Here is a 72,089-nt window from a genome sequence, read left to right on the forward strand (position 1 = left end):
TCCATTTAAAATTAACTCTGAAGGAGGGAATGAGCTTCTTGAATTTGTTGTAATACTTTGAATTATTCCATAAATTAACTTTCTTTAAAGCATTCGCTCGTTATATAATTCTGCACATCTCCCCAGAAACAAATAGGGATCATAGGTGTATAATCATTTTGTTCCGCCTTTTCAGCAAAGAGTCTTCTGTTTTGTTATCCGGGATTCCTTTATGCCTGAGCACCCAAATTACGAAATCTCTTGGTTTCCCGCCATTTCCTTTAGATGCATCCAAGTATTTCTTACCAGAAGATCATCTTGACTGTTTTCATTTTGGAAGGCCTTAACTAGACTCTGTGAGCAGAATAACAGGATTATTTCTTTAAAAAATTTTTTTTGCGAAGTATCCACTTGTTTATGAGCGTGTTTTGTTGTTCTTCTTCTTCGCGGGTTTAATACCCATAACATATAATGATGAGGGTTGCGTACGTACCGCTTTGCCTCCATTACATACATTAATAAAATTTCATTAAAATATAGTGAGATTAGGAAACATTTTGAAATATTGATGCAAATTTTTTTGTTGTAATATAAAAATCCAAATAAATTCATTTTGATTCAAGTAATGTAAAATCTCAGAAATGAAGGAAAGGAAACTATGTAAAGTAGGAGACTCTTCTGTCATGGTTAAAAGGAGCTCCCAGACAAGATAACATCAGAACTAGGCCAATATGCCTCTCCTAAGGTTTGGGATTTTGAGGGCACATTCGCTAAATATCAGAAAAATTAAAGCTGTTAGTAGATAATAGATTTAGAATAACGGTTCTTTGGTTCTTGTTTTTATCGCAATTCCAATGATCAGAATTTTCGATTTTTTGGCAAGTATCACAAAGGGGGGGGGGGGGGGGGAGTTTGATTTCCGGGGATATTTCGATAATTGGGAATCTGGCGCGGTCGTCTCATTTTTGGCATAAATAATTTTATTTTGGTAACCCTGCTGATTTATAGTAACCCTATGTGAATGGATGTGTCCGATCTCTTCGTTTTGATTTGCAAAAAAAAAAAACCCTCTCGCGCAGGCGCTGAAGCCAAAGACTGAAGCCAATGAAGAAAGATCGCCAGATTCCCAATTATCGAAATATCCCCTGATTTCCTTATTTTGAAAAGCTTCTCTTTCTTTAGGGAGGAATCTGTTAAAATTCTATTAAAGCGTGTTTTGTTTACAATTGGTAACCATGGCCCCATGGTATATTGAGTTACAGTTAATACAATTTGTGTGTAAATTTTTAAAAACGCATCGATAATGTTATTTTAAAAGCAACGAAAGCAAACTTTAATCTTCAGAAAAGTTTATAAATTACTGTGAAAAAGTTTTTTTTTTAAAATAATTTCAGTGCAATTTCACTTCGCTTGCGTTCGTGTAGCTACCGGTCAAGGTCGACGAACGTAGCCATAATTTGCATTTCACCAAAAAGTGAAATGAAGTGACTTATGTATGTTTAGTTTCGGATTTCTGAGGAAATCAAATGAAAAATCTTTTCGCTTTCCGTTATCTTGTTATATTATTGTTTTACAGTTGAATTACGTGATTTGGTTCTGAATTTGCATGGTTGACTTTAATCTCAGGAGGTATTTTGAACCTAGGTTTTTTTATTTTACCTTAATAGTTTTTGTAGCTAAAATTATTTTCCATTTACTTCATTCCCAAGTGATGGAAGATTACACACCTGCAGATACTATTACTCTCTCTAAAGGGAACAGTACTGTTACTGTTCATTTATTTGGTAGGTAACATTATGTGTTTTTCTATTGTTTCAATTTTGAACATGTGTTTTTTGCTCCGTGTGAGTCATGACTAAAACGAGCATTAAATCTTGCACCATATCATTTGCTTTTTTTAAGAGTTACACAATCATACTATTGGTTTTAAAATAAAGTAATGTCGATGCATTGCAGTACAAACTGTTGGAAACTTTAAAAATAATGGCGAGAAACAACTTTTTTTGTTTAGTTGAAATTGACTGTCTTTTTTTTTATTTATTTAATCGTTTAGAATATTTTCACAAATGTCTTTTATTTTGGGGACAAAGGTGAAAAAAAATGTAGTACATATCGTCCATACCATTCTAAACTAATGATTATTGGCACTTTTCAGGAGAGCCAAAACACTGAATATAAATTTATTTCCACTTGAAGCATATAGTTATTTTCAATGTTTTATTTTGAAAAATAACTTAAAAGTAAAAAAAAAAGAAAGTTGATCAAAGTAGTTAACCAGTAGCCCTTTTGAGTACTACAGCAAATATCAAATTTGAAAAATGCAGTTTTTCACATTCGTTAGTTTAGCATGGTGAAAGTGCTATACGAGCTGTTTTTTCAAACATTGTTTTCATCTTTCAATTACTGCAAGGTGGTGAGATGGGCATTTCGCATTTTTCAACCCTAATTGAGTTGCTTTTTGCATAAGCTTGTCAGATTTCTATTGACCGGAACGCTAAAGTGCCCCCCCCCCCCCACACCGAGTATTCAAAAGTTAAAACATTCCTATCTGGTTTTTAAAGTGTTTTTGAGAGTATAGTGATCTCTTGCTTATACATGACTTCTGTTATACACATTTTTCACGTATGCGCATTTTTCTCGCTGGCCCGGTCAGCATTCAAGTATAAAGTTTCAAGTCGAAGGCCAGAGTTTCAAGTATAAATGATTATTTTATTTTATTTTCAGTAATATTTATTTTTTGGTTTAAGTATTAGTAATTTTTTTATCCTAAAACTAAGTCTCTCAAAGTTTTAAGATTTTTGTTCATTATTTAATAAATGTGTTCACGAAATTCAAATAATTTTTTTTAATACAAAATTTACAGAAAGACTCTTTCAGAGAAAAAAAACTAAAAGTTTTAAATCTCTTACATATCGGGACTTAAGAGTAATGTTTTAAAGAAATTTTTTTGTATTTTACTTTGATTTATGTTGTGTATATTATTTTTTAGGAGGAACTATATTATCTTGGACACCACAGGGCAAAGAAGCACTTTTTGTCAGGTTTGTAAATTTATTGTTTCCTACGGTTTGTTATCAGTATGTGTTTCATTTTTCGCAAATTACTTGATCATTAAATTTCTATTTAGCCAGAAGTCGGTTTTTGATGGAAAGAAAGCCATAAGAGGAGGTGTTCCAATAGTATTTCGTAAGAAACTTTATTTTAGAAATCAAACTTATATAAAGTTATGAAAATGTATATTTTTTTTTGCTTTTATACAGTCAGACCTCAATGTAAGGTCAACCGCATGTGAGGTTGCTGCTATAAAGCCTTCCTTAGGAAATAAGCGATGTTACATCACAGTCAGGATGTATAAAAACCGATACATCGTCATAATTGCATTGAAAATTTTTCAATGTCAAAAAAAAAAAAAAAAAACTGAAAATATTTGAAATGTGAACGACAAAAATAGAAGTCGAAGCAGTGTAATAATTGATGATTTCAGATGCCTATTTTTATTAATGAACTGGGTGAAAATGGTTTTAATTTTTTTAATGATGAAAATTTCAACTTTTTGAAAATTTCATAGCCTAAATATTCTTATATTTGTAGTTGTAAAACTGCTCCTCAATTTTACAGAACTGCTCCTTAATATCAGAATTTAAGGAGCAGTTGTGCTCCTCAAAATGAAATACTTATTTCTTACACCATTTGAAGCCCCTACTTTACTGTATGGGAATTATGTTATGAGTTATTGGATGTATGGTCGGGTCTAGAGGTGCGACATCGATAGCAAAATATCGATGTTTCAGAACATTGATGTTGGAAATTAAAACATTGATGGTATTGATACATCGACCAAAAAAGATCGATGTTTTAAAACATCGATCTTTTTGTCAATATTTAACATACATTTTTTAATATACTACACTACAAACTTACATAGGTGATAATCTCTAACAAATGTTTCTTAATGGATCAGGGAATTCTTTTGGCATTGCGTCTAATTTAAGCAATACAAAAGAATATGAACCTATTGAAACTACTGAACTTGCAACTATCATGAATGCAATTTAATAGGAATAATTTCGTAACATCTTAGTACTATAATAAGACAAAAAATGATAAGACATGCAACAATTAATACAAACTAGTTAAATCTGCGAAAAAGTATATCATAGCACTTACAGTCAGTTGTATGATGAGAAAGAGTTGTGCGAATTATATTAAAAGTACAAAATTAATTCTGACAATTATTATTAAAAGCAAGAAATATGTTTTGTACTGTTAGTGCTATATAATTAAACACAAATTGTGAGTAATTGAAAGATGGCTTGTTTAGGGGTAGACGCAGTGGCAGATACAAGTGAGGGGCAGTGGCGGATACAGCCGGCGGGCAACCGGGCATTTGCCCGGTGGGCCGGTCATGCTTGGATTGCTTGGGGCCGATCAACTATCAGCAAAGTCTTTCGGGCCTGTCTACTAACAGCAAAATGTAAATTTTGTGCGCATGTGTTTAGAATAACGCAAATTCGCACAACACAGTCTCTGCTCCTCTTTAGGTATGGGCTAAAGCTGGCGGGTGGAGGGAGGTAGGGCCGTCCCCACAAGAGGGGGAGGGAGGGGGAATTTCTGAAATGGGGCTGCCCAGGGCCTGATTACCACACAGGCTGATTAGGCCTAGGCCTAGGCCTGGGGCCCCCCAAATTTTTTAAAGAATTATGCATAGCATTGCAACGATATGAAAATCACATGTATTTTTAAAAAGATAAAAAAATATGACTTATTAATTGGAAAAAACTTCTTTAAAAGGAAATTTTTAATCATTCTGCCAGTAACGAATTTACTTGATCACGATTATGAGGGGGCCCAAATGGGATTCATAAATGCACATAAGTGATTTATACATAGTTGTGTGATTAGACAAAGAGGCCTCCAAAGGTCGAGCTCTGGGGATGCCAATATATTTTTAGCGGTGTAATAAAAATAAATGAATAAATTAAAAACAGGTAAACTTTAGCGGTCGTAAAAAGTTAAAATACCTTTGGTTTCTTTGACGCTTTTATTTATAAATGACAATTCACAATTGCTATAAAATGCAACTTACAACAAGGGCCGACGTGAGGTCATGTCAGCTTAGTTGGAGAATAGGGGCCCGGCTCGCAATTGAACTCGTGCAGAAGGTAAAATATCCTAATAGTGAAAGGTGTAGAAGGAGGCTTGTGAAAAAATTGACCTTTGTCATTTTTTCCCCAGAGCCGCTTTTGCTCTCGGCGACCCTCTTTTTAACGATTGGAATAAAAGTGACAAAATATTTTTTCCGTAAAATTATTTAAAAATATGCAGTTTTAAAATACTATTGAGGAGCATCCAGTTTCGAAAATTTGCTGGAAGAAAGATGGTTTAAAACTGTTTTTAAATTAACAGTACCAAAAATTTTCTGGGAAAGTGCCCCGTCTCCTCCTCTCTCTCGACATCATCAATGAAGAACGTTTTAAATCTCGTTTTTAGTGCTTCAATTTCGAAAATTTTCCGGGGTGAGCCTCCTGAAAACTCCTTTTCCTAACATCACTGAAGGTCAGCAAAAATTTCGTTTTTGGAACTTAATTTTCGAGTAACTGCCGGTGTCCTAATCTTTACCAAAAAAGGCTTTTAAGACTTCAATTTGAAAGTATTCTGGTGGATGGCCTTGGAATCTATCTCGACTTAAAATCACCAAGGATCGTCTAAAACTGCGTTTTCAGCGCTAATATATTTTTAAAAATTTCAGAGAGCCCTCGGAACCGCTCGTCGTACCATATACTCGAAGATAATTTAAAATTCTGTTTTTGGATTTCCACTTCTGAAAAACTGCAGCAGGAGAAATTCTGAACCTACGCTCCCCTAACATCACCAAATATTGTCTAATATTGAGTTTTTAAGACTACAATTTCGAAAATTTTCCGGGAGAGAGGCCCCCGGACCCCCTTATTTCAGGCTCAATGTTAATCTTTCCATTAAGTTTACATTGCTAATACTTTAATGACTACCAGAAGCCAGAAAACTAAGTCCACACTCTCTCTCTCTTTATGTCGGTACATGCGTTTGAAAAAATATTAAGGGCCAACACCTTCCACCAGGTTTTTGACCTCGCATCGAGTCTGGGTGTCGTCAGGATATTGCAGTATAAAACAGGGAATGTTTATGACAGGCCCAGTAATTAACAGGGCAATCAAGTTACTTCTGTTATGACTGCAGAAAAGGACATACTAGTCAAGCAGTGTTATCATTAAGGAAATATTCAATCAAGTTCCGGGCATTATAAAACTACTTAAATGAACAATTACAATCACAATTTCCCCACAAAAAAAGGTTTAGCTAATATTGTATCAATTTGTTCACCATTAAAGCGCAGAAGTGTTCCTATCTGTTAAATTTTGTTTAAATAAAACATATTTAGTTGTTAAGAATAATTTCCTCATGTTTAAGTAATATCCCAATCGTTAGGTAAAATTTAATATCCATAAGAGCTCTGAGGCCGCTACACCTCCTAATGCCAGGGCCGATTTTTTCAACCAATCCGCCGCTGGTGAGGGGGTCATAACACCCCCCCCCCAACCCGCAACAGTATTTGAGCGTTTGCTCAAAAAAATAAAAAACTTGATCAAAACCGTAAGAAGTGTATACATGGAGGGGGTGAGCGGGTCATGACCCCTCCTCCCATCAAAATCTGCGGAAAAAAAAACTTTGTAATCTGTTTCAAGGCTCATTGCATTTGAGAAGTGAAAATGACTGCTTGAAAAAAAAAAAAAAAAAAGGAGGACCGAAGCCATAATAAGAAACAGTAAATAGTTCTCGATTTTTTTTTTTTTTGGGGGGGGGGGGGGGTGTATTATCTCCCACTTTTCTGTTTATAGCATATGTATTTAAAATATGTAGACAGTAAAAATAGCTTTTCTTGAGACAGTTAGTCTGCGGCGCTGGGTTCATGAGCCAGTATGATGAAAAGTAATAAAAAAGTGTAAATGATTTCAGTTTTTGAATTATTTTTAGAAGTAAATACTTGAAATACTACTTCTTTAAATTGTTTATAAAATTTATTCGTGAGGTTTTTGTCCTATTAGGTGCCATATTCTTGACCGATGTGGTATTTTTTTAAACACCTAAGCAGTTTCAGAAATTTTTCATACCAAAAACCATAAGTTTATTCACGGATGAGGGGATGGTTCACTCTTTAGCACGAACCCCCTAAAATGTTAGTCTGTATCTGCTCCTAGGTAGACGATAAGTAACCTCCAATATTTGGTGTTTAAGCACTTCTCTTTTGGCTGACTATTCAACCAGGCAGAGAAAACTCTTTCCGATGAAACAAAAGTCGCCATCACTATCAAATGCTTTGACACAACTTTTAATAGTTCTGAATTTTTACAGTAATAATATTCACAGTAGTAATAGATAGGATTTTTCTTTAGTTTAAGAATTAGAGCCTTAGAATCGACTATAAGTCCTGGCAACAGACTACCAGGGTCAAGTTCTTCCAATAGCTTTGACTTCTTCCTCACCCTCCAGTTATTTTTTACCATCTTGTAGTGATCTTCCCAAAAAGCATCCTTTACACAGAAAAATCAATCTTTTTAAATGTATGCAAATAAATGAAATTTTTCGAGCAATACCATAAGTAAACTTAATTACCTAGTGGGAAAATTGGATTAAATTTTACTATAATTTTCAATTATAATACAAAAACATCAACATCGAAACCAAAACATCGATGTTCCGAAAACATCGATGTTTTGACAAAAACATAGATGTTTCCAAAACATCGACATCGATGTTGCATCCCTAGTCGGGTCTTAGATACTGAAATCTTTTTAAGATCACTTTTGTCTGATATTCTTTAGAAGATTTCAATATCACACTTATTTGAATTCAAGAAGGTTCTGTGTGTGTGGGGTATGCGATCTTTTATTGACAGAGAGTCGCTTATCCTTACATAGGCTGAGAGATTTCTTTACCAAGCTTTTCATTAAAATCAGTAGAAAGTGAAGAGAATAACAGTGATGCTGAAAATTTAGCAGTGACACAAGGAGCATGGGCCGTTGATGCACCAAAAAAGTAGAGGGTTAGGTGGGCAACACACCTAAAGCTGACTTTTTTTAAAAAAACTGGCAATTGTATTTGAAGGTCATTGATGATTAATTGACCTTTTCTAAAAAGTTTGGGATACAGTCTCAAAAGTCGGGACAGATAACCATAGTAGACTACCCTCTTCCCCAATTCAAAGCTCCATTTTAATTTAAATGAAATAATAACCTAAGAATAGTATAAAGCTCACACTTATAAAGTCAACTCTTCGTTCTTTGAACACGTGAATCAATCAATTTTATTATTTTTCAATCAATCCTTTATTTTGAACTTAGAAAAGTGGACGGGTAGACTACGTTAAAAATACTAAACAGTAGGATCTGTTTTTTTTTAAACACTGATACTACTAATATTTTTAACGTTATTTAAAAAAAATTCATAAAATTAAAATATCAACTTTATTAAAAAGCAGAGGATATTTGCTATTGTTTGAAACAAATCAAAAAGCATATATGCCATATACTACCTTTACACCCTCTACTAAAGTGTAGACCTCTTATTCTGTTCGTGGTGAACTTTTCACCCTTAATTGATTGTACATCAATGGGCTTATAAGACTTAATTTTGTAAATTGTAGTTTTGTATTCTTCTTATAGCTTTGAAAAAATCAATTTTCTACTTCATATTAAAACTTTTAGGCAGAAAAGTTTTTTTTTAAATCGTTTATTTTTACTTTTAGCTAACTTTGGGCCCTGGACCTCTGGTCCGCAGCATGGATTTGCAAGAATAACTCCATGGTTAGTAAAGGAAGGTTTTGATAAAGTAAGTTTTCATAATATGTAAACTTACACAATCTGTATTTGTGACATTTTAACATTTCTTTAAGAAACACTAACATTTCAACAGAATCATTACTGTCTTCTTTATTCTGGTGTAACATTGGAAAAATCTGAATTGCGTCACCTTGGAATAATATTTGATTTTTTGCGGAAGGTACCATGTTATTTGCTCATTATAACCGAGTACTGGTAAAAAACGGGTCTGTGAAAAAAATCATTAAAGTTATTACGCAGTTGCTTTGCTTGTTTTCAATTGCTCTACAGTGCAAGAAATGTTGTAAATTCCTTTGAACTGTCTTTCTGTCTTTTTCTTGTGTTTGGATGTCTTTCAAGGAAGATTCATTGGCCATAACATCTTCATTTTCACTCCTGGATTCGAAAAATGGTTGAAGCTTTTGTGCATATCAAAAGACATTGAGTATGTTGATGGTAATTCAATTTAAAACTCTTCATAATTTTTGCTATCGTCATCTCTTTCTGTTATTTATTTATTTATTTACTTTTGTGAATTAGCTTGAGTTTGAGCTACAATGTAATCGGAAACAAGTACTGGAAGTGATGACACTGACGTCCTCAAATTATGTAATGTTTCATAAAACATCTCTAACTGCAAATAATAATAATTTTTAAAAAATGCTGTCATCACTTGTTTTAAAGATTTAATACTTATCATTTTGCTCAAACTCAATAGAAGTTTTATAAATCACAAAAATATTGCTCACTTTAAGCGGGGTTTGCTCGTTAAAAGCGAGTTCAGGGTGGCGACAGATCAGGGAAATCAGGGAAAAGTCAGGGAACTTTATCACTCAGGGAAAAATCAGGGAAATATCAGGGAATTTTGAAAAAATAACAAAAATTCAGGGAAAATTGATCAAATGAAGAAACAAATTTTTTTCCTTGCAAAATGAAGTACTTCGATTCCCTACGAATTTTACGCCAATTATTTGTTTTAAAAAAGTAAAATTAATGAGGTGCGATTATGCAGTACCACATATTTGTGCATCTTTTTTCCTCAAGATCAAAGTATTCAATCTTAGAATGAGCTTCCTAAGATTGCTTCTGTGTCTGTAAAGTTGTTTATTTTACCGTACTTGAATTTTCCTTCCAAGCATTCCAAGCTACGTAAAATAAACAACCCTACAGGCAAAGATGAAGCTGTCATTAATGACTTGCTCCCTTACCTTTATTTATTGTCTTGAAGTAATTAGCATACTGTTATCACGATTTCAAGAAAAAATCTTTGTTTTATAATTAATGCTGAAAAAGTCTTAAAAGTTATCACTTGGCATTTTAATTAGTTTTCTATTATTTTTTAATAGTTAAAATGCTGTATTCATTCATTAAAACCTATGTTCTTGATTAGAGAATAGTTCAATATGACTGGTTGTTGAAAGATTTCAAATTTTTTGTACATAAATATGTTTATTCTGCCGTGTACAAGTAAAGGGCAGTAACTGCACTTTTTTTTTTTTGCGTTTTTATCATCTATTGTACGTTATCTTTATTGTACATACTCGCTTATTTGGTTTCACTGAAAAATAGGCGCGAAGAAAACGTCTAATTCGAACATTTTCCTATTGTTAATACTGAGTCCACCACATTTTTTTCAAATATCTCAAACTTATTTCCGCAGATATTGCCGTTTATCCATGGCAGTATTATTTACGGAAGTAAAACTACATTACTTCTATACTTTAACTGTCACTTGTTATTCTTGCAGCTACAATTATACTGAAAATTCAGTTCAAGATTATTTCCATTTAAATTTTTTAGTTTTATCATGGTTAGATATGTCTTTAAGAGTGATTTTAATAATTTCTTAGAATTCTTATGTTAACTGGTTCCTGGAAGTAAAGTATTTGTTTTAGATTTCCTACAATATTTCTCTGTCAATAATTTAATATACTATTTTTACCAAAGAAAAAATTAGCATCTTTTCAAAATATGTTTTTAATTAACAGCTTAAACTGTTCTCACTGCATTTCATTTAATATGCATTGCTATTTAAGGGTAGAGCAAAGAAAGGAAACCATTATCATTGGTAACGTAAATCAGGGAAATTTAGTGAACTTAATCAGGGAAATCAGGGAAAAGTCAGGGAACTTTTTTTTCCAGTTCCTGACGCCACCCTGGAGTTTATTTCACATCAACTTAACATTGTGACAACCAAATATTTCTAATTTCCTAGTTAATTCCAAGTTCTCGTTAAATCAGGGCTGGTTATAAATGAGTTCGACTGTATAGATTTTTCTAATTTTAGAAGAAGTAAAACTAATGTGACCAGACGTCCCACTTTTTGTCTTACTGTCCCGCTGCGGAAATGTCCCGCTTTGTCGAAAAAGTCCCGCTTTTTTGTTTAAATTCCATCACACAAGAAATATAACATACAAGCTAGATTTTTTAAACGCTTTTCCGATTTTTTGCTGTCAGTAAACGTAAGAACGCCATGTAAAATGTTATTCTTTAATGTTTAATACGCTGCAAGTACAACTGAAAATAATAATTTTGATTAATAAATTTGTTGTGTGATTATAATATTCTTTACATCAGTATTATTAAAATATTTTCAACTTGAGTTCTTTATTGGTACATTTGAGTTATTTCTTGGCATTTTTTTGATACGTAAAATATTAAGCCTATGGAAAAAAAACTACTCTACCCCCCCCCCCCCCCGGTCATGTGTCCTGATTTTTAGCTTGAAAAATCTGGTCACATTAAGTAAAACGAGAAAAAGTATTGATAGGGAAGTTGTATGTACCAAGGCAATACAGGTTGATTTTACTACCGCTTTTCGGTGCTTTCACAAAAAATTTATTTTAAAATCGGTACTTTCACAAAAATCAAGTTATAAAATCCAGCAGCTTCACAAAATTTACTTTGAAAATTGACACATATATAAAAGTTAATGTAATGGTAACCTTTTGTGTATGCACATTAAATGCATTAGACAGCATTGAGATATGTTCATACATTTATTATGACATCATTAATTACTATAAAATTATTAAGAGTTATTTTTAAGCTTTATTTTCTCTTTCAGAATGCAGATTCAATCACACTTGTTCTGCATGATAATGATGAAATGCGGAAGACATGGAATTATAAGTAAGATTTTCTTTAAGATAAATATCTTTGTGCTCCCAGTAGCAGAAACTTTCTAGCCAGTCTGCGACACTGTTTTGGGCAGTTGAAAAAAATCTGCAGCATTATTATTAGTTTTATTTTAAGTTTTCATAAAATACACAAGTCCCTTGAAAGGTCAAGATTCAGATATGTTCAAACTGGCCAGTGGCAACTAGACCCAAAAAGTCGCTGATCAAAACTAGATCTAATTCTTTTTTTTGGGAACTTCGGCAAGTAATAGTCTTGTCTATTTACATCTTGCGAAAGACCAATCATAGCGTCTACACTTAAAATTCAATGATTATAAATAGATTTTTTTAATTTGTAAAGTAGTAATAGAGATTCAAAATCATTGAAATAGTCAGTTTTTAGCACTAGCCGCTAAATCAATGAATATAGGATAATATTGTAAAGATAGTTTTGCATTTTTCAGGACAACAATTAAAAATTATCCGAAAAAAATGGCACATTTTGCACAATTTTCAACAGCATGAATTGCAATAAACATCCAATTCCGTTTATGAAAACGTAGGCACTTTAAGAGTCTTGCGTACCAACATCTTGGGAATGACCAAACATGGCGACTACGCCAAAAATTAAGATCTTAATTTCTAAATTTGTTGCTAAAAAAATAATTTAAAAATAAAAATCCTCTTAATACTACACTTAAGTTTAAACGTTTTTAGCGCTTTTGCATCCAAAGCAATGAGGATAAGGTGAAATTTTAAATATAAAATTTTTCATTTCTCAAGAAAACTATTTTAAAAAATCCAAAAAAAAAAAAGAGTTGCTGCACATTTTAAGTCATTTTATTAGATTGCAGTTAAATGAAACATCCAATTCTCCTTTGTTTTGGAAATTGTAGGCACTTAAGCATCTTATCTACTTCGATCTTATGAATGACCAAATATGGCGACTATGTTTCTAGCTGAAATGCTGAAGCATCCATCGCTTTTCCGGTGAAAAAACGAACTTCGAACGATCTTTTTGCCAAGTTGTATTTCTTTTTCTTTCTTTTATTTATTAATTTTTTCTTTCTTTTTGTTTTTTGGTAAAATTATCTGCAGGCTGCTGAAAAATCTGCGACGCGCGTCTCGCAATTTCTGCTACAGGGTTTGTGCTGAACAGTAAAGTAAGACAAACAACGTTAGAAAAAGCACAAATTTGCCAATTACAGCAGACACGTGTTTCGGCGTTACAGGGAATGCCTTTTTCAATAAAAAGTAATGAGCTTATGGTTGAAAAGACATGATGTCTTTTCATCCATAAGCTCGTTATTTTTTGCATTGAAAAAGGCGTTCCCTGTAACGCCGAAACACGTGTCTGCTGTAATTGGCAAATTTGTGCTTTTTCTAACGTTTTTTGTCTTACTTTAAGATTTTCTTTGTTCCTTTTATGGACAAGCTGATTTTAACTCTAAATGTTATGTTTTCTTCTTTATTTTTAAAGCGAAGTTTATCTATTTAACTTATTTGTGTTATTAAGCATGCATATGACACGAAGGATCAAAAATTTTAACGGGTGGAAAATTTTAGTGTGCTGGCATGTATGCAAGAATTTTCTATGGGGTATCATGCATTTTAAAAAACAATTTGGCTTTGTTTAGAATCAATAACTGAATAACTATTTAAATGATTTTATTTTTTCTGTATTTTCTTTCCTTTCTACTGGCTTGAACAGTTTATTTGTGAATGAAATTGTTAATCAGTTTCTCAAGAACCTTTCGTGTGTTTCTTTATGGTATTGTGAGAATAAATGGAAATATAGGAGAGGAGTTTTTGTTAAAAATTTGTGTAAAAATTGTGTGTGGTATAGATAAATAGACAGTGCTGCCAACTTTTGAAAATTTAAAATAGTAAAAAGAGGAATAGCAACGTAAAATTGCAGATCACTACATTCACGTGGTTTGAAGTTACGAGAAACCCCTTTTTCAATGCGAAATAAGTGAGCTTATGGATGAAAAGACTCTTAACTAACTGTTGGTGAAAACTACGATTTTTTCGCTGCAGTAGGCAGTGGCAGCTCTGTGGATAGATGTGTCTGAAAGCATTGTTTACATGCCGCATCCCCAATGAGCCTAGGTAGTTAGCTATGCAAACTACTAAAAATCATACCAGAAAGTCTTTCTTTAAAAAAGATTTGACCCAAGTCTGGAAAATCTTTTCTGAATCTGGCGACTATTTAGAGACAATTTTTCATATTACAGGCTGCTAAATGCAACTATTTTTAGTAGCAGAACTCAGTTGCAACCCTGACAGTAGGACAAGCAGCAGTTTATTTTGAATTTGAAAAATGATTCATTTCTTTTTTTTAGTCATTTGTTGTAATAAATTCAATTTCTTTAGTTGAAACAAAAAGTTTTAACATTACTAAGCGTAAAAGCAATATCTTGTAAATTAATTCAGTATTTATATTATCTTTAATGCTTTAATTTTTTGGGGGGGGGACTGCAAAATTTTTAAAAAATAAATCCTATGTTTTGAAACAATTTTTTAGCATCGTAGTTCAAGGCTGTAGTTTGTGGAAACTATGATTTTGTTCGTAGCAGTTGGCAGCTCTGTTTGTATGCTATGATTCAATCGCAGAAATCTTGAAAATGAGAAATTTGCAAGAAATTAGAACCCCCTCAAGGGATTCAGTGCCCTCAATACATATAAGAACCATATTTCATTGAAAATCTGGAAAAACAAGTTCATGCCCTCTTGTAAGATTGAGTGGACACTACAGGTATTTCGTTGCTGATAACAACATGCGAAAAATTCAGATCTCTTTTGCTCAGAGTTCGCCGATATATATCAGTCGACTAGAGGACCCGACAGACGTTGTTCTGTTCAAACTTTGTAAATTGAAAAGTTGAATAATTTCAATAAACTATCAAGTGTTTCAACCGTTTTCTTGAAAAAAATAAGTAAATAGAAAATGTTTTAAGCTGTGTGCTTGGTGTCAGAATGCGTACATTTATTACAACTTGATTTATCTAGTGCCCACTGAGCAGTTGTTTTATTAACTATTTTTTCTCGCGTACTTGAAAGATCTTCAGAGATTGTATGGTTTGTTCCTTTAGCCATACTCAAAGGATAAAAATCATCCTCAGATATTAAGTATAAAAAAATAACTACCCATCTAGAAAAAACGGGAAATTCCGCTGCAACGTCCCCCATATGAAAAAGAATAAAACAATCGAATGGATATCGTTTAGAAAATGATAAATGTAAAAACAGTTCCTTGAATAAGCGAAAATCACTCCCCCCCCCTCCCGATGTAAAATAAACACGTAATTCAATTAAAATGACTAAAAACTCTTTAAAAACCAAAAACTTCTTTGCAATTTAAGATATTTCACCAAATGAACAAAAAATACAATAAATTACATTAACAGTAGTAAACAAATAATCATGCAATGTTGTAATTAATCTGGACGAAAATAAAATTTGTTTCGTCTTCAAATTCCACCATCAGTTCCTTTAATAATGTACTGGTTACTTTGATAATCCTTAAAGTATTGTTGCCATTGGTGCCAAAACTCAGATGGATTTGAACCGAGAAACAAATGTTGTTATGTACAATACTATCCGATCATTTGGTTAGGAAAACCTAAAGCACCGACCCGGTCACATGTTTTAACTACGACGAAAAATCCGCGTTTTGCGTGAACCTAGTGAAAGAAATCCGATTTCTTCCAGTACTTTACTTTAAAATATATCACTGGACCTAAAATCGTTGCTTTCAAGAAATGAAGGCTTCACTCTCTCTCTCTCTACGTTTTATCCATCTTACCAGGAAACATCACGATCAAGGAAATTAAAAAAAATTCCAAATTGGTGGCATTCGAAAGAGCATTGGAAAACATGTTTATGGCACTGAAACTACGTGCCCTCGTGACCACGTTATCGAAATATGATGTCTTAAAAATTGCCGAAATTTTTAGTAAAGTCGCCAAATTTAGCGAGTTTTGTTCAGAAATGGAAGGTACGGCGCGAATTCAACATCTGCATCTGACAAGACATTTCACTTCCATATTTGGTCACCACCAAAGCGGGTGAGAAATATCGCATTAATTCTTTACTCGGGGTGACTACCATGGCGCGGGGTGTCGTGGCACAGACTGCGGCATTGAAATTTTTAGGGGCTTGTGTTCCGGGATATTAACGTGCAACTGTATAGGGGAAAACGCCACAGCCCCAAATATTTGTTTTATTTTATTGTAAAAACAATGGAATTTTTTGTTATTCTTAAGACTGTTAAAAAACTGATGTTTAAAACTTTTATGCTTCTGCGGGTGAAATATTTCCACTGAAAGAGTTTTTTCGATGATGAAACTGTTTTGAAAAAAATATGATAATCGTAGAGAAACGGTAAACATACTTTAAAGTCTCTTTTTTTTTTTTTTTTTGAAAAGTCGTAAATCTGAAGTCTTCAACAGTATCTAAATACGAAGAAAACGACATTTTTAAAGATTTCAAACCATGTTCTCAAATTAAAAAAAAAACGATTTCTGTCAGTTATTTCCAGTGTGTTTTTCGTTATGTGTATCGTTTTCAAGTTATGTGTAAACCCTCTAACAAGTCAAATAAAAAAAATAACTGTATTAATTTTTATTTTGCTCGTATTTGAATTCCCTTTTAACGTGAAACATAATTGGTAAAAGTGACTTCAGTATTTTTAAAAATAACTAAATAACATGCAATATGATGTGCATTTACGTTATAGCGACTTTCAGTTGCAGTGACAGACTTTTTCGAACTACAGGGGTTGTTGTAATGAACGTCGACTATAAAATTTTTGATAAGAATCTGTTATGAAGTAATTTCCGACATCGTTAGTTTTGCTGTGCAAATTTTTGACATTTACTATCCGTTGTTTTCTTTTTTTTAATTATTATTTTTTTCGATTTTAATCTAAACATTTTCGCTAGCAGTGGTCAGACAATAAAACTTCATGAATGATAATAACTTTTGAAAAAATAAATAAGAGCTGGGATACTACAATCCATGATCATGTTCTTTCAACATCAAAAACTATCCATTTTATTTTCAATATATAAGCTTTAATAAGCATGTTTTTTTTACTTATTCATAAAAATTCTCGTACATAATTATTAATTACTTACAACACATTTCATTACAAGAGTACAAACTTAAATTAGTTAAGTAAAACACACTTGAAATGCACTTAAATTCTGAAATGCATTATTATCACGATTACAAAGTTAAATCCTACGTTCGATTTCGTTATAAAGTTGTAGCTCCTCTGGATAAAGCTCTCTAGTTTCCATTTCACAGGCTTCATAGTTACTTTTTAATTTTACCCACACAAGTAAAGGGTTAATTCGAAACATCGTTTATGCGCTTTGCAGATGACCAGAAATGGAAATGAGAATCTTGCTACACGCAGGCGATGAAATCACGTGGTATTTTCCATTTCTTGCCAAGTCTTTAAATTTGGCGAATTTTCGTAAGATTTCGACAGTCTTTGACCCCCCATATCTCAAAAACAAAAGGACGAGGGCACACAATATTTGGGTCAAATTTTTTTCTAAAGATACTCTTTCGAATGCGACCATTTTTAACTTTTTTCATGATTACTGAACTCGTGATGTTTCCTGGTTAGCTTACGTTCAACGAGCACGACCGTGAGCGACCGGTTAGTTAAATCACGTGACAACTAATGATCACGTGCTCAAATCCACCAATCAACAGCTTAAAATGGTAACCGGTGAGGTAACCGATAGATGATAGAATGCTGCGGTTTGTAACCGGTTACTTACCGGTCGACCGGTGAGGTTCGTCGAACGCAACCTTAATATATAAATATCTTCTGTGCGGACGTTTGTCACCATAAGGCTTTTAAACGGCTGGACCGATTTTGATAAAATTTTTTGCGTGTAATTAAATTGTGGCAAGCATGTTTTCGAAGTGCGATGGATCAAATCGGAAACGTTTTTGTTAATTGATTAATTAATTTAAACATTGGATGGCTATATCTCCCAAATGATTAATATTTATTTTAATCTATTGTTGAGCGAGAACTGAAATAAATATTTAACCCGTTGCCAAAGGACAATAAGAAAACCAGTTCTGCTTTTTGCAATGAAATTTCCTACTGTGATAGTCAATTGAGAATAGATAAAACATAGAAAGAGAGAGAGAGTGAAGCCTTCATTTCTTGAAAGCAACGATTTTAGGTCCCGAGATATATTTTAAAGTAAAGTACTGGTAAAGTAAAGTTCACACAAAACGTGTGTTCTGACGCCGTAGTTGAACCATGTGACCGGATCGGTGCTTTAGGTTTTCCCAACTCCAAATGATCAGAAAGTGCCGTCCCCAGCAACATTTGTTTCTCGGCTCAAATTCATCTGAGTTTTGGCACCAATGTCAAGAATACTTTAATAATAAACTGATTAATTTGATAATCCTTAAAGGAAAAGATGATGGAATTTAAAGATGAAACAAATTTTATTTTCGTTCAGATAAATTACAACAGGGTAGTTCTGTACACAAAAGATCAGTGCACTGGAAGATCTTTATCTTTAGTGGAAAGAACAAATTAGGCAATATTTGAAGTTTTAAACGTTTTCGTTCAAAAGATAGGCCTGCTAATCGGTCGGAGTTGACTTCGTTCATTGATTGGCTGGATTACAGTAACGTCGTGGCTTGGCAACTTTGGCTATAAACAGTAGAGTTGCGTGATCATTTGTTTACATTTTAAAGCTACTGTTAATGTACTGTTTGTTTTCTTTAGCCGAGACCTAGCGCCGATTTACGCATGCGTTAGGTCTACTCTAATTTTATCAAAACAGGGAGGGAAACCCGGAAGTAACAGGTGTAAAAAAAACATGTTCAGCAGTTCTTCCAATGTAGCGTCGAAAAAGACGCTAAAGGCAGAAAAAAGATAGCAAGGGCGAGCGGAAAGTGCCCATCTTCAACCTATCGCCCCTTTTTGAAATGCAATCTGTCCTGAGTGGTGGTCTGCTTTCGAGAATGGACAGTAATTTATTATATTTTTTGTTTATTTAGCGAAATATTTCAAATTTCAAAGAATTTTTTTTCGTTTTTAAGGAGTGTTTAGTCATTTTATTTGAAGAATGTATTTATTTTACATCGGGAGGGAGGAATGAGTGATTTTTCCTTACTCAGAGAACTGTTTTTTTACCTTTATCATTTTTCTAAATGATATTCTTTTCGATTGCTTTATTCTTTTTCATATGGGGGACGTTGCAGCGGGCTTTCCCGTTTGTTCTAGATGGGTAGTTAGATTTTTACACTTAATATCTGAGGACGCTTTTTATCCTTTGATTATGGCTGAAGGAACAAGCCATCAAGTTCTGGAGAAAAAAGTTAATAAATCAACTGCTCAGTGGGCATTTGATAAATCAAATTGTAATAAATATACGCATTCTGACATCATAACAGCTTAAAACATTTTTTTTTCCTTTTTTTTTTCAACAGAACGGTTCAAACACTTGATAGTTTATTGAAATTTTTTAACTTTTCAATTTACAAAGTTTGAACAGACAGAACAATGTCTGTCGGGTCCTGTAGTAGACTAATAATAAGAGTAGACCGAGCTTTCCCAGACTTGCTGATGAAAAAAATTGGTTCATGGATACATCATGTGACTGGTGGAAGGCTTGGCAAAAACTTTGGCAGCATGGTTGCTAGATGTCAACATTATCTATAGTTTGGCACTCGACATGTATTTTAAGACGTAATGTATTTTCATTGTAATTTTTTTTTCCAGCTGCAGAGATTAAACTGTTTTTCTTTCAGTTATGCATTATTTTAGCATTAGTTTTTGATCACAGTTTTCAGTAACTTTTATTTCATTTGGAACTGCTACCTCAGCGTTGGCGTGAACGTAATAGCGTAAACATTTTGCGTTAACGCAAAAATGTACTAATCGGTATCTTAAACTGAAATTTTAGGTAAAAATCTTACTGTTTGCCGATTTGTTTTGGGCGCTTGCATCTTTAATTGCTAATAGAGTTATTGAAATTGACTAAATAAAATGCACAATACGATCTAAACGAAAAACTCTCTATATTAACAAAATATTTACAACTTAGAATAACAAATTTACAAATCGGACTCCATAAAAGATCATTCTCCCGTGTTCCATCAATTCTATTCATTTTATTTCTCGTGGGCGTTGATCGTGTGCTACGATCAACGCCCGCTGTTGCTAGGATATCCACCAGTCACATGGTTTGGTTTATGTGCAGCAAAAAGGTTTCCATAGCTCGGTCTACTCTTATTATTTTTCTATGGTTTTATCTAATCTCAATTGACATGTCACTAAAGGAAATTTCATTACAAAAAGCAGAGCTGTCTTTCTTATTGTCCTTTGGTAATGGGTAAATATTTATTTCAATTCTCGCTCAACAATAGGTTAAAATAAATATTAATCATGTGGGAGATATAACCATCCAATGTGTAAATTAATTAATTAATTAACAAAAACGTTTCCGATTCGATCCATCGCGCTTCGAAACCATGCTTGCCACAACTTAATTACGCACAAAAAATTTGATCAAAATCGGTCCAGCCGTTTAAAAGCCTTATGGTGACAAACATCCGCACAGAAGATTTTTATATATTAAGATATATATCATGATCTATATCACGATATAGATCCAATATTTATTTTGAAAATATCATGATATTTTGATATTTTCAGTATTTATTTTTTCAACTACTGTATTTTCAATGTAAAAATTATATTAATCATAATAATATTGTTCATTTATTATTAAAAATAACCAGAAAGTTATGTACTGTATTTTTATTATGTATTGATACATCATTAATATAACTAAGTAGTATAATATATTCCTTTTTTATTTTATATTCATAAAATTATTATTAATGTAACAGTTTTAATTCATATTAAAAGTGCCTAAATTAAATATTGAACCATAGTCAGAAAAAAAAGAAAATGTCTTATGACTGTGCACCGAATAATGCATATTTTTTATTTCTGAATCATATAACTGCGTAAAAGTAGCTAACAGAAGAAAAATGAGTAAAACAGCTAATGCTAAATTAACACCATTATAATTGATAAAAATGTTAATTGAAAGTTATTAGTATAAATGATGAAAGAAAACTTAATTTTAATTATACATATTGCAATAACAATGCAAGAAAATTGAGAGTGATTTGAGAATGCGTTTACTATTTAGAAGACTAGTTTGTGCTGATTGAAAATATCGGATATGTATCAAAATATCGGATGTTTTTGATATTTACGAAAATATTATATTTTCAAACCCTGCTTTTACTAATGAAGCTATTTGCACAAATTAAAAATATTCCACTTCATTGTATTTTGTAAAGATAGACTTCTTGGTATAACTCCAGCAGGTTACAAATAGTTTTTCTTCTTTTGTTTTTTAGGTTCAGAATTGAATACACAATTAAATTGGTAAATGATACTCAACTGAAACTTGATGTTGTAATAACCAATACAGGTAAATTATTTCATTTTTTATATTGTATTTATGTTCTTGAAACATTCAGGCTAATAAACATTTCAAATACGTTAGTAATAATTATGTGAGCTTAATTCCTTTTAAAACTTGTTCTTTGCATGATTAAAATTATGTTTATGTTTCATTTCATCTATTGTTTTTGCACTGACGTCAAAAATTATGTTTAAATGGTACCGATGGTGTTCAAAGAATAAAATTATTTTTTTACTTTTTAGAGCAAATTCCAGCTGTCACTTTAATGTCTTTAAATGTATTTTTTTTTTCCGAAAATTTTTATTTTATTTTTTTCAGTGTACATGTATTTCAGAAATTGCATGATGTAACTATCAAAAAACTTCACTTTATTTTTTTATTATGAATGCTCCACATTAAAAAAAAAAAAAAAAAAAGCACATGACACTAAAAACAAATCTTTGTTTTACTCTGGAGCTAATTTGTGAATTAATTTAATTTGAACCATTTAAATATTGAAGATTTCTTACACTAATTTATGTTTCATTAGCGTTGCCTTCATAGCTAATTATCCAAATTACTCCTTTGCAGTGAATTGTTTTTTGACTGTTTTGGTCATCTGCAATCAAATTTATTTTTTGGTGGGACATGAAGTAGAAGCCCAGTGGCTTAGTGGCAGCGCTTCCTGCTCCCACGCAACAGATCCAAATTCTATCCCCTTGTTGGGCACGGTTGACTCAGCGGTTCATCCCTTCACTGGGTCGATAAAATGAGTTCCAAGCATACTTGGGAACCAAACTGGGGGCATTAGGCTGACCACCTAACTGGAACATCTGCCTTGCACCCCAGAGCCCTGATCAGGAAAACTGAGTTTGGCACATTAGGCCTTGGCCCTCACTGGCTGTCATACCACAGGGTTTGTTTGGTTTTGGAACGTGAAGTAAACCGGCTTGGACGCCGGGATTTTGTCTGAAAACTAGAATAGGGGTCGTTTCCAAAATTTTAAAAGTATTTTTTCCTGAAAGAGCATGATTAAAAACATAGGATTTGTCTATTTTTTAAATAATTCATTTAAATTTGATATTTTTTAAAAATTACTTAAGTCGGTGCGCTTTCATTGTTTACTCTTCTGTCGTGTGACATCACAAATGATGAAATGCCAGTCAGTGTTCACAGAGAAAAATATTTAATTTGCATCTTTATTCACGTGTATTGGCAACAATAGGGTTGATAGCAAGCGTAGAGCGCAGTATTTAATTCAATTCTTGATTATCATAACGTGGAAACGTGGTAGAAAGATGCGCCAAATCGCATCATTTATGATGTCATACAGACCACACCTTGTTTACAAAATCAGACATTTAAAAATTAATTAAAAATAACTATTGGGAAAGTGAAAGTATTTTCTGGTTCCATGTTATTTTTTTTTACTCATTCTGTCAATTTCTGTGACTAAAAGTAGTACTTTTGACTGAAGGAAACAACCCCATTGTCCCAGCCAAACCAGGGTGCCTGGCAAGAGTACTGTTACATCTTATTATGATGTCAATGAATTAGACAGTTATTCAATTTTTGATTTTGTTATTACTGTCTGTTTCATTGTTGATAGTTCAATTTAAACATCAGTGTACACTTCATTACATTTAGAAAAGAATGCCAACCAAGAAACTGTAGTAAATGTTGTTTACCTTGAGAAAATAGAGACATTGATGACCTGATCTGTCTGGTGTTGAATTTTTAAGTGGAGAATCCTGGGTTTGATACCTGCCGGTCAGCATGCACTAATGGTGACTGGTGCACTTAAAAACTGTCATGAAAAAAAAGTCCTCTTAATTCCCAGTCCAAATCAATATCTCTGGGGTATTGGATCCGGGGTTGGTTGACTCCTGGACTGGATTAAAAAGAAAAAAGTTGCCTTCAGAGCCCTATCCAGCCAGTTAAACAACATGTAGCTGTGAGGATCCTGGAGCATAATGTAGTGTCTTTGCCAAGAATTGCCATCTTTCTTATTTTCTTAAAGCTTTTTTTTTGTACACAACATACAGGGCAAGTTATGAACCTGATCAAAAAAAAATCATTTTTCTGAAACATTGCACTATTACAATAAATGACACTTAAATGTGAAGAGAAATACATCAAGTTTTTTTCAGGTACATAGGCTCAATTTGTGTCCCTCTTGTAACAGAACAAACAGCTAATCAATAATCCAGTTTGTTTCACAAGCCGTATGATTTCTTTTTATGGAGTTACGTCTGAGACTGTTTATCAGTTACTGGTGCCATAAATACTACAAGAACTTCAAAAGCACATTTCTGCATTAATACAAATCATCATCAGCGTGATACCACAAACTGAATTATAGATTACATGTTGTTGTGTTGCTAAAAGCTCCAACATTGAGCATTAAAAATTAAACATTTTGCACAATGTGCTCACTCATTGCACATTTGCGTAATTGATCTTTATTTGGAAAAAAAAAACCTTGGTATCTTTCTCTTTAATTTCCTGTATCATTTGTTGAAATCTGTGCAGTAGCTTCAAAAGTTTTTTTTTTTTTTTTTTTTGCAATCAGGTCCATCATTTGAGTTTACCCTGTATATGAAATGAAATGAAAGAACGGCAACTCAAGCATACCAAGCTGTGTAACCAGAGGTCTATTGTACTAATCACTCTGTATATGAATCAATAGTTTTTCAATAGGAAAAAGTTTTTTGGTAGTTCTTGTAAAATATCATCAGTTTCTTTCCAAGCTTACTGGAGATTAAGAATTTATCCGTTACTAATTACCTATTCAAAATCAGTGTAATATGTTTTTTCTTGCACTCTATTTCTGTTTATTAATATTGGTGAACTTCCCTATATAATTGTACATTTAGAAACATTTCTCGTGGAGTTGACCTTCAGCTTTCAGTTATTTCATAATAAATCATAAGTCATTTGTAATTAAGTCAAGTAGTTACGAGTAGTTAAGTACTTTTGAGTTTGGCCTATATAAATTGTTTTTATCTAAGCAGTTTTATTTTTAAATATGTCTTTTAGGAGTTGAAGAATTTCCATTTACATTTTTGTTCCATACATACTTCTCTGTTGAATACATCTCGGATTGTAGAATCACTGGCCTAAAAGATTGCACTTATATTGACAAGGTAATTTTAATTCAGTTATTTTCTAACCTGTCAATGTTTTTTTTTTTTTTTTTTGAAGGAAATGTTTTTAGTTTTGATGCAGTCTAGACAAAATTTAAGGATTTGTTGAAAAAGGAGAAGCAAAGTCTTGTGATGAGGGGAAAACCTGTGTTCACCATATTTTTTTTTTTTTTTTTAAATTTGTTTAAATGAACTTCGTATTTAAAATTATTTCCTGAGCTTTGTGTTGGCTAATTAATACATTTGTATTTGTTAATTTTAAATATTTTTATTGACTTGTAGGGCAACCCAGTTATTTCTAAAAATAATGAAAGGTGAAAAATGCAATATTTAAGAAAACATGGAGCAAAGTAATAAACACACACATTATGCAGTCAATGTGAATTCTACAGAACTACAATCATATTACATATGCTTAGAAATGTACACAGCCGACGAGGAACATTTTAATATTTAAGAAAACATGGAGCAAAGTAATAAACACACATTATGCAGTTAATGTGAATTTTATAGAACTACAATCATATTACATATACTTAGAAATGTACACACACTTGTTCAGGAGCATTTCAATATTTTTGTAGATCCTCCACAAGCTGCTAGTAGAGCCTCTTACGTAGAAGATATCAACTTCTGAATGTGCTCCTGACTTAATTTCATAGAACTAGGCTCTAATAATACTTTCCTGCAGTTTTATCTGAGTTATCAAGTTCTGAGTGTTTGAAACTCAAACTGTACTACGAAGTTTCCATCAGTTTTTTAGAAACCAATTTCTGATTATCTGGCACTATATTTGCAAAAATCATTCCTAAGGGGCCATTCATTAATTACGTAAGGAGGATTTGGGGAATTTTGGACCCCCTCCTCCCATGTAAGGGTAAGTAAGATTTTTTACCCCCCCCCATCTTATGTAAGATTCCATTCCGTTTTTCAAAATAATAAAATGAGGAATCTTACACCAATGGAAGGGTTATTAACTTCACTATTACTGAATATTTTTTAAAAAGTTTTGTGCAAACAATTATTTAGTAAAAGGAATCTAGACTTAATGTTTTTAGACAAATATTTTTTGTATATGATGCAAAACTAGTTTTGAAAAAAGACATGCCATACATAGTGCAATTCTTTTATAAAATTTTACACTATTCGTTCTTTGATATACTACTTTGATATACTACTATATATTTGATATACTCTTTACACTATTCATTCTCTGATAAGTGCAATTTTTTACACTATTCATTCTTTAAAAAACAAGTAAAAAACAGCTCGTCCTGGTATGATTTTCACCTTCCTGCAGTAAACGAAATATGATTTGTTCCAAACCACTTGACCGTGCTATTTCTAATATAAAATATCAGCTTGGAAAATATTATGTAAGAATAGATCTAACCCCCCTCCCCCCAAAGTAAGGGTATGTAGAGATTTTTCAAACCCCCCTCCCCCTCGGGACCCTTACATAATTAATGAATGGCCCCTAACACTACATGGAGATGATCGATTGTTTTGGAAGTTTTCAGAATAGTTTTCAATTTGTAGCATTGAACATAGCAACAGGAAGTGTGGATCACCTTCCCGGGCCCCATATAACCCTTGAGTCGTAAATTGGGAACCACTGGTTAAGAACACTCTCAATCATGTAATCTTTAAATAAAAAAAAAAGAAAACGACTAAATGGCCATAAGTTAGGCACCTCTGACGTAGAAGAAATGTAAAAGAATTTTTTTTAAAAATGGCTCAGTAATTTTACAATGATGGGGTCTATTTCTAGTTTAATGTATTTTTAACAATTTTTCTAAAATCATACAAAATGTATTTTGGACATTTAATTATACCATGAAGTTCAGATTACAAAGAATAATAAGCTAAGGGAATATATCTTTGTAAAAATGCCCATTTAGTGTCGTATGTTTCAAAATCCCTGATGTTTTGCTTTGTGAATGTTAGCAGTTACCCGTGGAATTGCCTTTATATATATAAAGGACTTCTTTTCAGGTGTGTGCACAGAAATTTTGAGGTCTGTCACAAATGACTTTTATACCCCCACCCCATCCATATTGTTTACCCCTACGTCCCCACATATATTTCATCCCTCCTTTTAAAAATCTCGGGCCCCCATCAGGCTCGGGTCCAGGCTAACAGGCAGTGTTGGCCGGATCGGACCCAATTGGGTTGGACCCAATGGTTTTTTTTGAAAAAACCCATTTAAAAAAACCCATTATTTTACCCACTTTTGGGTTTTTTAAATTTTCTGAGAAATTTTTTAAGAAATTGATTAATTTAAATACTTTTACAATTTAAACTTATTTTTTAGTTGTTCTTTACCACAGGCAATGTACATAAAAAATGAATTTTGAACTTTAATAATATTTCTTATAACTCTTGACGGCATTAAAAAAAAATACTTCAAAGATTTTAAATAAATACATTAAACTTTTTTCTTTAACTGGTCAATAAATAACTCAAATTATCTTGACTTAGTCCTGTCCTGTCTGATTTTCTCAATATTTGTAGATTGTACAGAGGAAACTACTCTAGCTAAAAGGCTTTCATGTGAATTATTTTCTGCAAACCAACACGTCACAAATCTCGAATAAACAAGGTATATTTTTTAGAAATCAACAGGTTTCTCAAATGGTCAGACACAAAACAGAATAGGATGTACAGTATTTTCATTATCTTACGAAAAAGTTTAATATTTCTTACTCTGTACACAGGAATAGAAAAATAGGCAACATAAAGTTCAAAGAAATGTCTTGATTATGCTGGAATTCACTAAAAAGGGATTTTTAAACTACTTGAGGTTCTACAGTAGTTTTGCATAGCAAAATGAAATAGAATAAAGTAAAATGCAAGAAAAAAAATCATAGTAATTAAAAACGAACAACAGATTTTATCACGCAAGAAGTAACTTTGACTTAACTGTTGGTAATCATGGAAACTAAAAAATCTGAAACTTCACCATTTTTGGGTTTTGTAGTCTTTTACTTTTCTTCAAAAAACTCTGAATTTTAACTAGTTTTCCAGCTTTTTTACCCCAAGACAATTTTTGCACTTTACCCATATACTTATGCTACAATATGTTACAAGTACTCCACATTTTCCCCAAAAAAAGAAAAAAAAAACTCATTTCTTTTAAAAAACCCAGCTTTAGTTGGTTTTTTTTGGGTTTTATTTAAAAAAACCCTGGGTCCATGGGCTTTTTTAAAAAAACCCCGGGTTTTTGCCAACCCTGCTAACAGGTGTCCATTCCCCCCCCCCTCCTCCCCGTGCACACCCCTGTTTCTTTTCATAGTTTTCTTGAATAGTTCGCCCCTGTTTTCTTAAGTATTGTTTTTTGACTGAAATGTTATAATATGTCAGCCTGATACCTTATTTTTGTGATTGTATTGAAGGAAAATGAAAAGAAAAAAAAACTAAAAAAGTAATTTGCATGTCATAATATTTTTGTGCATACAGACCAGAGGGGAGGAACAGTTTCTGGAAAAGAGTGAGAAAATAGAAATTTCAGAATTTACTGACAGGTAAGTAGGTATATTCTCAAAACTTGAAAAAAAAAAAAAAAAAAAAAAAAGTTTTTTCTTGTTTAAACTTTTATAAAAATAAATTTTCTTTCATTAGAATCTATAAAAATACACCCATTATACAAGAGGTTGAGAACATTGTTGGAAATCGTACCTGCAAAATTGAAAAATTTAATCTTCCAGATACAGGTAATATTTTATACCATGTTTGAGTGCTAATTTTTTTAAGGAGTATGTGTAATGTGTAAGTAATGATTTAGTTATAAATTAACTTCATGAGGTATCATAGGTAACACATGCATTACTAGTTGAAATTTCCCTCTCATTTATGTTTAAAAAATTTGGAAAAAAAAAAAAACACTTTGTTTTAAGATAGCCAAATGTTTTTGTTGGTGCTTTGGTAAAATTTTTTAGATGCATATTTTTTTTTCTGTAACAAAAAAGAAAAAGAAAGTCTTAGAAAACGTCAGGGATCTGTCTCTTCTTTTTTGGTTCTCTCCCCCCCTTTCAAAAAAGGGGGGGGGGGTGCAAGTTTTACTGTGTGAAATTCATACTTGTTAAGAATTTGAGAGTTTAAGAAAATTGTGAATTATATTGGCTAGGGGTTATTAAAGAACTGTCAAATTTGTTATGTACTAGTTACTTTCAGCTAATCTGTTCTCATCTTTAATATAAAGGCTTGTATATGTAAAAAATTATGTGAGGAAGTCAAACATAATTCTCTGAGGATGATCTATTCAGCATGTTTTGCATTTAATTTTGTTTTTGTTTAAAATGCTTTTCTTCTAGTGTAGCTCACAACACCATCACTAACACTCACACAGGGGTGCTCATCTCTCCCAAAAAGCAAGGGTGCACCTTACCCACCACAAAAAAAAAAAAAAAAAAAAAAAAAAAAAAAAAAAAAAAAAAAAAAATCCCCCTTCCCCTAAAATTTTAATGTTGCAGTCTTTTGCCATACATGGGTACTAGGATGGTTCAAAAAACTTTTTTTCAGCTGGAGTCCAGGACGCCCCCTATTTTTTTTAGTCTTACTAATAGTAGCAATATGCTGTAAATGTTTTAGCTTCTTACTCCAATTTTAAGAGGGTGCTCAATGACCCCTTAATTTAACATTAGCCTTAGCATAGAAAATGTCACAAATTTAGAAACATTAAATTTCCCCAGCTGTTTTATACAAGGGCGCCCATATAGGAGGGTAAAGTTGGCTCGAGTCCCCCGTTAGAAGTTAGAACTTCCTTGCTTTTAGTACTTTTTTCTTTGCAGAAATGTAAAAACATATCTTTTCCAGCCATTAATAAATGAATAAATCAAAAATGTTAAATTTTAATGACTTTAATCTGTCCTGAAATCTGCTTCCATGGGGAAAATATCCTGCTAAACCATGATTAAAGTGTCTAAGCCCCCCCCCCCCCTTACAATTTTGCATATGGGCGCCCATGGTTTTATAATATCTAATAATTATTTTTTCACAATGTATATGCATATTACTAGTGTATATTATAATATGTAGTATTGTTCTTTCAGTTCAATGTATTTATTTAACCCCCCTCCCCATACTTATGATGTTTGGGGGAGGGAGTTGAGCACCCTCTTTCAATTGAAATAGGAAGCTAAAATTCTGACAGTATGTTACTATCCACAAGTCTAAAAAATATTGAAGTGTGTCCTTTTATCTAAGAGAACTTTTTTTTTTACATGTATTTTTAACCACCCTAGTGGGCTAAATGCAGAAACATTGAAAGTTTTTGTCTTGTCTGAGATTTTAATACTTATGTCTCTTATTATTTCACTTTATTTTACTATTAATTATTATTATTACTACTTATTATCTTTTTAGTTTTGTGGAATCCATATGCAGAGAATGCCAAAACCATGTCAGATTTTGGCAATGAAGAATGGCAGAAAATGGTTTGTGTTGAAGCTGGAGCTGTCAGTTCTCCAGTTGTGCTGGAACCAATGAAATCTTATGCTGCACATCAAATATTAACTATTCAGTAAATGTATCATTTAAAATTTATTTTCCTTTCATCATTCCTGTTTTGTTTCCATTTTCTTAATTTTATAATAAACTTTTATTTTGTATAAGTTCAGTGATGTTTGTTAATCAATCAAACGTATTACATTTATCTTTTTGAACTCAGGACATATAATGCTTCAAGTTTACATTTCACTTTGTCGTTACATTCTCAAATTCTAAAGTTCATCAATATTTTTACTTTTTCAATGAACTTTCATATTTTGCTATGCTATTTTCCATCGCAGAACAAAAATTGTTCCAGGCAAATATTGTTTGTAATTTTTTTCTTGTGTAAGTCAAGTTAGTTTGATATTGTTTACACAAGTAGTAAACAATTTGAGGGACAATTGTAAGCACAATCCCACATGGGGATCTTGATTGAGCACAGCAGTGGTCCTGGCCATCCGAGAGGATAAAAGTGAAAATAAAACATATTGCAGTATGTATTATTCCAAGCTTGACCGAAAATTGTAAGAAAATTTAGATCATATTATAAAGTATTGCTGTTAATCTTGAAAATTGTCAAGTGCTACATTAAGGTCATGGAAATAAGTGTGCAAGTTATTATTTACAGGGTTCCGTTAATAGTCAGGCAGAGAAAATGTTCTTGATTTGGGTGTCTTAATAAATCAGGAGTTCAAGTTTAGTGCACAGTTCAAGTTAGTCTGCAAGTAGTAAGTTAACTTATTTTATTTCTTACATTAATAGGTGTTTTTAAAAAATAAAATTCACCTTCTATTGCCCATCATTACTCTAAGGTCACACATCAAATTTCATCATATTTCCCTCTAGAGGAGCGTTATTCCTTTTTTGACCTGGTGTGACTTGAGTGGTGAAATATGTTTGTTTTACATTTAAATAGTTAGTATATTTGAGTCACAAAGTTATAAAGCTATTTTAAAAACATAAAATAAAAAAAAAACAAAAATCTACCTTATATGTGTTATTTAGGGGAATGTGAGGCAAAGTGAAATAGGGGGGCTAAGTGAAATGGTGAAATACTTACTCTGCTTTTAGCGCTACCTATCCAGCAATATTTTAACATGTAGTCTATTCCAGTTAAGAAAAAATTACGTTTGAAAATCAAAGACTATGATAATACAAGCAATTTTCAAAAATTGATACTCATATTGTAATATTTTGTCGTAAATCAAATTTTTGGCCTAATTAAATGATAAAGCTCTTGTTATTAACATTTGAAATATTAATTGAGACCTTCTAATATTCAATGCAGTAAAAATTTAGATAATATTGAGCTTATTTGTATTTTTAATGCTTAGAACAGTTGGTTAACTGCATAGGGAGCAAAGTGACACAGTTCAATTTGTTTACTTATTCAGTCTTTTATCAAATCACTTAAGTATTCATTTATTAATTAGTTTATTTACATTCCTTAATTTAATATTTCCTTTATTTCTTCATTCGTTCACTTTACTCATTCACTATTTTATTCGCTCATTGATTTTTTCTTATATATTGACTTATTTTTGATGAATTTGTGTATCACTTTTTTTTTTTCATTTATTCCTGTATTTACTCATTTGTTTGATAAAAAAATATCTTAAATGATCGAATAGAAAGTATTTCATTAGAGAAATATTTCATTTTTCACTTTGCCCCATGAAAAAAAAAAGTGAAACTTTTCCATCTTTTTTTGGAGGTACAAACTTACTGCCAAAAATTAAAAATGTTTCAATGCAAGTTTTGTTATAAAATAGATTGTTCTTTCTTTATATACCGTAATTTTCAGAACAAATTTCCAAGTTGTTCATTTTAAAAATAGTAAGTTATCTTAACAATTTCACTTTGCCCCACATTCTCCTTCATTATTGTTTATCATTCTTTGCGTATAAATATTTTTTCTACAAGATAATAATAGTTTGGACTGTGGAGTTAAGTGTCTTATAAGTTCATAAATGATCAAAATTTATTTATAAAAATAATGCATTTAAGAAATATATTCTCCATCAATCATACCTGCCCCCTATTCCTTTTAAATTAAAAAAAAAGTTTTTTTTAACATTATCTACTAGGTGCCATTAATGATTATAAAAAAAGTTTTGGAACCCCACCCTCCGCTATTGTTGCAAATTTTTTTCGTCAGAGAATCAGTTTCAATCAATTGTTTTGACAAAAACTCAGTACCTATTTTGAAAACTGTTAACCTTAAATGATGGAATGGTGACATAAGGTGATGATTTTAGCATATAAATCACATTATTAATTTTGTAATTAACTTTATTTAATGTAAAATATTATGTTTTAAAAGTTTACATATAATTGAATTTTTATTTAAAATTATTATATAATAACAATAATTATTGAATATAAATGTTAGATGTTTTTATCTCTATAAAAATCAAATTTTTTTTTTGTGCAAGATAAAATTGGGACTGAATGATTTTGATAACATTATATTACTCCAATAGAATCTGTTTCATTCCAGTAAAATAATTATGGTGTTGAGATTTTAATTAATGTGTCAATCAAAATTTATTTTTGGTCATCATATTACTCATGCATGTTTTCCATATGTGAGAGAAAAAAATAGCTGTATCATTTTGACACATGTTTCTGGATGTATTTTAATTCTAATTAATTAAATATGTTATTTCTTTAACAAATCATACTATTCTAGACCAGCGGTTCTCAACCTATTTAGTTGTGCGGCCCACCAGTTTTGTAGAAAACGCTACTGAGGCTCACTAACTACTATATGTTACTTTGCACGGCCAAAATTTACCTTCTGAGGGGGGAGCATCTGCTCATAACTGTCCTTCAGTATAATATACTGTATTAGGATTGAAAGTGAGTAAAAAAGAAGAGTTCTAGAAAAGTTAATCCTCCTAGCTTGGATCTTTAAATTCTGAGCCCCCTGCAATAAACTCTGTAGGGCTTCTCCCCAGGGACCAGCAGAGTATATCTGCAGCTGCATAGTGATAGATTTTTCAATTTTTGTTTCAATTTGTTGGACCGTTGGGCCCCTTAAGGACGTGCAGGGTCTGCGGATATGCAGATCTGGATCTGCCTTCTCTCCTCATGCTGACTACTGATATAAATATACTGTACAAGAACAATTTTCAAAATAATTTCTTTGAAAATAACTTTATTGCATTCACTTATCTGACATATCTATAAGAAAACTCAAAAATAAATCATCAAAGTTCATCTCCATGGGAGATTTTGACGCTGCTTTTCCTCTATGAGATAGTTGATGTCTGGATTGAAACTGGATAGTTTTAATCTCAAATCATTTGCAACATTCAATACATTTTCTTGTTACTTTTTTTTAAAAACTGCAATGAAAAGTCTCATTCAAATAGGTAGGTTGTCGAAAAGCCCCTAAAGTGTCTTAATTCACTGGTTAGTCATGCGAGTTCAACAGAGAAGGAGCATTTTAAAGTTGAAGCTTGAAGCTAATACTAATTTCCTTGGCAATTTTCTTCAAAGATGTTTCTGATTCATTTGATTTCATTTTCAATTATTTGGGAAAGTTCCTAAGAAATATGAAAAATCTTAGCCTTAAAGTTTCTTATTGTCTGTGAGCCAGGGAGAGCTTTTGATAGTACATCTAAAAAGTAAATTTTTGTGAAAGACTCATATTGAGGGCCCAAGATTTGTTTTGGTTCAGTTGCTCGACCAGTGTCCACGACCCAGTTAACATGCTGTTCATGGCCCACGGGTTGGGAACTGCTGATCTAGACTATTACATATATTCAGTTAAATCAGAATATAAACTATAATATGTTTTCATTTTATTCATAACAAATAAGCTATAAAATTTTATTCACAGTCACATACATAATTATTCATCTTCTTTTCTTTAAAAGTGATATAGTTTAGAGAAATTGTTCGTAATAGTTGTGTTTCTCTCAGTCTCCATTTCTCACTTATTGTCCCATTATATTTGGTGGGTTATCATGTCATCCAACTGTTAAAGAACAAATTTCATAAGCATCAGTTTTAAGTGAATCTAAATCAATGCAACATTCATAAATTATGTGAAACAAAATGAAGAGATTGAAAAGGGGCATTAACAGGATATCTCCATTTAGAAGTTTTGAGGGAGAGATGATAATTTTTGATTCATCTCTTCATTTGATAATTTTTTTAGACTACATTATGAGTGGAATTCATATAAATATTGTGTTGGAATTGCATTAGCATTTTAACGTTTAACAAAGTATAAAATACTATCATTCCAATTTTTAGCTATGCATATTTTCCCCTTGCTTTTTGGTTTTAATTGATTTTTTGCTTTCATACAGATTTTTTTTTTTTTAAGGAAGCAATTAAAACAAATGAATAAGGAAAGACAAAATGTTATCTTGATGAATATTTACAATCTGCTGTAAAGGTTAAAGTTGAGGCTAATAACCGACAAAATAGTTCTAATTTTGTATTTCTCATAATTTAAATGAAATAATGTAAAATAAAATTGCAATTTTAATATTTTGTCACTACGAGAATGTGAAACCTACATAAAAGTAAAACTCAAAAAAGTTTAAAAAAAAAAAAGATTTTGGCAGAATTTTTTTAAAAACAAGTTCTTTTAATGTCAAAAAAAAAAAGATATTTGCCATTAGTAATCACAAAAGTTCAGACAACCCAAACCTGGCAGCATTGTGAAAGCTACGTAGGTCCCAATCACAGCATTACAACACTGCCAGGTTTGGTTTTCCCCAATTATAGTTTCTTTCTTTTTTTTTCAAAATTAAGAATAAACGATAAATTATAAATAAAAATAAATAATAATTTGAATTTTGACATCTTGAATTCAAATTATGTTTTTCGCAATCACGAGTGTGTATGTAGGCGTGTGTGTTTGTGTGTGGGGGTATGTGTGTTTGTGTGTAGGAGGTATGTGTATGTAGGCATGTGTGTTTGTGTCTGTGTGCTGGCATAAGTGTGTGGGTAGTTGTGTGTATGAATGTGTGGGGGGCATGTGTGTGTAGGCATATGTGTTTGTGTGCAGGCATGAATGTGTGGGTAGTTGTGTGTGTGTATGTGTATGTTTTTGTGTGTATGTGTGGGTGTCCGTATGTATGTGTGTGTGTGTAGTTGTGTATGTATGCGTGTGTGTGTAGGACATGGATGCAACCTGGAGACGGCTTTCGCTAGAGGTGCAGCATCGTGAGGAGCTCGTCGACGGTGATATTGCAGAGGGTGGCAGTGGGAAAAATCAAAGGAACGTCAAAAACAGTCAAGTGAGAACAATAAGCAATCGTGATTGCTCAAAAAAGATATTGCATATAAAATTCAAAAATTTTGATTTTGGTCTCATAAGAGCGCTCTTTGGAGAATTTAAAGAAGACATATAATCTTGTCATTAGCTATTCTTACTTTTTTTTTCCTTTTTTTTGTCATAAGATAAAAATACAACTGAATTTAAAAAAAAAATTACCAACTACTATTTTGATTAGAGACAACCTTTTCCCTACAGTTTCATTTTTATCACCTGATTTAATACAGCTTTTTTATTACATATTTTTTTCTGTTATGTGTTCAAATCATGTTCTTATGTATTTAAATTCAAAAGATTTTGAAGTTCCTCAAAGTTTAACATTTACAAAACAAGTTGACAAAATTGTGGCCTTCAGAGGTGTTGAAATACTCAATTGCTGCAATAATTAAACGTTCCTATGAAACAACAGGGCCGCCAAGAGCCAGGACGGACCCCTTGTCAGTTTGGTCACCAGGCCCCCTACTCCCGTAAAATTTATTAAAATTATATTACTCCGATTCTCAGGCGGGGGCTCTCACAAGGGCCAGGCCCCTAGTTGTGGACTCAGCTCCTCATGGCCTCTCGTCAGCCCTGACAAAAAAAATATTGAAGAATCCATTCCCTTATGGAAAGAGAAAAAAGGTTCATCAGCATTCGAAAATACCAGCGAGAATTTAAAGTTCTATTTTATACTCAACATCAATCAGTCTCTAAAACTACATATGCTTTAAAGACTGTTGGGTGAGCTTTTCTATGAGTTTCAAAGATGGAGAGAAGAAAATGAAAACTCAACCTATCATGCTCAGTGTCTCATTACAGAAATGCTGAATGAGTATACTCAGACACACATGTTGTGGACAACAAAATGGGGATTCAGTTGTGAGGATCGAGAAAAAAAAGTGTAATAAAAATACAGGATGGAAGTGAAACTTTTATCTTTCTACATTCTGAACTGTCACTTCTCATGCCACACTCGTTTTTTCTGCACCTGACTTAGGCATATTCACAAAAAATTGAGTATTTTATTAAAGAAAAAATTATAAGCAACAAGAAAAATGAACAATACTGGATCTCCGCTTTTTAATTATTGCCAAAAACAATGAAAGGTATTAGTAATTATGAAATTAATTTTTTTAATAAAAGTTAAACTAATTTCAAGGCTGAACTAAAGCAATGGGAATTATGCTTTAAACTGATGACTGACTTGAATTATCTGCTTGCTTAATTTCAGCCTTGAAATTAAATTGTTAAATGTATTAACACAAAACAAACTTTATAATAATAATTATTTTTCATTGTTTTTGGCAACAAACAACTGTTATTTCCTTCACACAAAAAGCTTGCGGATCAGAATTTCAAAGCCCACGCATAAGGTGTTTCTCTTCGAAAATAATTTGGATGATCCAACTTGCATTAGGCAACATTGGTATAAGATTCAAAAAAAAAAAAAACACAACCGAAATTTTGGTAAGGTTTTTTTTCAAGCTAGTGAAACACATTTAGACTTTCTCAATGAAAGACAGACCGCATAAGATTGAATTAATGCAGGAAGATCATCTTCAACTATATGCACATGTGATTTTATGAATAAACTGCTTATTCTGTCGAAACATTAAGACAATACGGTTAGCAAACTGTATGAAACTGTGGTTTGAGGGCTTATCAAACTTACAAAATGGCTAAATCACAATCCTGATTTTAGTCTCAAGAAAATTGTTAAAGGGTTAATGGTTCGCTCAGTTTATCAAACCACAATTGAATAAAAAGGACTACCGACAGCATGGGACTGATTGTCACTGTAGCAGTGAAAAAAGTTTGAAAATCTCTGTCCAGTCAAAATGGTCCATCTAATATTTTAACCTCTTGTAACTTGTTGCTTTTGTTTCACTAATATATGTGTATATGTAATTGTGTTTTAATTAAAAGATTTATTTTTGTTTTGAGTGCTTAATTTTGCCTTGTAGTTTATAACAAGAGTTGAGGATTAACTGGAATGTTGATTGAATCTGGTTTTGATTCCTTTGGCTTGAATTGGACACGAACCTTCAGCTGCATTGGGGCTTATTGATGACCCTAGTTTCTTTGCAGAGTAAACTGCTTGCCACGCTATTCGTAATTACAAGGCTATTGCTATTTTAGTTTAAGCATATTAGTCATTATTTGTTTTTACATTGGAAGGTGCAAATTTCTCTTAGAGGTTTGCTAAATTTTGCTTCAGTTTTTTTTTTTATTTTAATTTCTGTTTGGGAGTCGGTGCAGTAAACCAAAGGCTGCTGTGCTAGATGTTTCATGAGCAAATCCTATCTTAAGCATGTCCCCCCCCCCTTCCTTCTATGAAGCTTCAAACCAGCACCTATTCTATAATTGAGGGGCACAGAGAAGATGGTAAGTCTTAAAAAGTAAATTTTACAGGGGAAGCAAGTATTGTAGACTACATGCAAGCGCTATCTTCTGTTGTTCGTAGAAACTAAATCTCTTTGCTGATCGACCTACTGTTTAGTTTGTGCCATTAGCTTGAGCATTTACTGTTTTTTTCCGTGAACCTCCCCCCCCCCCTCCCGAAAAACTTGAAATCTGTGACTTACTGTCTTCCCTATATGAGCCCCTCAATTGTTTTCCAGACCTTGCAACAAACCTATTATATTCTATAGTGCCATAAATAATCTCAAAATGGTCTTTCTCTTTGGTTAGTAAAGAACATAAAATCTTAAAATAAATGAATTTTTTTAAACAAAATTAAGTGAATCAAATGATTTCAGAATATCTTATTAATACATATCGAAAAGCTTTTACTTACCTAAATGCAATAATGGAGTCAACAAAACTCTGGATACTGTGAGATTAGCAGTCCAGGTGATAAAAGAAGCAATACATTGTAAAATTGAACAAAGACCAGCAGCTTTTATGAACCATGTCACTGACTCAGAAGTTTCCATTAGAGAAAAGGCCCTGCCTATTGAAGAAGGTAAAAATGTTTTAAGGATTTATCAATCAAAGGAACAACTTCGACTGAATTTATTTATTGTTTTTATTTAATTATTTATTTATTTATTATTATTATTATTATTTTGAATTGATTTAGAGAAGAAGTCAAAATCACAACCATCAGAAGTTGACGGCTATTCAATGCTCATGCAACTGCCAAAAAATATTGAACTTATTTTATCATCCTAATTTGTATTATCTAATGATTATGCAAGTACTGAGAACATTGGGTTTATTTTGCTTTTCTTTTTGGAAGATTCATGTTTACTTGTAATTAAATTTTTGTAGAAAAATGTACAATCGATATTATTCTACAATTTAGTTTCATTGATACTACAAAATAGAGTCCTTAGAAAAAAAGCAGCAAAACCTTTTTTTTCTCATTTATTTTAAATTTAAAATGTTACATCCGAATTCCATTCAAAATGTATGTTTTTAAACTTTCAATGAACTTATGATTTGTAAAATAATCCCACAACTTTTTAATTAAATTTGAACCCGTCTAACTATAATCAAATTCAATGTAATTGGATTTAATAGTTGATGTATTTTTATTATTCATGTAAATTACTTTAAGGGAAAGACTAATTAATGCAAGAATTTAGAAATTTTACTTCAAAACCACACTTTTTTTTCATAGACACTTAAAGCTCTAGATTTACTGTCACCAACCCGCAACCATTTCATTGAAATTGGCTACCAAGGAATGATGTCCCAGTCGCCAAAAGTGGTGACCATGTATTTCTTTCAAATAATATCGGGCTTCGACAACTCGCTTCCAAGCCTATCCTTGCTGCCGACAAAAGCTTTTGTCGGATATCTTTTCATCCAAAAGCTCACTTATTTTGCATTATAAAAGGGCTCCTTGTAATCCCAAAACACCTGTCTGCAGTAATCTGCAATTTTGTGCAATTATACATACAGTCACTCAACTCTCGATAACTCAAAGTAAAACACTCGAGTTTTGGTAGTTTGAGTTATGGAAAATTTTCGCTAGAGTTTGGGACTCGATGAAAACTTCGAGATAAAGGAATATTCGAATTATAAACTTCGAGTTTTTAACCTGTATAGTGTATAAGAGATACTTACCCATTCCCATTAACCTCTGGTAACAGCAGATGCACCACAGAAACGGACGTTGCAAACTGTTGTTTCTCTGCCTCCATACGTCATCCGAAAGTGTTAGTATCGTTCCTTTCATGAGGAAAAACAGACACGTAGCTCCAATCGCCAACGAAATGGGAGTCGTCGTCATGACAGTGGCATGTCCAAAATCATTGGACATTTGGGCTGCAGTGATATTTCCCGCGATGATGGCAGAGATGTTGAGATCGAAGTCTGCATATTGATTCGGTCTTGATCTGTGGAATACACAACCTTCAATAAATCTTTGATTGTAAAAAGGCACAATTAAAAATAAATTAAGATTTAAATGTCTTTTAGAGACAGTGAAATCCCGTTACAGCAAACTTCAAGGAACCACAAATTTTCTTCGTTGTAACAAAAATTTTAATAATGTTATAATAGAGTTTAAGCAATGCAATGGCAATTAACTGGAACTGAATTTTTTTTCGCTGAAACAGATATTTCGTTGAATTGGTATTGATTGTATTCAGTAAGTTACTGCTCTTTAGCCAGGGCTAAGGCAGAAATACATGAAATACACCACCAGTTCAGTCAATTCCAGCCGAGGATGCAGTTTTGTGCTTATTAGCACTCATCAGCCCGCCATAGGAAAGTAAGCTGGAGGTTTAAAACCTCTTAAGGAAGGGCAACCTCTTAAGGAGTGGCAAACAAACTGGTAGCTAATACAGAATTAGCACTGATCAGACAAGTGACCGAAGCAATGGTTCGGTTCAACTTAAAGATTGAAGGATCAACTCGAAGATTCCTTATATTCAAGAATTATTGAAATTCGGATCATTAGATCGCTGATGACTTTCTAAAGTTTTAAGATATTGAAGTGGAATTTAGTTATGAGGAATTTATTTGGGTTTTTGATTATGAAAGTTATAAATTTCTATCTTTCGCGCATGAGTAGTGAAAAATTAATTGCTTTAAATGACCATATTTTATCAAATTTTCCACATTTTAATTTCAAATTTTAGTATTATACTTCTCTTGTATGCTGTCAAGTTTTCTGATAGTTTGGTAAGCTGATAGTAAACTTTGCGTGCTATGAGCCAAAACCCTTCTTATAAAATTCGTTGTTTTAAAAGAAATACTTATATCTTAGTGAATATCAGTGATACTTTCTCGAAAGTATGTAAAATAATTGAACATAGTAATCTAACTCATTACTGAAATTTATCGCTTATTCTCAGCTATTTACGATGAATAATGATCAAAACACAATTTTGTTTTCCTCAATTTGTTACTGATCCTTGAAACGCAAGGGTGATATAACTTTCATTGGAAAATGTCATCTGGAGTGTTTGAGCTGGTATATGAAAAAAGTTACAAAGCAATTAGTCGCTTATTTCTTGAGAAATCCTTTAAAATGTGAATTTTGAAAGTGTCCTAATACTTTTGGTCATATAGTGTATCTCACGGTTATTCTGAGGTTTAACAAATACAAATGTGACAACCAGCAACAGGCTCTTGGCCCAGCTAAGCTGGTCCTAGTCAATTTATTAGTCCTCAATGAAGATCAATAGCCCTCTTAAAGCTATTGCTTATTACCAACTTTTCCGGTAAGCTGTTTCAAGTGCCCACAACCCTACTAAAGTAGTAGTTTTTCCTAACATCCATGTTAGCCTGAGACTTGAATACCTTAAAACAATGACCCCTCGTCCTGCTCTCGGTGCAAAAATTTAATCCATTAACATCATTCATTTTGATAAATTTAAACAACTGAATCATGTCCCCTCTGATCCTCCTTTGCTCCAGGCTATACATACTAAGCCTATTAAATCTAGTATCATAATCTAAATCTGAGAGTCCCCTTACTAGTCTAGTTACCTTTCTTTGAACCCTTTCCAACACACAAATATCTTTCCTCAGATAAGGCGACCAAAACTGCACAGCATACTCCAAATGGAATCTTACTAAACTCCTATATAAAGGCAGAAGAACCTTCTTAGATTTGTTTGAAATAGATCTATTGATAAACTCAAGCATTATGTAGGCTTCGTTACTTGCAATGCTGCACTGTTGACTAAACCTTAAGTCTTGATTTATTAAAATACCCAGATCAATAACATATTCTGCCTCACTAATGATTGAACCCTGTAAACGATAACTCGTACACTTATTTCCATGACCTAAGTGTAGCACTTGACATTTCCCTACATTAACTGTCATACCCCACTTATCCGCCTACTTATAACATAATCTAAATCCTCTTGAAGCTGTTTTACCTATTCTTCATTTTCTACAATTCCCATAACTTTTTACATCATCAGCAAAACAATTCATGCTTCCAGAAATATTCTTATTGATGTCATTCATAAAAATAATAATAAACACGAGAGGCCCTAAAACAATCCTGAGGAACCCCGCTTAAAAAATCACTCCTTTTAGAATGATTTCCCCTCACAACTGCTCTTTGTTTCCTTCCAGTCAGCCAATTTCTAACCCAAAGTAAAGTTTTTCCTCTTATTCCTATATCAGCTAATTTACTGAGAAGAGAAGAGCAACATGTGATACCTTATCAAAAGCTTTTTGAAAGTCAATATAAACAACATCCACACTTTTTGTTATCTAAAGCCAAGGCAACCGTGTCGTAGAAATGCAATAAATTAGTAGCACACGATTTACCTTTCCTGATCCCATACTGCAAGCTATCCAACAGATTATTAGTCTCTAAGAAATTCATAATCTTAATTTTGATCAAAGTTTCGAAAATCTTACAAATCACTGAAATCAAACTTACAAGTCTATAATTCCCAGCATTACCTTTAGACCCCTTTTTGAAGAGTGGCGTTATGTTAGCCAGCTTCCAGTCCTCTGGCACCATCTCTGAGTTATAAGAAGCATTGAAAATATTCAAAATAACATCCAGTAATTCCTCTGCACATTGAACTAAAATTTTTGGATAAATATTATCTGGTCCCGGAGCTTTAGTTGCTTTAATTTTTTTCAAATGAAATGGAACCTCCTCCCTGGAAAACACAAAATCCTCAAGCTGCATAATACAGATATACTAGGGTGCCGTGAATTTTTTTTTTTTTTTTTTTTTTTTTTATTTCTTCAAAAGGTGCCGCGATTTAAAAAAGGTTGGGAGATTCTGATGTGGGTCAGCTATCTTTCTCTCTCTAAATAACAAATTATACCTTTTAAGAATACTCGACTTTCATATATTTTAAAAAGAGAAAACGTCGTTTTTTTCTGCACACGAACTATATACGATGAAATGGAAACAAAAAATGTTGGAATAAACCTAAGGAAAGCAGCTCACCTGAGATTCAAAGTATAATTTTCATTCAATACATGGTACGATGAACTCCATATAAATCATTTGTAGCGTCACAAGGTAAGAAATCCATATTTTTACACTTTAACTACTTTTAAAAGTATGTATACAAAAAAAGCAAAAGCCCTTGAAAATCTAATGAAAACAGAGAAGGTTTTACAAAGGTTAAATAAAATTTTATAATCATAGTTCCGCAATTTATATCAAACTCGTTTCCAAAAAATTCTCAGGTTCAAACTCTTCATGGTTTATCAGATCAGATCTAAAGATATTTCATTATACTATGTGTTATTTTCGTACATAGTTTGATTGCTGAAAACAGGATTTATCAGGAAATATCTATAACAGTGTCAATGTTATCAGTATAAACTTGAACGGACGAGATAAAAATGTGGCTCCAACACGTGTAATCCGGTTTAAGATGATTAAGCACATTATTTGAGTCGTTCGATATGCACAAATGGAAAAAAAGAATTGCAGGCATTTATCTAGTTTTGTTGATTGGACTATGATATGCACTTTTTCTTAAACATTTGAAGATTTTTTAATCATTTATTTATTATTTATTTTGTAAACTCTGAGATAATAAGTTTGCGATTTTAATTTCAAAGTCGAAGGCATTGGAGAGTTTATGTTACGTGATGGCGTTCTAATAAGCTTTGATAGCAAATATTAAAAGTAGTTTTTATCTTATATGAGATGTGATGGTACAAAAGGAAATAGATGAGTTTCTAAATAAAAGCTATGACTCATAAGCCCTTGTTCTCAAGCATTTTATTTATATATTTTTTTAAATTATGTTTTTAGAGATTATAGCCACTTGGACAGGAAGGTGTTAAGTTGCCCACATGGACCTCCATTGGTCGGTGCCTGACTGAGCTCCAGGAGGTTCATGTCAATAAAAGAAAATTTGGTACGCATGAGGTGCAAATAAGGGTCCTGGAGCCTAGATCCCATTTAAGCAAGTTATTACTAAACTTTACCTCTGGATATTATCTGATAGCAGTAGTTCAGTTCAACACCTCAAAAACTGGACCCTAATAGCTGATAAAATCAGTTTATCTATCATTCAAAACGTCAAGCTCATCTCCCACCAGCAAGCACGATGTTCATTTTCAGTGGATTACGTCCCACACGTTATGTATATACAAGGTGTTTCTGAACCAGGGGCGGATCCAAGGGGGGGGGGGGCAACGGGGCAATTGCCCCCCCTGGACAAATGAAGGGGCGCCCGTGGGGACGGGCGCCGGGAGCCGCTGCCTAAAAAAAAAAGAAAAAAAAAAGAGGTTACGCACAGTCACCAAAAAGGCAAGTTTCTGAGGACTCCCCCCCCCCCCCCAACCGCCACCAAAACAAAAGCTCTGGCTTGCTTTAACCTGCTCTGCTCTCCAAGTATGCAATAAAATATTACACGCGCCCTCAATCATCAATCACATCAATGGTTGCTAACTCCTGGCTTTCGATTAGTTTAACATCGTTTTTCTATTTTCGATTTTACGCTACCAACACCGGTTCTCATCATGCATGCAGTGGGGCGAATACACGGCCTTCTAAGGGGCGCAATTTCCGCTATTTGTAAGTTTTCTCTCTGAATTCAGAGGGAATGTTTTGAATCTTGATACAAAAAAAAAAAATATTTGTCTCCTTCACCGGTTCTCAAACAGTATGTAGTGGGGCGTATCCGCAGCCTTCTTAGGGGCGCAATTTTTGCAACCTATAAGTTTTCCCTATAAATTCAGAGGGAATGTTTTCAAATTAGCTGCAAAAAGAAGGGGGGGGGGGATATTTGTCTCCTTCACCGGTTCTCAACATGCACGTAGTGGGGCGCCTTCGCGGACTTCAAAGGGGCGCAATATCTGCAAAGTTTCCCTCTAAATACATAGGGAATGTTTTGAAAATTTTTACAAAAATAATGAGAAAATGTTTGGAAAAATGTTTTGTCTCTGTCGCCGGTTACCAACCTGTATGAAGCGGCGCTCATCCACGGCCTTCTATTGGGTGCAATAACCGCAACAAATGAGTTTACCCCCTAAATTCAGTGGGAATAGTTTGTAATTTGTTTAAAAAAAAAGGAGGGGGGGATTATTTGTCTCCTTCACCGGTTCTCAACCTGTATGTAGTGGGGGCGCATTCCAAACCTTCAAAGGGGCGCAACATCTGCAATTTATAAGTTTTTCCCCTCTAAATTCAGAGGGAATGCTTTGAAATTTGGAACAAAAAAAAAATGGAAATATTTAGAAAAAAGAATTTTTTCCTTCACTGGTTTTCAACCTGTGTGGAGAGGGGCGCATCCAAGGCCTTCTAAGGGGCGCAATGTTTGCAACCTATAGGTTTTCTTTATGAACTCAGGAGAAATGTTTTCAAATTTGAAGCAAAAAAAAAAAAATATTTGGAAAAAATATGTCTCCTTTAACGGTTCTCAACATGCATATAGTGGGGCACATCCACGGTCTTCTAAGGAGCGCAATGTCCACAATTTATAAGTTCTCCCTCTACATTCAGAGGGAATGTTTCGAAATTTGTTACAAAAAAAAAAAAAAAAAAGAAAATTTGAAAAAATTATTTGTCTCCTTCACCGATTCTCAACCTGTATGTTGTAGGGGCGCATCCCCAACCTTCAAATGGGCGCAATATCTGCAATTTATAAGTTCTTCCTCTGCATTCAGGGGGAATGTTTCGAAATTTGTAACAAAAAAAAAAAAAAGAAATTTTGAAAAAATTATTTGTCTCCTTCACCGATTCTCAACCTGTATGAAGTGGGACGCATCCGCGGCCTTCGAAGAGGCGCAATGTTCACAACTTAAAAGTTTTCCTTCTAAATTCAGAGGGAATGTTTTAAAATTTGCAGCAAAAAAAAAAAAAAAGATGCTGGAAAAATTAATTGTCTCCTTCACCGGTTCTCAACATGGATGTGGTGGGGCGCATTCGAGGACTTCAAAGAGGCGCAATATCTGCAAAGTTTTTCCTCTAAATTCAAAGGAAATGTTTTGAAACTTTTTACAAAACGAATGAGAAAATATTTGGAAAAATGTTTTGTTTCTCTCCGTCGCCGGTTCCCAACCTGTATGAAGCGGCGCAACATGGGTGCAATAACCGCAACTTATGAGTTTGCACCTAAATTCAATGGGAATGGTTTGCAATTTTTTACAAAAAAAAGGGGGAAAGGGGGGGGGGGAATTATTTGTCTCCTTCGCCGGTTCTCAACCTGTATGTAGTAGGGGCGCATCCCCAACCTTCAAATGGGCGCAATATCTGCAATTTATAAGTTTTCCCTCTATATTCATTAGGAATGCTTTGAAATTTGGTACAAAAAAAAGTGGAAATATTTAGAAAAAATAATTTTCTCCTTCACTGGTTTTCAACCTGTGTGAAGAGGGGCGCATCCGAGGCACTCTAAGGGGCGCAATATCCGCAAAGTTTTCCCTTTAATTTCAGAGGGAATGTAATTATATGTTCAATTGTTTTATTTTCGTACTGCGATTGCGACGCCTTATTTTCAAGAAAAAATAACTTAAAATGTCATATAACGTTATGTATATAATGTAAGTGTTAATTGACTCCAGATTTTGCAACAATTTTTTATGGTCAAACTCCGGTTACCAGGACTTTTGCGCTGCTCAGAAAAAGCACTTTTTCTCACAGTTGAAATGCTTCCAGTAAAATAATGAAAACATCTGGAAAAGCTTAACGTGGGAATTTCTGAGAAGCGATAACAGTCCTGTGTTAGTGACAGTGTAGTCTATCCTTTGAAGTGAGGGACAATAGGAAGGAACGCAAAGTAAACAGGGTCATATGGATTTTAAAACTGGACATAGCTACCTTTAGCAGTATTTGCTCATTGTAAGCTTCTCCCATGAGGGAAAGAGGTAAGAGCCTCTTATTAGAGTGACAAAGACCACACATCCTTTGAAGTATACCAAAGAATTAGAAACCTTTTAGCACTTTTAAAAGGTAGAGATGAGCTGCCAGAATTGTAACAGGTTGCGGCCAGATGTGAAGAATATTTTAATAGGGTTATTTCCCACTGATAGTTTGATTTTTCCGTCGTGAGTTAAGGGGGACATATTTTTAGGAACTGGCAATCCTGGTCTTTGTCCGAATCACTCGTGTTTACTGGGCTTGGATAAGTTTCCTGTCAAAATTAGTTTTGTGCATTTAAAATTTGATTGATGTCTACCAGTAAAAAAACATCAGGCGCATTTAATCGTAAAAGGAAATTACGACAATTAAAAGAAGATGAAAAACAATCAAAAGCTTTGCAGAAGTTTTTTTCAGCTTCCGCATCGGACTCCAAGAAACTGGATGACAGAAATGTGGATCAATCTTCCGAGGGAATGTCAGGACCGTCGACAAGTCAAACTGTAAGTTTAATTTGATTCATATTACATTATAAAATAGTATCAGTAAATTGAAATTAAAGCGTCCATCATTTCAATTGTTTTAGCTATGAAAATTAATTGTGTATTGACTATTGACTTATTCTATAATTAATACAAATTGATTGTTTCTGAAATAGCATTGTACACTTCTCTCATTTGGTGCTTAAGCCGAACTTTTTGCTTTAAATTGCATTTTTGTGACAAATCGCTGTTGAAGAAAAAAAAATGCTTGTTCAATGAAAGGATAAAAAAACAAAACATATTTATGTCCAAAATATTATTTCCAAATACTGCAATTTATAAATTTCCCACATTTTATAGTGTCTCATGCTTTAAATCAGATCACCATTTGGACTAGTTATGTTTTTAATTAATGAAAAGCATACTTAGCATTTACACTTCTGTTTTGACTTATATATAAAATTGTAATTGTAGTTTAAACTTCAACTATGTTAAACGCTATATTCATTTTTGCACAGCTGAATATTTCTATTTTTTTCCCTCTATGTGATTTCTTCCTTTCTTTCTTTTTTTTTTTTTTTTGAGGTTTTTAAAATAATTATAATATTGGCTTTACAGATGTCTCTTTCAACTTCAATTTCCACTCCCATGAGACTGAATGAAAATTTTGCTTCTGAAATAGAAGATGACGATCAATCGGTCGAAGCTATGTCAGGACAATCGACAGGTCAAACAGTAAGTTGATTTACATTACATTATAAAATAGTATAAATAAATTGAATTTAAATCGTCCGTCATTTCAATTGTTTTATCTATGAAAATAGATTATGCATTAACTTATTTTATAATTAGTACGCATAACTCACGCTTCAACTCAGATTCAGATTACCATTTGGACTAGTTATGTTTTCAATTAATGAAAAGCATACTTTAGCATTTACTTCTGTTTTGACTTATACATAAATTGTAATTGCAGTTTAAACTTCGACTATGTTAGACGTTATATTCATATATGGGCCGGATACTCCTTTTTAACCCCCTCTATGTGATTATTTATTTATTTATTTTAATAATAATTATATTGGCTTTACAGGTGTCTCTTTCTACTTCAATTTCCACTCCCTCGAGACTGAATGATAATTTTGCTTCTGAAATAGAAGATGACGATCAATCGGCCGAGGCTATGTCAGAACAATCGACAGGTCGAACAGTAAGTTGATTCATATTACAGTATAAAATAGAATAAATAAATTGAAATTCAATCGTACATCATTTCAATTGTTTTAGCCATGAAAATAAATTATATATTAACTTATTTTATAATTAGTACAACGCATTGCTCACTCTTCAACTCAGATTACTATTTGAACTAGTTATGTTTTTAATTAATGAAAAGCATACTAAACATTTACTTCTGTTTTGACTTATATAGAAAATATTGGATTATTTACATATCTTTCTAACTGACTATGTGTTTCACTTTTTTGTAAAAAAGCGAAAATGCCTTACTTCATTTTCGCTATTGAAATAGTGTTTTCGCATTTTGCGAAAAAATGCGACCATAGCGGAAACCCTAGTGTATGTGTGTGTGTTGTTTTACAAATATTTTTATTACCGTCCTTACAGTTCTCTTCAACGAAACTGAATGAGTTTGACGCTTCTGAAATCAAATATGGTGATCAATCTGGAGAAACTACGCCTGGTCAAGAAATCAGTATAACTGTAAGTTGATTCAATGTATAATACAAGACAGTACAGTGGAAGTTAAATTTCACTATGATTCTTTGGTGTGATTTTTTTTTCATAAGTTTCTTTTTTCGTCTGAAAAATAACATTCAGTCTGGCTCTGATAAAAAGATGTGTGGCCTTGACCCTGCTAATATCATCTCTTGTTCCAAATCAGATGAGAGTTTTCTTCTTCATTTGTATTAGTTTTCTCCAAATTCTTAACATTGGCTCTTATATCGTTTTTCATCTAGGCGTTTTATGTCAGATTTAATTTTCCCCCCAAAAAAATAGCTTTTAAGAGAAATAGTACTACCTGAGCAAAACTTAGGTTTGATTGAATCGACAAAGCCCTTCAGTCGCATGTTTTCTTTTGTTTGTTTTAAAAAGTGAGAACTATTTGTTGAAATTTGAACATTTCAAACACACTTAATCTTTAACTGCGAACGTGAAAAAATTTAGTACTATAAGTGACATGACGTTTCACAGCTTACTGTTTTCAAAGTCAATTTTGTAGCAGAAATAATGAAGAATTTTAAAAATTTATGTGCCTACTTAATTATCGGTGTGTAACAAAAAACCTATAAGTAATTTCAATAAACTTTATATCAAATATTTATTAAAAAAAAAAGGAACGAGATATAACAGTTTGTAGTACTTTTCAGCCTTAATCTACATGAGATGCTTGTTTTCTTATTTTAATTGACCCTATACAAGTATACGATAAATTTAACACATGTCACTTAAAATTTGATCTAGAAAGAAAGAAGAAAAAATCAACTACGTATTTCTAGAAACAAAATAATAAAACTCCGAGAATGACTAAGGCATGGGATCTGATCAACGGGAGAAGTGATCCATTCCATGAATCAATTTGACCTTCATTAAAATAATTTTTTTTTCTGCAGGGTAGTGGACAATTTTTATCAACAAAGAAGCAAATCTCTGAAGCTAGATGCATTGAATCCTTTTTCCAGCCTCCCCACAGGCGTGATGTTTCAGATTGCGTTGTTCAAGCAGCTTCCAAGTCCGTTGGAGGTGATATATTAAATACTGAAGAAATGATTGTTCTGCCTTCTGCCGACTCTACTGCATGTAAAAAGTCAAATGTTCCTTACGATATTGGAAATTTTTTAGGTAAAAATATAGATGATTACTCCAAATACCGGCTACTGTCAAACCCCTGGAGGCCCAAGGATGATTACAAATTTCCAGTTTCCTTGCACACGGTCAAAGGAAAGGTAGTGAAAAGATATTTTTCTCATAAATATCTTATTAAATATCCTTGGCTTGTGTTTTCACATGCTCAGCAAGGTTTGTTTTGTAAGTACTGCCCTTTTTTTGCAATCGGTGGCGTTGGTGGAAGTCAAAAAACAGTGCCTTTGCAAAAGCTTGTGACTAAACCGTTGCTAAACTTTAAGGACATTGCAGGACACAATGGAGATTTGGAGTTGCATTCTAATCATCACTACCACAAACGAGCAGTAGAACAGGGGATTGCATTCCTGCAAACATTTGATAGGCCAGACTTGTAAATAGTTAATCTTGTGAATGAGCAGCATCTCAAAGAGGTAGAAGCAAATAGGGAACGTCTTCGTCCGATTGTTGAAACAGTTATTTTTCTCGGGCGGCAAAATCTTGCATTCCGTGGACACCGAGATGACGGGTCAATACTTTTAAACGCTGATACATCTGGTGGTGCCTCCGACGTAGCAGTTAACGAAGGGAATTTTAGAGAGCTTTTGAAATTTAGAGTATCTGCTGGGGACCAAAAACTGGAGAAGCACTTACAGTCAGCTTCCGCTAATGCGACATACATTAGTAAGACCACACAAAATGCTCTCATTTCATGCTGCGGAAAGGAAATATTGGAGAAGATTTTGTCTAACGTGCGAGCGTCGCAGTATTATGCACTACTTTTTGACGAGACAACAGATCTGTCACACTCGTCACAACTAAGCCTTACGATTAGATACGTTAATGATGGTGGCATTCGTGAGGATTTTATAACCTTCGTAGATGCATTTTCAGAAATAGATCCCACTAAACATAATGATTATGGATCTGAGGAAAATGATTGGAAGGCTATAGAGAAATTAATCACTAACGAAGAAACTACAGACGAAACCGCCACACTAACAGAGTTGTCCTTGACCGGTAAGGCTATCGGTCAAATTGTGTTATTTCAACTGAAAAATAGACTGCAGCTTCCTTTAGAACTCTGTGTTGGAATAGGAACAGATGGATGCGCGGTCATGCTTTCTGAAGTTCGCGGTGCAGTCGCGGAGGTTCAGAAAGAAGCAAAAAACGCCATCAAGACACCCTGCTACAGTCACAAGCTGAATAATTCCATTTCACGCAGTTCAAAAGTGCCCACTATCCGAGATGCTGTAGCAGTTATAAAGGAAATAGTTTCCTTTTTCAAGGCCCATCCAAAGAGGAAGACTGTTCTCTTGAGTACCTTGGGATGTGCCCTGACATCCTTATGTGAGACTCGGTGGGTGGAGAGACACAAGGCTGTGCTTCAGTTCTCTGTCGACCTCCCGAAGGTAGTTGAGACCTTAGAAAAAATATCAGGATGGCGTGATCCAAGCACAGCTGGCAAGGCTACTTCATTAGTGACAGCAGTTTGTAACGCCCAATTTATAGTGGCTATATTGTGCCTCAGCGATATACTGTCCTTAACTCACTCTTTGAGTAAATTGTTGCAAAAGAAAGCCCTTGATATTCATGAAAGTTCTGTGCTGGTAAAAAATACAATAAGCATTCTAGCCAGACCATAGACTAATAATAAGAGTAGACCGAGCTATGGCAACCCTTTTGCTGCTCATAAACCAAACCATGTGACTGGTGGATATCCTAGCAACAGCGGGCGTTAATCGTAGCAGACGATCAACGCTCGCGAGAAATAAAATAAATAGAATTGATGGAACACGGAAGAATGATCGTTTATGGAGTCCGATTTGTAAATTTGTTATTCTAAGTTGCTAATATTTTGTTAATATAGCGAGGTTTTCGTTTAGATAGTATTGTGCATTTTCTTTATTCAATTTCAATAACTCTTTAAGCAATAAAAGATGCAAGCGACCAAGAAGAATCAGCAAACGGTAAGATTTTTACCTACAGTTTCAATTTAAGATACCGATTAGTACATTTTTGCGTTAACGCAAAACGTTTACGCCATTTCGTTCACGTCAACGCTGACAGCTCCAAATGAAATAAAAGTTACCGAAAACTGATCAAAAACTATTACTAATGTCAAAATAATGTATAACTAAAAGAAAAACAGTTCAATCTCTGCACCTGGAAGTTTTTTTTAATGAAAACACATTGTCTTAAAATGCATGTCGAGTGCCAAACTATAGATAATGCTGCCATCTAGCAACCATGCTGCCAAAGTCTTCGCCAAGCCCTTCCACTAGTCACATGATACATCTATGAACCAATTTTCTTCATCAGCAAGAATGAGAAAGCTCGGTCTACTCTTATTATTAGTCTATGAGCCAGACGAAGAGAGAATTTAAGTTCTAGCTTTAGCAGAATCTGGCAACGAGCACAAAACTTAGCCTAAGAGCTAGAGATTGAGCTAAGCATTCCACGGATCCCTTCCCGTAAAGGACGGCAAATCTATCGTGCAAATTACGATACAAATTCAGCAGAAGAATATTTTAGGGTTTCAGTATATGCACCTGTTCTAGACTTCGTTCTAGCAGATTTGCGAGAAAGATTCTCAGCTGAAACATTAGACGCGTTTCAACTGTTCATTATCATACCAGAAAATATTGTTAAGATAAATCTGGAAGAAAATGATGAAATTGTAGCATCCCTCCTCGATCGCTTCGGACTTCTCCTTGACGTCGAAAGAGGAAGTGCCGAGTTTCTGCTGAAAGATGAACTCTTATTATGGAAGGAAAAATGGGTTGAAGAAATGGGAAAGAAAGCAGAGCTTCCCGTAACTGCTTTAAACGTATTGCCTAGCTGTGATGCATTTCCCATCATACGAAAATGTGTCCAAATCCTTGCAACACTTCCAGTAAGTAATGCATCCTCTGAAAGATCATTTTCCTCGCTGCGACGCCTTAAGACGTATTTAAGGACAACAATGACTGAAAATCGTCTTGTTGGTCTTGCACGTATGCATATTCACAGGAATATTACAACTGATATAGATAAAGTGATTACGAGGTTTGCAAAAAGCGGCAATAAAAGGAGAAGACAATTCAGAATATAAAACTCAGTAGCGTCACTACAAGTAGGGGAGAAAGAGGGTGGATTCTGACCCGGGTGTCACCCTTCTGAGGGATGACACTCAAAACGAATATAACATTTACAGAAAATATAAGTACCGGAATTTCCCCCAAGTTTCCCCCAATTCAATCAAATTATAAAAATATACCTGAAATTAGATAACTATCTTATATAAATAATTGAGAAAATTAAATGGTGAAACACCTTGATCAGTTTCCTCATTTTCTCCCCAAATTTTCTACCAATGGTGAAGTTCGTTCACAAACTAACCATGAAAAATAAGCAATTTTGTACGGTACGGCATATGTTTGTTTAACCTTTTTGAGTCACAATTGGACACTGGCTGTAGAGACAGTGGTAGTAGTCCAGTTATAGTTTATTGAAGGTGAGCATTAACCCCAACTGCAGTACATAGCGGTAATAGTTTACAACTTTTTCCGTTTCTTCATTCTCTCGAAATGACACATTGTTAGTAAAACAATTAAGTTTCTGGATCCTGTTCAACCTTGGAAGCAAAGCACTTCTCTGCTTGTCAAACTGTCTCTGTTGCCATTAAATATTACTAAAATGTAAATGAAAGTATTGAATTTTACGTGCTTCCTTCAACAATCTCTTGCATGATATTGCGCGAGTTTCATTCTTGATGATGTCAGAGCGTTAGGAGATCGCTTTTGGCTATTATATAGATATTTCTGAAGTGAAAACTTCTTAAGCCATGTTGGGCATTTTTGAAGATGGGAAAAACAATAATGTTTGTTATTGGTGATAATATCACCAATATCAGAAACATTATTGTTTCAATGTTTCTCGAACACACATATTATGTGTGTTCGTCGCTGCCACGCTGAAAATGGACTGCTAATTCTAATAAGCGCAATACGAGAATTTTTGCATGAAAATTTATTTATTCATTCATTCTTCAGACTCTTCTGAATTACTTCAATTTAAAATTGGGAAGATATTTAATGATTTGTCAGGGGGCTTTCAACATTATGTTTGCAAATGATAAAAATCTACCATTTCTGAATTTTAAAATAGAAAATTTGATTTAACGATGTTCAATGATTTGAATCTTAACACAACGAGACAAAAAACTATAATTGATGCAGTCTTTGTAAGATATTTAAATAAATTCGAAGAAAAATTGCTTATTTCCTATTTTAGTTAAAAAAAAACCTGTAGTATCAATTTCGGAACTAAGTGATAATAATGATGATAATGATTGAAGAGTTGTTAAAATTGTGGATAAAAATTTATAAGTCTTATTGGTATTCATTTCTAAGAACACTAACTCCTTGAATTTCATATTACATGTGTCTGTAAATATACGTTTTAAGCAAAAGCTTGCAATGTTTGTATGTAAAATAATATGCATTATTTTTGATGTACATTAGCGCATTAAATAAAAATTGTAATATAATTTTTTGTAGTAGTAGTTTATAATAACGAATAAACATACACCTCAATTAAAAGTATTTTCTGCATAATAAAATATTTGTTTACGATTCAAAAAATACACACGTAATTGTTCAAATTTTTACGTCAGTCAGCACTCGAGGAGTACCGTTTTTTACAAGGGGAGGAGGAGCTAATTACCATCCTCGGTGTCCCCTGTGCTAGAAACGCCGCCATAGAGCAATATTATATTTTGTTTCATACACGAGTGTATTTTTATTTTATACTTTTTTTACAAAACGGTCAAATGGCTGAATTTTTAAATGAAAAGACAATGTTTAACAAATGAAAATATAATTTTTTCCCCACTTCCTGAACTTTTTTTTTTGGGGGGGTGGGGGCGCCGGCATCTCATTGGAGGGGGGCGCCAAAATGAGAATGAAATTGCCCCCCCCTGAGAGAAATCCTGGATCCACCCCTGTTCTGAACTCTTGGGCAAAACTTTAAGGGGTGATAATAAACATCAGGACGAACAATAGGATGGTAAAAATAAGTCCCAAACGTCTTTCGAAGGAGATATTAGGCGCCATTTATGTTTAAGGTCAAAAATTTCAAATGAACTTAAAAAAAAAGATAGAGGGCGCTTTAGACTTTGGAGCAACAAACAACTATTTTTTACCGTTATTTTTGAATCTCATTAAATGTTTTTTGATGCTTGGACCTAAATTTTCAGCTCAAAATCAGAACCATTCGGGGTGATTAAGTGTTGCTCAAACTAAACTGTGTTCAGAAGTTGAAATACACGGTCACAAAAAAAAAAAAAAAAAAAAAAAAATCACCCAGAAGGAAACGAGCGATTTTCATGAAACGTAAAATGCATGTAGTCTATGAGAAGATATGAAAAAGATTACAAATTCAGAACAAAAGATTGTTTTATTAAGAAGTTATGATGCAATAAAGGTTTCAAAGCTTCCTCTAGCAGGTATACAACTACGAAACACAACGTGGTATGGTGTGAAATAGGTTACCTGTAATCACTGGGACTAAATCGGGATTCATCGTTGAGGATAACACGCCTGCTATCTGCCACAACCCAGCTAATCAAGTGCAGCTAAAATTCAATCTACGAAAATACAATCCATCACAATGGACGCCTATTCGAGATATCAGCGTCTTCCATTTTACTCCGTTTTTTTTTTTTTTTTGGATACCGTCAGTTTCTTGCAAGGTGTTAAGAGCCATTGTCTGTAAGGATCAGGCAGGTTGTGATTGTTGGGATTTTTTTATTTTTTTTTATTTTCACATATGTTGTTCCTTATCATAAATGTAATGTAAATCTGAAATTTGAGCTTTGTCTGACTTACGGTTTTTGAGAAAATATTTTTTTTAGTTTAGGGGGCGTGTCACATTTTTGCTGGTTTTCCAAATTTGCAGTTTTCTATGTGCTTGTTGCTTGAAGCGCCCTTATAATGACATAGATTTTTCAATTCCATATTATTATATAGTCTTTTTAGATACTGTTACAGCTGTCAAATCGGTGACACTACGAGGGCGACGTCCACAAGCTTCGTTTAAAACTGACCGAAAATGAATTTTTTTTTTCTATATTCAAGGCCAATTTTCTCAAAGCGCCTTCATGATGACACCAACGTTTTTAGATCATTTTTTAGCCACACTTACATCAAAAATATGCAATAAAATCGGTGTCACTATAAGGGAACTTTTATGTGATAAATTTCACAAAAAAAAAAAAAAAAAAAAAAAAAAAAAAAAAAACAAATATTTAAAATCCAACTACAACTGTCGCCCTCATTGCAGAGATCTGATACTAAATAAGTTTGATAACCAACATGTTCGTCTAACATTTGCAAAAGAACAATCGGTGTCACACCTATTATTTTTGGAAATATAATCATTCGAAGTTAGTACGTTATGGCCTTTTTTTAATATATTAATTATTTAATCTCTTCACATCCAGATAGTTTTTTGAACATATTTATTTTTAATTTAATACAAAGAAGTGTACTTTTTAACTTAAACAGCTTTGGGCAGTAAGAGAGTCTTTTTCTTGAATAGAAAATGCCCGTTTTGACATAGGTACAAGCGGATCTATTGTGCATAATATATCTAGATTATCATACCAATGCTCGTCTTGTTTTTTCGGCCATGGAAATATCAACCTTAATTTTCATTTTGCTCACCCCTGAATGAACGTTGAGTTTCTTTTTCGACTCGACCACACGTGGATAAGTGCCTAAGAACGTATAGACACGGAAAATATCCATTTTGACGATTCCCGAGTTAGATACGAGTTTTCTCGTGACGTCTGTATGTATGTATGTCGCATAACTCAAGAACGGTATGTCCTAGAAAGTTGAAATTTGGTACGTCGACTCCTAGTGGAGTCTAGTTGTGCACCTCCCCTTTTGGTTGCATTCGGGTGTTTCTAAGGGAGTCTTTTGCCCCTTTTTGGGGGGAAATCATTGTTAATTTCGATGTAAACTCAAGTGGTGTTACAATTTGGCGAACACTTGGCGATATATCGCCAGTCTTTTGGTCGCCAACTTGGCGACAAATTTAGCGATTATTATTTTTTTAATCTGGTTTTAATTTGACCACTGTTGGTGATATTTAGAGAGTAAACTATTGAATCACATTAAAATTATCAATAATGGGAAAATGACATTAAATTGGAGTAAAAGGAAGTCATGTGAGGCACACATCAGCTCGTTTTGTGGAAGGAAGTAATAAATGCATATGTTACGCCATGATATGCAAAAACACACTACAAAAACCAAAATCAATTAGAAAAACCACATTTTATGCACACATATAATTTTAAACCCTTGTTAACTGCTATATTCCCCCCCCCCCCCAAAAAAAGGTGTCACTGACGACGAGTGTAAAGTGTAGTAAGTCACAAAACGCTGCATTTCATATCTCGGTGAATATTGGTCATACTAATGTCAAACTTTTTGCGTTGAAATTATTTTTCAATGGATATTATTTCCCTGAGTATAAGTTAGGGGACCTAGGTACTGTATAAAAAGTTAAATTTTGTATTTTTGACTAATTTTTATTTCAAACTTTCAATATCCTAACCCTGCATCTGATTTTGAACATTTGTCATTTTTGCAATTTGAAGTATACCTCTAGGACTAACGGTTGCGGAAATAGAGGTCATGCAGGTTAAAACGGAACACTGTATAACGGAGAGGATATTGGACGTGGGCTCTCTCCTAGAAGTTTTCTAAAATTGTAACCAAAAAAAACCCCGCAGTTTTAGACGGTTTTAGATAATGTTAGAGAAGGAGACAAATTTTTCGAATTTGTAACCATAAAAGTTCACTTAAGGTGATCTTTTGTACCGTTATATGGAGAGGATATTCGATGGATCCCCTGGCCAATTTTCGAAATCAAAACTTAAAAACGCAAAGATCAAATCCAATTATGTAAGAAAGAGAGTAGTTCGGAGACTCACCGGAAGACGATCTTAGGAGAAGAAGGGATTCGGGAGCTATCCAACCCCATCCATTTTTCGGAATTGAAATGTTGACAACGCAACTGTTATCTTTAATAACGTAACGAAGAGAGCGGTTTCAGGACTCTCCCCTGAAAATTGTTACCTAAAAACGCAGTTTTAGACGATTTTTGGTGACGATAAGGAAAAGAGACATTCGGGGACACACCCCAGAAAATTTTTCGAGCTTACAGTCTTAAAAACACATTTAAGACGATCTTTGGTAATGCTAGGGGGAAAATAGTTTCGATAGCTCTCCTGTGGCTATTTTTCGAAATTAAATCTTAAAAACCACAATTGTAGATTAAATCCGATTATGTAAGGGAGAGGGGAGTTCTGGTGCTCTCCCCGGATTTTAACTTATGATTGTGGCATATATACGATAGTGGTATAAGCACAGTTTTAAGCGATCTTTGGTGATGTTAGGTGAAAGCGAGATTCGGTGACTCTATCCTGGAAATTTTCCAAAGGAGGAGAGGTTTGGGGGCCCTCCTTCAAAATTTTTCTGAAATTGAAAGTCAAGAAAATGTAATTGTAGATTATCTTTGATGACGTTATCAGCAGGATTAGGATCATTCTCTACCGGAAGTTTTTTTTTTTTTTTTTTTGAAATTTTGTTTTGGAATAAATTTTCCTCCACTCATCAATACCAGTAGGGTAATAATGCCGGTTCTGCCCCAAGAGGCGGCTCTGCGGCTATGAGCCGCCTCCCAATCCCTCCGCTTCCCTGATGCCGCCTCCACCGCCTCCCAACTGACCTCCCCCCCTCCCCCAGCCGTTCCCTCCCTCGCCGCGTGAGTTGAGTTGTCCGTGAAAGATTACGAGGTTTCTGGTTGTCATGACAACCAGAGTTTTGGGATGGCAACACTTCGTAGAAGTTTTCGGATGGCAACACTTGTTTTTCGTAACCTTTTACGAGTTTTGTGATGGCAACACTCAACGTTTCGGATGTGAATATTTTTACGCGAACTTTGAAGATTTTATTTTTGCAATGCTCCTGGCGCCATCTATTGAGAGGTTGATTTTTTATTTCCGAACTTTGAATAATTTCGACGAATGGTTGTCAAGACAACCAAAGTTTCGCGAATTTAATTATTTTTATTTTTACAGAGTGTTGAAGTTGGGAATCGAACACCCAAACTTTGAGTTAGCAAAAACGTATGCTAACCACTATGCTATATTTTTCATTACTCTTTCAGTCTTAATGTGAATCTGTACCATGACAACGAATATTACAATTAAATTAATTTTAAAACCATCAGTTAATTTACTCTTTAGTACTAATCATGGCATATCATTAACTGAATTTCAGCTCATAATTGAAACTATCATCATTATTATTATTTTTCATAATAACAAAGTTTTCACTTAAGTAAAGATTTATTTAAATACAACCCATTCGAGATTTTAGATTTGGTTCAATGCTTTGTGGACTTGAAATATATTTTAAACTTTGATTTTCTTTTTCATGCATTTCAAACTTTATCATTTTTATTTTTTCTAACTTGTTAAATTTTCTTAACTAATTTCATTTTTCTTTGTCAAATTTACAAATATTTTTTCTAACTTGTAAAAATTTCGAAGAAATAATTTTCTTAACTAATTTTTTTTTGACTTTCATACAACAAAATATTTTTTCTTACTTGTTAAATTTTCAAAGAAATAATTAACTTAAATATTCTTTCACACATTTTGAACTTTAACGTTTTTTCCTGTCATTTAGCACTTTGATTTTTTTTTTTTTTCACTATTTTAGCGTTTTTCAATTATTTTCAGTCTTTAACTATTTTCTTAACTTTTTAGTCTTTAACTAATTTCAAGCATTTCAGACTTAGATTATTTTTTCGTGATTTCGATTTTTTTTTTTTAGTATATTTTAGAGTTTGATCATTTTCTCGCTTGTTTTTACTTTATCGTTTTTTTTTTTTTTTCCCGATATTTTTAAACTTAGAAATTTTTCACAAGTAGTGACAGGAATCGAACCTTCAAATTTTTCAAAACGTTATCATGTCTTCAATTTTTGCAATCATGTCAAACTTGCAATCAATTTACTCGTAGTAGTAATTAACACTTATCATTAACAAATTTTCTCAGATTTTAAAAAAATCAACTTAATTAATTTTTTCCAGTAAGCAAATTGCGCACTCAAGTTACATTCCAACACTGCATATATGTTTCAAGAGTTTCATTGAATTTATCACATTCCATTTAATTAACTCTAATAATTACTTTTTCATTAATACTTAACTTAATCATTTTATCATACATTTATTCCAGTTACAAAATTATGCTTAAAAGTTATTTATTTTTCTTAGCACAAGAGATTTTAACATGTTCCTACTAAAATGCTTTTCACTCTAGTTTGAGTTTACTAAAATAGCAACTCATTTACGATTTAGATTCATTTAATCGTCTTTGATTCTTTTTTCATTGTTAATATTTTAAATTATCACATACGTTATTATTTTTATACATTTATCCATTTAATTTTCGAAAATCTACAATCAATTTACTTTTCGTATTAATTAACACTTATCACTATCAAATATTTTCATGAATTTTAAAAAATTATCTTCTTAAATAATTTTTTACTGTAACCAAATTTCCCACTCAAGTTATATTTTATCACTACATATGCTTTTCATGAGTTTCACTTAATTTATCGCATTTCATTTAATTAACTCTAATAATTATTTTTTATCATCGATATTTAAGTTAATCATATTTTCCTTTCTTTATTTTTTTTTTCATGCAAACACTCTTGATGGAATAAAACAAAATTTTCAACTTTCATGAATTAAATCCCCTCTGAATATTTTATTTTACTTTACCATACTTTACTATTTTACTTACTGCGTTTTACTATTTATCATTCATTACAGCTTTTCCAAAATATTACTTTACAACCAACCAATTTCATTAACAGAATTTTCATTACAATTTATAAATTTCACTTTTATTTAATTATTTTTACCTACGGTAAAATAAAACACATAACACAAAAATGTTAAACATCAATGAAGTACCCAAGAAATGTTAAAATTATAAGTCGAGTATCAAAACTTCATGTCAGCAAATTTTAAAAATAGACTTACCGAAAAATAACTTCTACTGAAATTCATTTCAAAACTTGGAATCAATTTACTCTTAGCATTAATAAACACTTATCATTAAGAAATTTTCATGGATTTTAAAAATCAACTTATTTAATTTTTTTCCAGTAAGCAAATTTCGCACTCAAGTTACATTTCATCACTTTATATGCTTTTCAAGAGTTTCATTTAATTTATCACATTTTATTTAATCAACTCTATTAATTATTTTTTTGATTAGTATTTAACTTAGTCATTTTATCGCATAGTGTTTTACTTTATTATTTTTTTTTTTTTCATACAAGCACTCTTGTTAGAATAAAACAAAATTTTCAACCTTCATGAATTAGAATCACTTTGGCTATTTCATTTTCCCAATAATATTTTACTTTAACAACTAATTTCTTTAACAAAATCGATATCATTTATTTTAGTCTTTATCCTTTTCGAACGATACATTCAAATGGACAGCTATACGTTAAATTAAGAAACTTAATCTAAATTTTGACAAATTAAGTTATAGCTAAATACTGACTAAAATTAAGTACAAAAGACTAACCTTTTTGGGGTGAAATCCCTCAAGTACCAGCTATCGCGAAGTTATTTAAAAACAGTGAATGAAATTGTAATAAGTGGATTGTTAATTATAACTCAATCTCACAAAATTACAATTACATGCATGTTTTATTTGAAATCGCTGCATACGGCTGGCTGCCCATCGTCGATTTGCAGAACGCATGCCGTGATATCGCAAATCAACTCGGCTGTTGAAAGAAACTACCGTAATCCCACAGCACTTCGGATCGTCCACACACACGCATCGAGGCGAATTGAGAAAATGACTTTATCAATATTGCTATCTACCCCTTTACCGATAACAGATAACAAACCCCACGTGCTAGTATTATTCACCACCTGGCCTACGTCTTTCAAGTGATGTCACTGTTTCTGACCAATTAAAATTAGTTCACGTTTCTCAAATATCAAGCACATAGATCGGCAATAGCCTGATGTCAGGTTTTTCCAAACAAAATTTTAGATTTTAATTCGTAGTTTCGAATTAATTTCTTTTTCATTTCAAACTTATAAAAAAAAATTTCCAGCTTGTAAGAATATTTCTTTCAAAAACAGATTTTTGATTCAAAACAGTATTTTTTCAAACTTGTAATATTTTTCTACTTAGAAAATGAAATCAAAAATTTTTGTTTTCTTTAATCATATAAAATGTTTTTAAGAAATAATTTCTCAAACTTGTAATATTTTTCCACTAATTAAAAAAAAATCAATTTTTTTTTTTTTCAATCATATAAAAATAAATTTTTAATCTTACAACAGTAAATTTTTCCGCAAAAATATTTTTTTCAAATCAAAATAATAATAATATTTTTGTAACATATTGTTTTTTTTCCTTTCAATCTTTTTTTTTTTTTTTCAAAAATTTTCAAACTTACGAAATAAAATTTTTTCAACTGAATCTTCAAACGAAATGCTTTAATTAAATTTAAAACTCAATATCACTTTACTCTTAGTATTAATAACCAATAGCACTTAACCATTTACTCTTTGCACTCTAAGTATTAATTAACACACACGCATTAGAAATAATAATAATAATGTTTAAGATACTTACAAATCACTTACTCAAGCTTTCAAATATCCATCTAGCATGTTATTGTTCATTCGTGTGAGGGAACTTGTAATAAAACTTTACTTATCAACCGAAATTATAAGCGAAAATATCGCATTTTTTAGCACTTAATATAATCCTACAATTAACAAATTGGTTTTAACTTTGAATTTAAGAAAAATAAAAACTATTACACACTTAGTAACATATCTATCGATGTATATTATTTCATGACAAATCACAAATAGGTGAGGATCTTTTATCGATCATGTGACCAACTAAGTTAAGAAAGAGCGTTCTTATCTCATATGAGAATTTATAAGTCTTTAATATTTCTCTTTAATGTAAGTGTATTGATACGTACGAGTTTGTGTATGTGAATATAACTGTGTATTGTTTTCAAACCATTGTCATGTTTAAGCTTTACGGTTCTAATTTTGACTTTCCACTTAGCATTATTTGAAGTCCTTCGCATGCATTAAACTATAGAAATATTACAAAAATTATATTTTCATTCAGTCTTAATTACAAAACCATACAATAAGATGAAGACAACACCGATAGTATAAAGATTACTTACAATAAAGTGCATATAAAAAATATATGTAAGAGTGATTTCAAAGTATAATCCATCAACCATATTCAACAACTCAATCAAAACACAAGTCTCTTTTAAAATGATAAACACAATTTATTCACACACACAGTAAAAGACAATTAAAAAAACTTTCATCTTTAAGTAAAACTCTTCAAAACTTTCAAGCGTATTTTTAACATCGATTGCATCAAATAAATCAGACACATGACATTTTAAACATGGACTATCAACATTCAAAGCAACGAAGTCACGAGTCAAGTTTTCCCAATTAACATTAAAAAGAGCCCGTTCGAAAAAAAAGTGTCGAACTTTCGACCCCTTGTTAATGATTCACATTCATGCACTCTCATGTAAAAAATGAATCCATTTTTACAATCCACACATTCTTTTTTAGAAAGGTAGTTTATGTTGCATATGAGCTCATCAAATAGTCACTTACGTAGAGAATCAGCCAGTTTACGAACTTCTTGTGATGTATATGTGCTGATTTTATCACATCGACAATCACAGGGATATTTTTTCTCAATTTCCGAAAGGATGTACTCTTTTAGAGTATAAGTCATAAGTTTGTCTTTGACACTACGTGAGATACAAGGGGATGCGTAGCACAATTTGTCAATCTGGCTTTCCAAAAGTAGAACTCTATCAGGCATCAACTGGAACACTTCTCGTTTCAGTTTGAACAATCTTTGCACACTAACACAGATGTTACCATTCGCACTCGACTCTCCTTTTTTATAACAAAAGCGAAATCACGGTCTTCGATTAATTTTTGATTTACATTTTTACGTAGGCTTGAAATAAGTGATCTCCACACATCTGGTTCTAAGGAAATACCATCCATAGTTGGTCGAAAAATACCATCTTTCCCACACGTATATCTTCTAATATGCACGCGTGTACGTTTCCGAAAAGTATTCACCTAAAGTGAAAATACAATCACCCAAGTGTATCATATCATCAGGCTGTGGAGAAGCCTCAATGTTCATTTTCATGTTCGTTGCATCCCATCTGTTCATCTTCAGGCTTCAAAGTTTCAGAATGATTTTCACCAGCGTTAGTCATTCTTAACTCTCATAGGATTAGGAGTCACAATACTAAAACAACTTCCTGTGAACTTAAAAAATAAATCAAACTAGGTTTTAACACTAGCTGGTGAAGAAAAATCCTAAGTACATAGAATAAAATTTCACGATCTCTTTCAAAGCTCAGAATCACCCTGAAAATGATTCTCCAAACATCCACTATAAACCAATGAATATTCACTTTAACCAATGAGAAGTGTACATAAATCTCTTGCTACTGACGTCATAGAATATCACATGAACTTTTGAGCAGAATTGAGTTGTTTTACACAGTATTCAGATTTTTAGAAAATGCCAACACTTTGACTTCCAAATTCATCCTGACCTACTACGAGTAATTTTAAGATGGTAGCAGGTTTTCACATCACATCGAATGCCGATGACGTTTTCGCATCTCACGCATGACATGATCAATCACGTGTAATTGATCATGTCAATTTGCATGAGATGCGAAACCGTCATCGGCATTCGATGTGATGTGAAAACCTGCTACCATCTTAAAATTACTCGTAGTAGGTCAGGATGAATTTGGAAGTCAAAGTGTTGGCATTTTCTAAAAATCTGAATACTGTGTAAAACAACTCAATTCTGCTCAAAAGTTCATGTGATATTCTATGACGTCAGTAGCAAGAGATTTATGTACACTTCTCATTGGTTAAAGTGAATATTCATTGGTTTATAGTGGATGTTTGGAGAATCATTTTCAGGGTGATTCTGAGCTTTGAAAGAGATCGTGAAATTTTATTCTATGTACTTAGGATTTTTCTTCACCAGCTAGTGTTAAAACCTAGTTTGATTTATTTTTTAAGTTCACAGGAAGTTGTTTTAGTATTGTGACTCCTAATCCTATGAGAGTTAAGAATGACTAACGCTGGTGAAAATCATTCTGAAACTTTGAAGCCTGAAGATGAACAGATGGGATGCAACGAACATGAAAATGAACATTGAGGCTTCTCCACAGCCTGATGATATGATACACTTGGGTGATTGTATTTTCACTTTAGGTGAATACTTTTCGGAAACGTACACGCGTGCATATTAGAAGATATACGTGTGGGAAAGATGGTATTTTTCGACCAACTATGGATGGTATTTCCTTAGAACCAGATGTGTGGAGATCACTTATTTCAAGCCTACGTAAAAATGTAAATCAAAAATTAATCGAAGACCGTGATTTCGCTTTTGTTATAAAAAAGGAGAGTCGAGTGCGAATGGTAACATCTGTGTTAGTGTGCAAAGATTGTTCAAACTGAAACGAGAAGTGTTCCAGTTGATGCCTGATAGAGTTCTACTTTTGGAAAGCCAGATTGACAAATTGTGCTACGCATCCCCTTGTATCTCACGTAGTGTCAAAGACAAACTTATGACTTATACTCTAAAAGAGTACATCCTTTCGGAAATTGAGAAAAAATATCCCTGTGATTGTCGATGTGATAAAATCAGCACATATACATCACAAGAAGTTCGTAAACTGGCTGATTCTCTACGTAAGTGACTATTTGATGAGCTCATATGCAACATAAACTACCTTTCTAAAAAAGAATGTGTGGATTGTAAAAATGGATTCATTTTTTACATGAGAGTGCATGAATGTGAATCATTAACAAGGGGTCGAAAGTTCGACACTTTTTTTTCGAACGGGCTCTTTTTAATGTTAATTGGGAAAACTTGACTCGTGACTTCGTTGCTTTGAATGTTGATAGTCCATGTTTAAAATGTCATGTGTCTGATTTATTTGATGCAATCGATGTTAAAAATACGCTTGAAAGTTTTGAAGAGTTTTACTTAAAGATGAAAGTTTTTTTAATTGTCTTTTACTGTGTGTGTGAATAAATTGTGTTTATCATTTTAAAAGAGACTTGTGTTTTGATTGAGTTGTTGAATATGGTTGATGGATTATACTTTGAAATCACTCTTACATATATTTTTTATATGCACTTTATTGTAAGTAATCTTTATACTATCGGTGTTGTCTTCATCTTATTGTATGGTTTTGTAATTAAGACTGAATGAAAATATAATTTTTGTAATATTTCTATAGTTTAATGCATGCGAAGGACTTCAAATAATGCTAAGTGGAAAGTCAAAATTAGAACCGTAAAGCTTAAACATGACAATGGTTTGAAAACAATACACAGTTATATTCACATACACAAACTCGTACGTATCAATACACTTACATTAAAGAGAAATATTAAAGACTTATAAATTCTCATATGAGATAAGAACGCTCTTTCTTAACTTAGTTGGTCACATGATCGATAAAAGATCCTCACCTATTTGTGATTTGTCATGAAATAATATACATCGATAGATATGTTACTAAGTGTGTAATAGTTTTTATTTTTCTTAAATTCAAAGTTAAAACCAATTTGTTAATTGTAGGATTATATTAAGTGCTAAAAAATGCGATATTTTCGCTTATAATTTCGGTTGATAAGTAAAGTTTTATTACAAGTTCCCTCACACGAATGAACAATAACATGCTAGATGGATATTTGAAAGCTTGAGTAAGTGATTTGTAAGTATCTTAAACATTATTATTATTATTTCTAATGCGTGTGTGTTAATTAATACTTAGAGTGCAAAGAGTAAATGGTTAAGTGCTATTGGTTATTAATACTAAGAGTAAAGTGATATTGAGTTTTAAATTTAATTAAAGCATTTCGTTTGAAGATTCAGTTGAAAAAATTTTATTTCGTAAGTTTGAAAATTTTTGAAAAAAAAAAAAAAAAAAAGATTGAAAGGAAAAAAAACAATATGTTACAAAAATATTATTATTATTTTGATTTGAAAAAAATATTTTTGCGGAAAAATTTACTGTTGTAAGATTAAAAATTTATTTTTATATGATTGAAAAAAAAAAAATTGATTTTTTTTTAATTAGTGGAAAAATATTACAAGTTTGAGAAATTATTTCTTAAAAACATTTTATATGATTAAAGAAAACAAAAATTTTTGATTTCATTTTCTAAGTAGAAAAATATTACAAGTTTGAAAAAATACTGTTTTGAATCAAAAATCTGTTTTTGAAAGAAATATTCTTACAAGCTGGAAATTTTTTTTTATAAGTTTGAAATGAAAAAGAAATTAATTCGAAACTACGAATTAAAATCTAAAATTTTGTTTGGAAAAACCTGACATCAGGCTATTGCCGATCTATGTGCTTGATATTTGAGAAACGTGAACTAATTTTAATTGGTCAGAAACAGTGACATCACTTGAAAGACGTAGGCCAGGTGGTGAATAATACTAGCACGTGGGGTTTGTTATCTGTTATCGGTAAAGGGGTAGATAGCAATATTGATAAAGTCATTTTCTCAATTCGCCTCGATGCGTGTGTGTGGACGATCCGAAGTGCTGTGGGATTACGGTAGTTTCTTTCAACAGCCGAGTTGATTTGCGATATCACGGCATGCGTTCTGCAAATCGACGATGGGCAGCCAGCCGTATGCAGCGATTTCAAATAAAACATGCATGTAATTGTAATTTTGTGAGATTGAGTTATAATTAACAATCCACTTATTACAATTTCATTCACTGTTTTTAAATAACTTCGCGATAGCTGGTACTTGAGGGATTTCACCCCAAAAAGGTTAGTCTTTTGTACTTAATTTTAGTCAGTATTTAGCTATAACTTAATTTGTCAAAATTTAGATTAAGTTTCTTAATTTAACGTATAGCTGTCCATTTGAATGTATCGTTCGAAAAGGATAAAGACTAAAATAAATGATATCGATTTTGTTAAAGAAATTAGTTGTTAAAGTAAAATATTATTGGGAAAATGAAATAGCCAAAGTGATTCTAATTCATGAAGGTTGAAAATTTTGTTTTATTCTAACAAGAGTGCTTGTATGAAAAAAAAAAAATAATAAAGTAAAACACTATGCGATAAAATGACTAAGTTAAATACTAATCAAAAAAATAATTAATAGAGTTGATTAAATAAAATGTGATAAATTAAATGAAACTCTTGAAAAGCATATAAAGTGATGAAATGTAACTTGAGTGCGAAATTTGCTTACTGGAAAAAAATTAAATAAGTTGATTTTTAAAATCCATGAAAATTTCTTAATGATAAGTGTTTATTAATGCTAAGAGTAAATTGATTCCAAGTTTTGAAATGAATTTCAGTAGAAGTTATTTTTCGGTAAGTCTATTTTTAAAATTTGCTGACATGAAGTTTTGATACTCGACTTATAATTTTAACATTTCTTGGGTACTTCATTGATGTTTAACATTTTTGTGTTATGTGTTTTATTTTACCGTAGGTAAAAATAATTAAATAAAAGTGAAATTTATAAATTGTAATGAAAATTCTGTTAATGAAATTGGTTGGTTGTAAAGTAATATTTTGGAAAAGCTGTAATGAATGATAAATAGTAAAACGCAGTAAGTAAAATAGTAAAGTATGGTAAAGTAAAATAAAATATTCAGAGGGGATTTAATTCATGAAAGTTGAAAATTTTGTTTTATTCCATCAAGAGTGTTTGCATGAAAAAAAAAAATAAAGAAAGGAAAATATGATTAACTTAAATATCGATGATAAAAAATAATTATTAGAATTAATTAAATGAAATGCGATAAATTAAGTGAAACTCATGAAAAGCATATGTAGTGATAAAATATAACTTGAGTGGGAAATTTGGTTACAGTAAAAAATTATTTAAGAAGATAATTTTTTAAAATTCATGAAAATATTTGATAGTGATAAGTGTTAATTAATACGAAAAGTAAATTGATTGTAGATTTTCGAAAATTAAATGGATAAATGTATAAAAATAATAACGTATGTGATAATTTAAAATATTAACAATGAAAAAAGAATCAAAGACGATTAAATGAATCTAAATCGTAAATGAGTTGCTATTTTAGTAAACTCAAACTAGAGTGAAAAGCATTTTAGTAGGAACATGTTAAAATCTCTTGTGCTAAGAAAAATAAATAACTTTTAAGCATAATTTTGTAACTGGAATAAATGTATGATAAAATGATTAAGTTAAGTATTAATGAAAAAGTAATTATTAGAGTTAATTAAATGGAATGTGATAAATTCAATGAAACTCTTGAAACATATATGCAGTGTTGGAATGTAACTTGAGTGCGCAATTTGCTTACTGGAAAAAATTAATTAAGTTGATTTTTTTAAAATCTGAGAAAATTTGTTAATGATAAGTGTTAATTACTACTACGAGTAAATTGATTGCAAGTTTGACATGATTGCAAAAATTGAAGACATGATAACGTTTTGAAAAATTTGAAGGTTCGATTCCTGTCACTACTTGTGAAAAATTTCTAAGTTTAAAAATATCGGGGAAAAAAAAAAAAACGATAAAGTAAAAACAAGCGAGAAAATGATCAAACTCTAAAATATACTAAAAAAAAAAAAATCGAAATCACGAAAAAATAATCTAAGTCTGAAATGCTTGAAATTAGTTAAAGACTAAAAAGTTAAGAAAATAGTTAAAGACTGAAAATAATTGAAAAACGCTAAAATAGTGAAAAAAAAAAAAAATCAAAGTGCTAAATGACAGGAAAAAACGTTAAAGTTCAAAATGTGTGAAAGAATATTTAAGTTAATTATTTCTTTGAAAATTTAACAAGTAAGAAAAAATATTTTGTTGTATGAAAGTCAAAAAAAAAATTAGTTAAGAAAATTATTTCTTCGAAATTTTTACAAGTTAGAAAAAATATTTGTAAATTTGACAAAGAAAAATGAAATTAGTTAAGAAAATTTAACAAGTTAGAAAAAATAAAAATGATAAAGTTTGAAATGCATGAAAAAGAAAATCAAAGTTTAAAATATATTTCAAGTCCACAAAGCATTGAACCAAATCTAAAATCTCGAATGGGTTGTATTTAAATAAATCTTTACTTAAGTGAAAACTTTGTTATTATGAAAAATAATAATAATGATGATAGTTTCAATTATGAGCTGAAATTCAGTTAATGATATGCCATGATTAGTACTAAAGAGTAAATTAACTGATGGTTTTAAAATTAATTTAATTGTAATATTCGTTGTCATGGTACAGATTCACATTAAGACTGAAAGAGTAATGAAAAATATAGCATAGTGGTTAGCATACGTTTTTGCTAACTCAAAGTTTGGGTGTTCGATTCCCAACTTCAACACTCTGTAAAAATAAAAATAATTAAATTCGCGAAACTTTGGTTGTCTTGACAACCATTCGTCGAAATTATTCAAAGTTCGGAAATAAAAAATCAACCTCTCAATAGATGGCGCCAGGAGCATTGAAAAAATAAAATCTTCAAAGTTCGCGTAAAAATATTCACATCCGAAACGTTGAGTGTTGCCATCACAAAACTCGTAAAAGGTTACGAAAAACAAGTGTTGCCATCCGAAAACTTCTACGAAGTGTTGCCATCCCAAAACTCTGGTTGTCATGACAATCAGAAACCTCGTAATCTTTCACGGACAACTCAACTCACGCGGCGAGGGAGGGAACGGCTGGGGGAGGGGGGAGGTCAGTTGGGAGGCGGTGGAGGCGGCATCAGGGAAGCGGAGGGATTGGGAGGCGGCTCATAGCCGCAGAGCCGCCTCTTGGGGCAGAACCGGCATTATTACCCTACTAATACCGGATATCCTACATAGATTTGTAAAATATCCGGTCATAGTGGATTCGTCGGGTAATATAACGGATATTTTAAAATCAGTCGATATACGGTGCATCCCTCATTTTTATTAAATTCTTTATTAAACAGAGGACAGATTTTTGTTTTGTTCCAACTGTAATATATTTTTAAAAAAATAAATTCTTTTTTCATGGGAAGAAAGGGCTTTGAGGGACAGTCGTCGTTGTTCTAAAGGAAATTTTACTACTTCACGGAATACGCTTGGACCTTAAATTAAAGGATGTGTGGAACCGAGTTAAAGAAAAAGATTAGTATGAAATTTAGGGAGGAGATTTTATTTAAAAGGGACTTATAGTTTAAATTCTTAGCACACGGGCATCGCCGTACGGGTACAGCTAGTTTTTATGTATCATGGAAAGAATTTCTGCCGAAAAGCAGTTAATCAAGTTTCGAATGACTGTTTGAAAAAAAAAAAAAAAAAAAACTGATCGAAACTAGTTAAGAAAGCTATTACATATGTACTTTTTTCAAGCTATCTTTTTGAAGCATTACATATCTTTTTTTTTTTTTTTTATTTTTTACAAGGTATAATTTAAAATCAGGTTTTAATGATTATTTTCTGCATACAGTGTAAATGGATGTCGAATATCATACCCATATGTTCAAATACATTATGAATATACTTAAGTGATTATTGTATTTTTTAAAATTAGGTTTTAAAGTAACTGTTTGAGATAAAATTCATTACAATTCCAATAGCTTTACATCACCGATGAACCCTTATTCCAACGCTCTAGGTCCACTAATTAACAGATAAATGCAAAGCAGACATCCTTAGAAGACCCCCCGAAACTGCGTTTGCCCCATAGAACTTTGCGCCAAAAAAATCAAAGTAAATTTCACCTTACGCCATAAAGCCAATTGGAGCTCTTGAGCGAATTAATAGCAAACAAACAAACAAAAAAGAAAAAAAAAAATCCATTACGCTAACTTAGTAGCAATACTAGTTTGTATGTTGAAGGATAAAACATAATCAAAAAATTTTAGTTATGAGCCATTTACGTGCTGGAATAAATCAGCGTTAGCCGATAGTCTCTGACTGTACATTATTCTTTACCTTTGC

The 72,089-nt window shown here is 32.5% G+C and overlaps 1 protein-coding gene and 1 long non-coding RNA gene across 2 annotated transcripts; one reads left to right on the forward strand and one right to left on the reverse strand.

The window, feature by feature from the left end:
• The first annotated feature begins 1,475 nt into the window (after window positions 1-1,475).
• On the forward strand, window positions 1,476-30,183 carry LOC129224059 (uncharacterized). The gene is made up of 10 exons (XM_054858458.1): window positions 1,476-1,763; window positions 2,969-3,020; window positions 3,107-3,165; window positions 8,762-8,844; window positions 11,902-11,966; window positions 21,380-21,453; window positions 24,466-24,572; window positions 28,032-28,096; window positions 28,194-28,285; window positions 29,937-30,183. The coding sequence occupies exons 1-10, from the start codon at window positions 1,586-1,588 to the stop codon at window positions 30,095-30,097; spliced, it is 936 nt and encodes a 311-aa protein (XP_054714433.1). The 5' UTR covers window positions 1,476-1,585; the 3' UTR covers window positions 30,098-30,183.
• A 3,632-nt stretch (window positions 30,184-33,815) lies between these two features.
• LOC129224727 (uncharacterized) lies at window positions 33,816-42,879 on the reverse strand. The gene is made up of 4 exons (XR_008580713.1): window positions 42,725-42,879; window positions 39,415-39,686; window positions 38,138-38,293; window positions 33,816-34,047 (listed from the first exon to the last, which is right to left on the reverse strand). It is a non-coding gene; the product is annotated as an uncharacterized LOC129224727 (long non-coding RNA).
• Window positions 42,880-72,089: the final 29,210 nt, after the last annotated feature.

Source organism: Uloborus diversus, chromosome 6, assembly GCF_026930045.1.
Source record: "Uloborus diversus isolate 005 chromosome 6, Udiv.v.3.1, whole genome shotgun sequence".
In the NCBI taxonomy this organism is placed as follows: Eukaryota; Metazoa; Arthropoda; class Arachnida; order Araneae; family Uloboridae; genus Uloborus; species Uloborus diversus.

Bases quoted from the DNA above. Each gene is read 5' to 3' on its own strand.
- LOC129224059 (XM_054858458.1), top strand. From the start codon at position 1,586: ATGGTTGACTTTAATCTCAGGAGGTATTTTGAACCTAGGTTTTTTTAT. The intron at 8,845-11,901 runs GTAAGTTTTCAT...TTTCTCTTTCAG, and splicing joins TAAAGGAAGGTTTTGATAAA to AATGCAGATTCAATCACACT. The intron at 24,573-28,031 runs GTAATTTTAATT...TTGTGCATACAG, and splicing joins ATTGCACTTATATTGACAAG to ACCAGAGGGGAGGAACAGTT.